Source organism: Magnolia sinica, chromosome 12 (assembly GCF_029962835.1).
Source record: "Magnolia sinica isolate HGM2019 chromosome 12, MsV1, whole genome shotgun sequence".
Taxonomy (NCBI): Eukaryota; Viridiplantae; Streptophyta; class Magnoliopsida; order Magnoliales; family Magnoliaceae; genus Magnolia; species Magnolia sinica.
This window is the reverse complement of record NC_080584.1, coordinates 81462615-81534703: the sequence shown is the minus strand read 5'-3', so window position 1 is coordinate 81534703 and position 72089 is coordinate 81462615. Positions and strand designations below refer to the sequence as shown.

The window sequence follows — 72089 nt, the reverse complement described above, 5'->3', positions numbered from 1 at the left end:
GATTAAAATAATTAAAAACTCATACAAATATATATATATATAAATACAATTTCTAATGTTAACAAGCTACTATTTACATGCTATTAATTATGTATTTATTAATATTTAATTCCCCAACATAAAATATCCTATTACACATGTGTATGGATTGAAAATTTTACAATATCTCTTTTAAAATTTCATTGTTAAATAATATACCATCTTCTTAAAATATCTCATAATTTTTGTATAGAATATTTAATACTACGTTGATATTTATAATTTAATTATACATCGTAAAATTATTATCCATCATGCTTAGTTAATATAATATTATTTTCATAATACTTTATGTACATTAAATATATAGGTGCGGATTATTTTTCAACGGTCGGATTTAAACTAGGATGAACGTAAGTGCTTACTTAAGTCTGGCTTGTGTTTATGCTAAGTTTAGTTACACGGTAACACCCGAGTACTGGAAAGTACGGGGTGTTACACTTTCCCATTTAAAGTTTAAAATTTAAATTTTAAATTTTAAATTTTATTTTTTAAAAAAATATGGGTGTTACAGAAACCGTTTTGGATTAATATGATATTTGTTTTTCCTTTTCATACAAGTCTGTGTGACCTTATGAACATATTGGATGGAAAATAAATGTTATGGTGAGCCCTGTAAATGTTTTAACGGTGAGAATCATTATTCCCACTGTTATTTGTGGTGTGATCCAATTAAGCTTTGGATATGAATCATTTTTGGGGTCGTGCTCTAAAATGATCCCTCAAAATGGATGAATGGTGTAAATATGATAAATACATCATTTTGAGGCCATGTAACTTTGATCTCCTTTGAACCATTCATATAAAGCTCAAGGAGCGCTAGTGCTCGCTTTTGCATGACACATACCCACACCAGCCAAGGTTAGTGGTGTGTGATACACCAGCCAATCCACTTCATTGGAGTTGAAATTTTTACCTAAGATCATATAACTTCATCTCTAGTTAATTCTTGCGTGCTGAAATTTGTGGAAAATGTTACTTCTAAGTAAAAAATGTATTGAGAGATTGAAACGACAATTGCTAGCCTAATTCCTTAGATTTTAGGAAGTGCTCATGTTTAACCTAATGTACAATATGGTGGATAAGGAATTTCCTACGAAGCCTAAATTCAATCCATTTGATTGATTACTACGATAATGTTATCCCTAACCATGAAATCTTAAGAAATTTCATATCCTGAATTTCTAGCAAATCTTCATTTGGAAGTTAAGTATAAAAATGTTCTGGTTTGGTCCTTTTATACATCATAGTGGGCATTTGTACATCCACAATACTTAAGTTTAGTTTCTAATTTCAAATGACTAAACCTAAAATCTCTCAAGGGAACCTACACTCATTTGTAAGTCCTATAGTTACCAAAACAATCTTCTAGGGAGCTTAACAGTTTAAAGTATCTATATTCTCAAAACTATAATAAATTTTTTTTTTTCTTTTGCAGGGAACTTTCCATAAGTTCAATGACTAAATGTTCTAAGGGTCCTAAGTTTATTTCTATGTTCTCCAGTCATTCAAACAACCTTTTTAGGAGCCTAAAATTTGAATCACTATGTTCTCAATTCCTCCTAATTTCAAATGGCTAACTTAATAGTTTCTAAGGATCTCTACATGAGTTTGAAGTCTAGAGGTCTAGTCCTGAAAATTTCAAGGGTCTAAAGTTTGAAGTACCTATGTTCTCAAGTTGTCCTCCTACAATATTTAGGTTTAGTTCCAAGTTTAAGCAACTACTCTGATATTCTATAATGGGGAGCTAAGCTTTGTCTCTAAGTTCAAATGGCTAACCTAGAATGTTAAAGGGACTTAGGTCTAGTTTGAAGTTTCTAAGATTTTCCAACAACTTTCTTAAGGGACCTAAAACATTGAATATCTATATTTTTAAAAGAACCTTATATCATTTCTAAGTTTTATGATCGTCCAAAACAATCATCTAGAGGCCTAAAAATTTGAGTTCCTATATTATCCTAGCTACAGAGGATATTCATATAAGTTCAAATGGTTACTCTAATAATTTCTAAAGGGACCTACATTTAATTCTAAGCTCAAATAGTAGTTTTGGTGGTGTACATGGGAACTAAGTTTTTTTTTTTTTTTGTTCTAAGTTCCAATGTCTAACCATAAAATCTTCAAGGGGACCTAAGTTTAGGTCTCTATATTCACAATGATTCTCCTGAGTCTAAGGGAATTTCACCTAAGTTCAAGTTTCTAATTTCAAACATCTTAACTTAAGACATTTGAAGTTTGTATAAGATCATTCCCCAAGGCCAAGTTTGTCCAAACTATGCTCTGATACCAACTGTAACGTCCCGACTTTTCAAGACCCGAGTATATGACCCGTGTCCCAAAAACCCGAGTGTTAACTTTAAAAGATGGTCAAATTCGAGTGTACATTTTTTTTTTCCTTCAACAGAGTAAGCAAATGAGCGTAGTGTGGACAAATCGACATAAAGAAAAATTTCATTATCATTCAAATTTACAAGAAGCTGCCCATAATGACTTATACAAACCAATGTCTCCAAAATTAACAAATGGAAGAATTACATGATCTAATACATGAGAAATAATAGAAAGCATATAAATATAAGCCGCAAGATCACACAGCTCCTCCAAGCATACAGTCAAGCATTCCTGGTGATCGTACCCTGCTTCTTATCAAGTCTGAACATGCATATCACTTAAGCCACCTGTACTACCTGTACGGTTTTATATTTGATGGATGAGTGGCCAACTCAGTGTGAATTCCTCTCAAGATTACACACCGTCGCATTAGGTAAGGGATAGTATAAAACATCCAGACAACCAAAACAGTAAATGCAGGCTTATTAGGTGCATGGATGCATGAATGCAATCATCGACCGGGTAAATCATCCGGACGGTCGGTGCCCCGGGAAAAACATCCAGACAGGAATGGGGTCGTCACCCAAAGATGTGAGTGGTCATCAGCGCAACAGCATATTCGTATGGGCATGAGTGATCCAAGTCATCATCATAAATCGATCGGTTGGTCATGCGCAACACTCCGCGTAATCGCATGGGCATAATGATCCAAGCCGTCCTAGTATGTCATGCATGATTAGCCAAGTCATTATTAGTCCATTTACAACCCCAATTTAGATAAGCTCAAAGGTCACTACGGGAGCACATGGCCCAGCGTGGGCATAGGTCCCATTACCACCATCCCCCTCATGAGGCTACCATCTTAGGATGTTTAATAGAAACCCTCGACTAGTGGCCAATCATATTAGATATGGGGCTTACCATCGCATGGTTACACAGTATAAAACCTCGAACCCATATAGGGAAAATATCAGAACAAAGCCACATAGGGCGATATCAAACAAGCCACATAGGGCAATTATAAAAATAGGCCTCATAGGGCGAGTGTCAAAACCATGCGATAAAAGACCATCCTTGAAAACCATTTGGACACAATAACCCTGGATGGTAGGCCCACATCAATGATCCATTTAGACCACTACTCAATAACCACTAAGTCGAAGGTCCATTTTAATCACAACCAGTCGGTTTACATCCCAAGCATGGGTGTACATTTATAAGTGGGGGTTTCCCACTAATGTACCAGTTTAAAGTCCATAAGCAATACACAAATAATCCACAAGCATGAACAAATATACAGGATGAACATTAAGCAGGTAATATAGCAATTCAATTTCTACCAGCTAACAAATGTGATTATAAGAGAGAGATATCAATTATAATTTTTAATGAAAACTATAACTTAAGCCAATGAGAAGGTGGAAAGCTCAAGGGGAAGAATCATCACCTTATACTTGGAATCGCCTACTAGTGTCGCAAGGTGCTTGCGCCTATAGAATTGAATCCTAACACAATTCATGAATTTGTACCATTAGATCCAAGTTTCATATGTTATCTATGGTTAAGATCATGACCTATGGTTTGGATCATTTAGATTTAGGGTTCTATTCATTAATCTAATCTTTTACTTTAGTTTAGGGTTTGAAGTTCAACTCACCTAATTAAAATAATATTATAATGGAGTAAAAATAAATAATAACTGCCTATTAATACTAATAATATTAATCTTATTATCAATAACCTACAATGACAAAATAAGAATAACATGATTAATGTTAATATCTAGTGTCTATAATAACCAATACTTAGCAAAATCAACCTATCCATGGTTAGTCACATTTAATAATTGTGATAATTATAGTAACTCTAATGATGATAATAAATACTAAGATCTACTATTGATGATAATAATTAAGAATGAAGAGCAAGACACTCTTATTTAATCATGGAAATCTGTATGTATTAACCAATATAGGCATTTTACTAATAGTTAATCATGTGCTATTAATGATCCTAACAATAGTGATACTTAATAATGGTAAAATAAAACACTACTATCTAATGATGAGAATTGTAATTGAAATCATTTAAATCTAGAAGGAGAAGGTGGACTTATCTTGTCGTGCTTCCCAACTCAGCCAGCACCTTAACTCAACTTATGTGGACCGAGTCGACTCGGCAGCTACACCAAGAGGAGACATCCCACACCATCTCCTCTTCTTCTCTATTCTCCTCCTCCTTTCCTTCTCTTTTCTTTCTTCCTTTCCTTCTTCCCTCTCCTTCCACATGCTGGAAATCCAGCAATAGTTTGGATCATGCCAAACTCAACTCGACTCGGCTAGACTCGGTCCAGCCGAGTCAACCCAGCAGTCACTCACCCAAACCAACACCCAACAAAACCTGTCAACTCGGCCTGACTCGTTGGGAACTCGCCTTGGACTGGCCCGAGTCAGCAAGCATGGTGGCTGAACGGTGCATGGTGCAGCTGCACCGCTCCAGCACTCTTTCTGACCTTCTTCTCCCTCTTTTCTTTCTCTTTTCTTCCTATCTCTCCCCCTGCTTCTCTTCCTGATTTAGTTGGAAAAACCCCAGTAAAAATCGGACTAAGCCAGGGCCGATACTCACCACCCGACCCAGCTGACTCGACTCAGTTTGGGAAGCTGGCACGGTGGCGGACGCTCCCTCTTCCTCTCTCTCTCTCTCTCTCTCTCTCTCTCTCTCTCTCTTCTTTTCTTTTCTTCTTCTTATTTTTCTTGCTGCAGGTCCAGCGGAGTCACGGGACCCCGGATTCGACCCAAATCGACTTGGTTTGGTGTGGTTCAAACGAGGAAGAAGGAGACAGCTCCAATGGCAGATCTCTTTCTGATGATTCTTTCTCCATTACGACAGCATGAGAGGATTTCTAGGGGTGTAATGGAGCTTGGGGGATAGTCGGAGTGGAGCTCTAACAACGTTTCCTTGGTGGGTTCGAAGGTTGAAGGGAAACAGTCATTTTCCGCTCGAGCTACAGCAAGAGGTAGAGAGCAGCTGCGGCTACTCGATCCTCCTCATTTATAGAAAAACCCTAGCTCTCTAGGGCCATTGGATGAGAACTGGATGGCCCGGATTGAATACAGCCGTTCGGTTTTCTTAAAACCGTGGGAAGGAATGAAAACCGGTCGTGGTTTTCCTTGCTGAGGTGGAAACCGAGTTTGGACGGTTGAGATGCCCTCAAACGGACGTCTGGGATAAGAGGAACCCTCTTTGTTCGGATCGTTGAGTTGGCAACAGTGGAGGCAGTTTCCATTTCTGGAAACTATGTGCTTATAAGCTTCGTTTGGGTCGGTTCTTGTGTGCATGAGAGTGTACTTTAGCAGACGAGACCACCTGGGGTTTGTTTAGGGTCATCATCTGGTCATGATTAACGGTCCAGATCACTGATTTGGTCCCTCATGGTGGGCCATAACACGTCCCAAACGGACGGCGTCCGTCCGCTGTGAAAACAGCAGAAGAGAGAGAAAATCTCTCCTTTTTGGAGGGATTTCGGGTCAAGCCCGATTTGACTGGAGATGTAATCCAGTGCACCTCAAGTGCACTCCCTCTGGTGCACGCACGCAATAGCTGTGGGGCCCACAGAGATGTTTTTCAGAAATCCACACCATGCATTAGGTTCTAGGGGTCCACTTAGGGCCTTAGACCAAAGATGGGGCAGACCCAAGGTCCAGGTGGGCCATACACTCAAATTTCATGCCCTAATGGTGGATCCCCGATGATCTGCTGGTCAGATCAGTCCACAATTGAAATTTGATGGTTAAAAGGGTTCAAGGGTCCATTTAAGGCCTTCATCATGCATTATTAACTAATACTAATATTAATATGGATTTTCTTTTGATTAAAATAATTAAAAACTCATACAAATATATATATATATATATAAATACAATTTCTAATGTTAACAAGCTACTATTTACATGCTATTAATTATGTATTTATTAATATTTAATTCCCCAACATAAAATATCCTATTACACATGTGTATGGATTGAAAATTTTACAATATCTCTTTTAAAATTTCATTGTTAAATAATATACCATCTTCTTAAAATATCTCATAATTTTTGTATAGAATATTTAATACTACGTTGATATTTATAATTTAATTATACATCGTAAAATTATTATCCATCATGCTTAGTTAATATAATATTATTTTCATAATACTTTATGTACATTAAATATATAGGTGCGGATTATTTTTCAACGGTCGGATTTAAACTAGGATGAACGTAAGTGCTTACTTAAGTCTGGCTTGTGTTTATGCTAAGTTTAGTTACACGGTAACACCCGAGTACTGGAAAGTACGGGGTGTTACACTTTCCCATTTAAAGTTTAAAATTTAAATTTTAAATTTTAAATTTTATTTTTTAAAAAAATATGGGTGTTACAGAAACCGTTTTGGATTAATATGATATTTGTTTTTCCTTTTCATACAAGTCTGTGTGACCTTATGAACATATTGGATGGAAAATAAATGTTATGGTGAGCCCTGTAAATGTTTTAACGGTGAGAATCATTATTCCCACTGTTATTTGTGGTGTGATCCAATTAAGCTTTGGATATGAATCATTTTTGGGGTCGTGCTCTAAAATGATCCCTCAAAATGGATGAATGGTGTAAATATGATAAATACATCATTTTGAGGCCATGTAACTTTGATCTCCTTTGAACCATTCATATAAAGCTCAAGGAGCGCTAGTGCTCGCTTTTGCATGACACATACCCACACCAGCCAAGGTTAGTGGTGTGTGATACACCAGCCAATCCACTTCATTGGAGTTGAAAGATGAGGCATCAAGCTCTCAGCCCATATGTTGTTTCGAAGTAACAAAAGAAGATTGGAGACAACTGTTGATGCAGAAATCTGGCATACCCTCGCCGAGCTCTGTAAGCCTGTACAAGAGGAAAGCAAAGGAGACCCTGGCTAGAGCAGGGGACCTTCCGATGCCAAAGTCAAGTGAGGAATCTAGGTCTAAGTAGCGTATATAGGTGGGTTTTAGGTGATAGATTTTGCGTACTTGTTCTGAGTCCCCTATTTATACTAGTTGATTGGAGTGAACATGTCCGTCAATCTCGGCACAATCTCTGCCGTTAGGCGAGAACCGCGAGTGCGCTGATGTTGTCGACTACTCTATGAACATGGTTCAATGATTAATGCCATCGTGCGTTACTGGATTAAGTCTGGCTCAACCGCATTATCTTGACTGATTGTCTAGATTCAGACAAAGCAAATGAGCCAAGCACAATTATCCTTGATTGGGCTCAAATCACGTCAAATCAATTGTAGACAAATATGCCCCGATCACTTGCAATCGGTTCTGTCTAAATCTTCTGAGCTCATATCTCACCACGGGTCGGACCTACCTAACTTTGTGATCCTGCCTGATGAAGTATCTGATGCGGCTGTTCGTCTAGTCAAGCTGACCTTGAACTAAGCTCAATTGGACCATCCTAGGATGAGGTCGAGCCAAGCTAGCTTCGATTGAGGTTGGCTCAGAATCTCCCATAACAACAACCATTCACGGACAACCTCAAGTATGGGTTCGTTACAAAGGACCTCAAATTGAGAACACAGGTCAAGCGGCAAGCTGGTTCTTTTGTGTTGCACAATGACATTCTATATCATCGCTCATATGATGGAGTGTTGTTGCAATGTTTGGATCAAGATGAGGCCCATTACATGATGAAAGAAGCACATGAGGGGAAATGTAGAGCACATCAAGCGAGCCATGACTTTTATCATCAGGTGCGGCGCATGGGGTATTACTAGCCCAAGATAATGAAAGAAGCAATCGACTATGCCAAACATTGCCACCAATGCTAAAATTACGTTGATATTGTGCATATGCCTCCAGAAGAGCTACATCAATTGGTGACATCATGGCCCTTCGTGGCTTCAGGAATGGACGTCACTGAGCCCATAGAATCAATCTCCTATCTCGTTTTGTTTGAAAAGTATTTCCCATCCCCACCTAATGAATTTAATCTTTTAAAAATGATCCAGTCCAACTCTAAGAATCCTGGATTAAGGAACCATGGGTCCCCTCTCATAAATGAAAAACCAAGTTCATTGTACAAAGTAATGTATTTTAGATCTTGTACTTCCTCTGTTTATGATTTTTAGATCATGTACAAAGCAATTTTTGGATCATGTACTTTCTTTGTTTGTAAGTTCTATTCGTACGCTGCCAATTGGTCTGATGATTTATGTGTTGGAGAACCACGGAAGCACATAAAGATGAATCAAGCAAAGTACTATCAATCGCACAACCAAGTCCAAATACAAATAATCTGAATTTTACGTGGAAAAACCCTTATAGAAAAAAAACCACGGCACAAAGTAATGATAATGCACTATGAAAGAAGAAATTACAAGAGGTAGAGATTACTGATCCGAACAAGCCTCGAATCTACTCCTTAAGCCCAAGCTATCCCCTTGAAACCCTTAGGAACGAATTTAGAAAACCTAAAACACCTCTCTTCTCCCCAAATCCCAATTACACACATTATTTATAACATAACATATTATCATGTTGAGGGTCAAATATTGCATATTAGACCCCAGTTATTACCTGATTTTACGAACATGATACTGTTTAACGACTTATTTTAATGGTGTTTATGTTGCAAGGTGGATTTAGGAGTCTGGATTGAAAAATGGTACTAAAAGCATGGATTTAACTCTCATAAATCACCAAGGCAAGGGACGGACCCCAGGGGACTGAGATCGAAGAATTTACATGCCAGAGATCTAAAAAATCACGGCACTAACGTTAAACGGGCCTGAAACTCATCTAGAATGCAAGATCACAGGGTTCCCACTATCTTTTTGGATCAAAACTTTATATATGGCTTGGAGACCATAAATTAACCGTACATATCAAATTTCAGCTATCAAATCCTTGAGGAAGTGGCCCAACGGACAGATCTTCCCCTAAAAGCCTGATTTGAGGCCCACCTGATATCTGGATATGTGTCAATTCTGGTCTTAACCCATTAAACAGGGTGATGAACGGATGCTCGGAGCAGATTCCACTACACACTACAGTGGACCCCACATGTATACTGTGCGTGCACAATGTGCACGTGCACAGGCTATGCACGAGACTGACCAACTAAAATCCCAAAATTTCCAATGACGGACAGCGTCTCCATCCATTTTTCACTAGTGGATTCGACTCATTGCCCGGATCAATGATCGGGACCGTCCATTGTGTCCATATGGGGGCGTGACCGTCGCCTAGGTGTCTGTTTTGTCCCATGAATGTTGCAAAAATATTGATTTTAATAAAATATATTTTAATAATGAAAATAATATGTGATATACAAAAAGTAGTTTTGAAAAACACCGTTTTGTGAGTTTTTAGGAATAGTCTCACATGGGAAAGGGAAGAGAAGAAAAAATGATTTAAATGAAAATAGTGGAGTATTATAATATTTACTCACCTAGTCCAAGGACTATGGACCTTACGCACTGGAACACCCGCGCGCGCGCTCGGGCTCGGGCTCGGGCACTGGCACGGGCACGGGCACAGGCTCGGTCTCGGATTCAGACTCGGTCTCGGTCATAGGCAAGGGCTCGGTGCGAGGGTGTGGGCATGTGAGGCAGTGTGGCTGTAGAGGCGTTAGTGGCACACTTTGCACTTTGCACGTCTGCATCGTGTCGCAGAGGGTCGCTCCTTCGTGACCTTGAGCGAATCGGAGCGAGACGTGTATGAGTCGCGGTGCGACTAAGTGACTAAGGCGGATGGTTGGATGAAGGGAAGACTAGAGGACTGAATGACTCCTCCAGAATATATAGAGGGCTGGAAAATAGAGCTGTTGCAACAAATCTGTAACAGCTGTGCAGTTAGTGCAGGGTCCAGCTGTAACTGCTGCATGGCTAGCCCAACAGCTAGAAAATGGCTAGCTGCTGTCTCACAACAGTCACATGCAGCAGCTTAATGGCCCATGCACAACAGTCAGAAAACAGCCATAAAACGACTAGTTTTCTCCAACAGTTAGAAAACAATCATGAGATTAAATTCATTGGACCATAACCCCCAGCCATCATAGCCTATAAAAGGAGGGTCTGGATGAGTTTCCAAACCATCTCTCAACCCACTCCAGCAGACCCATACGAATTGAGACACGGCTCATTACTTCTCTCCAATACTCCAGAGGTTCCAGCAAGACAGCAAGGGTTGAACCTTTGCTAGAAGAACAGACCAACGGTGTGGTCTAGAACGGTTCATCTAAACCAGTGGCTGAAGAACTGACCAGTGCAGTGGTCTAAATCAAAAGAAAAATTATTCTCTTTCTTTCTCTTTTGGGATTTTTTTTATATTATAATTCTGCCAAATAGAATGTATAAGAGTTCTATTTGGTAGGCCTTCGTGTTTGCTGAACGCAGACCCACACCAGGCTCGTCGTATCCTAGAAGCGGTTTGCCTATAACCTATCAGCATACTCAATTAACTTGAGTAGGGGCAAATAACACTTTAAGGATAGCGTTTCAGACGTGCTTTAGCCTGTCCTGATTTCAGATTATTTTGTAATTTTTTGGTTTCCACATTATACATAAATATATTAATCTGTAAAATTTACAACAATCTTAAAGCATTATTTGATGGAAGCCAACAGTGTTTCATCCATCAAGTTGATGAATCAAGACTTGATACGTCTTGATCGGTTCGATAGAACCAATTTTACAAGATGGCAAGACAAGCTGAAATTTCTCCTAACGACGCTGAAGATCTATTACATATTATATCCAAATTTGTAAGCACTACCTGAAACATCCGATAACGACATACCTGAACAGGTGGCTGCCCGCATCAAAAGAGTCGAAGACGAACTCTTGTGTCGAGGACACATTCTAAATGCTCTCTCCGACCGCCTGTACGATCTGTACCAACAGAGTCATTAGTAAATGAGATCTGAGCCGCTCTGGAATTCAAATACAAGGCTGAAGAAGAAGATACCAACAAGTTTCTCATCGCTAGGTATTTTGACTTCAGCATGGTAGATAATAAACCGTTGCTACCCCAAATCCAAGAACTGCAGCTAATAGTTAACAAAATCGAAGCGATAAAAATCGATCTTCCTAAATCATTCCAAGTCGGGGCTATAATCGCCAAATTGCCACCGATGTGGAAAGACTATAGAAAGAAGTTGCTGCATAAAATCGAGGACTACATACTGGAACAAATCCAGAAATACCTCAGGATTGAGGAAGAATCCCGTAACCGCGATAGAAAGAATGATAACGGGAATGCCTCGTCCAAGGTACATGTTGTAGAAAACACTAATAACAAACATCCGGAGAAGGATGATTCCCTGAAACCTAATAAAGAGAAATTTAAGAAGAACACCCAAAAGAAGAACGAAAAGTTCAAAGGCTCATGCTATGTCTGTGGGAAAATCGGGCACTATGTTTGAGTATGCCGCTATCGTAAATCTAAAAAAGAGGTAAGTGCAGTAGAAGAAGGCGATATCGTGGCTATGATCACTGAAGTGAATACCATCCAAGGCAAATTTCCAGGTTGGTGCTACGACAAATCAGCCTTCAAAACCTATGAAGAATTGACCGATGGTCAAGAAGTCCAAATGGGTAATGAAGTCCGATCGAAGGTCGTTGACAAAGGAACTGTCGAACTGATATTCACCTTTGGAAAGAAAATGATTCTGACTAATGTACTGCACCTTCCAGACATGAGAAGAAACTTAGTTTCTAGGGATCTTCTAGGAAAACCAGGCATACGGGTGGTGTATGAGTCAGGTAAACTGATTCTGTCCAAGAATGAGAATTTTGTCGGAAAGGAATATGCTTCTAATGAGATGGTTAAGTTTTCTCTAAATGAAAGTAGCACTTCTGCGTATATGGTTGAATCCGCTGGACTGTGGCATGATAGGCTAGCCCATATAGGGTATAGTACCTTAAAGTTCATGACTAAAAATGGTTTAATCTCATACATAAATAATGAAACCGAAAAATGTGAAGTGTGCATACGATCCAAAAATGACGAAGAAACTTTTTCCAAGTGTTGAAAGATCATCTCAAGTTTTGGATCTTATGCACAGTGATATCTGTGAGTTAAATGGCATTATTACTCGTGGCGGTAAACGGTACTTCTTAACCTTTATAGATGATTGCTCTAGGTATGTGTATGTGTACCTATTAAAGAGCAAAGATGAAGCATTGAATATGTTTAAAATATATAAAGCAAAAGTAAAGAATCAACTAAATAAGAAGATAAAAATTCTCCATAGCGATAGAAGAGGAGAATACTTCTCTAATGAATTCGATAACTTCTGTAAAGAACATGGACTGTGGCATGATAGGCTAGCCCATATAGGGTATAGTACCTTAAAGTTCATGACTAAAAATGGTTTAATCTCATACACAAATAATGAAACCGAAAAATGTGAAGTGTGCATACGATCCAAAAATGACGAAGAAACTTTTTCCAAGTTTTGAAAGATCATCTCAAGTTTTGGATCTTATGCACAGTGATATCTGTGAGTTAAACGGCATTATTACTCGTGGAGGTAAATGGTACTTCTTAACCTTTATAGATGATTGCTCTAGGTATGTGTATGTGTACCTATTAAAGAGCAAAGATGAAACATTGAATATGTTTACAATATATAAAGCAGAAGTAGAGAATCAACTAAATAAGAAGATAAAAATTCTCCGTAGCGATAGAGGAGGAGAATACTTCTCTAATGAATTCGATAACTTCTGTAAAGAACATGGACTGATACATCAATGTACAGCGCCATACACACCTCAATAAAACAGAATAGCTGAAAGGAAGAATAGAACATTAGTAGAAATGGTCAACTCAATGCTGATAAGAGCAAAGTTGCCACTAAATCTATGGGGTGAGGCACTACTTGCAGCATGTCATATACTAAACAGAATTCCGTCTAAAAAATATAAAATATCTCCATATGAAACATGGAGAGGTAGAAAACCTAACCTATGTTATCTAAAAGTGTGGGGGTGTCTTGCGTATTGCAGAACCCCTGATCCAAAAAGAACTAAGTTAGGACCAAGAGCTATTAAGTGCGCCTTCGTAGGGTATGCACAAAATAGTAAAGCTTATAGACTTCTAGACATAGAGTCTAATACAATAATAGAATCAAGAGACGTTGAGTTCTTTGAGAACTCACTATCCTTGGAGTCAAAGAATAATGAAATCCAAACTCCTAATAGAGAACCATATAGCACAGCTCCACAGGTGGTGGAAGCTCCTGTTGAACCTTGTAGGAGTCAAAGGACAAGAATAGAGAAGAGTCTAGGAGATGACTACATAGACTCACAACGTATCATTTTTCATCTTTTAGAAGGAGATAGAGAAAACGTTATAAGAAAAATATCTATAGTAATGACTATAGAAGATGATCCTAAAACTTATAAAGAGGCCGTATTCTCTAGAGACTCAGCTTTTTGGAAAGAAGCTATAAATGATGAAATGAAATTCATACTATCAAACCAAACATGGGAACTAGTAAACTTACCTTCAGGTTCTAGACCCATAGGTTGTAAGTGGGTATTTGGAAGAAATACCACACTGATGGGACTATCCAAACCTTTAAAGCTCGACTAGCAGCTAAGGGTTTTATACAAAAAGAAGGGATGGATTACTTTGACACATACTCTCCTGTAGCTAGGATAACATCCATTAGGATATTATTTGCGCTAGCTTTTATACATCATCTTCACATCCACCAGATAAATATAAAGACCGCATTCTTGAACGGTGACCTCAATGAGGAGGTATACATGGAATAACCTGAAAGTTTCATTCTACTAGGAAATGAAAATAAAGTATGTAGATTAGTCAAATCTTTGTATGGATTAAAACAAGCACCAAAACAGTGGTATGAGAAGTTTGATTCTAAAATACTATCTCATGGTTTCATACATAATATAGCTGACAAATGTATATATTCTAAAGTAGATGGTAGTTATATCGTTATTATTTATCTGTATATTGATGACATGTTAATAATAAGTAATAAAATGGAAGGTGTGACTGAAACAAAGAGGTTTCTAACTTCCGTACTTAAAATGAAGGATCTTGGACAAGTTGATACAATCCTAGGTATCAAAGTTAAAAAATATTATGGGGGTTATGCTTTGTGTCAATCTCATTATATTGAGAAGATACTAAACAATTTTAACCATCTAAATATAAAAGAAGCAAAAATCCCATTTGATCCAAGTATCAAGATAAAAGAAAATACTAGAAGAACAGTTACACAATTAGAATATGCGAGTGCTATAGGGAGTCTTATATATACTATGCAATGTACTAGACCTGATATCGCATATGCTGTGAGTAAACTTGGTAGGTTTACTAGTAACCCCAGTACTAAACACTGGAATGCAATCAGTAGAGTCCGTGGTTACTTAAAAGAAACCAAAGACTTAGGAATATTTTATTCAGAGTTTCCTGCCGTATTGGAAGGATATACCGATGCGAGCTGGATATCGAATACAGGGGACAACAAGTCTACTACAGGGTAGGTATTCACCGTAGGAGGTGTAGCTGTATCTTGTGGATCCAAGAAACAGACTTACATAACGCATTCAACTATGGAGTCTTAATTTATAGCCCTGGCTGCAACAGGCAAAGAGGCTGAGTGGCTAAGGGATCTTCTATTAGAAATTTCTTTCTGTGTAAAGTCGATATCAGCTGTGTCACTACATTGTGATAGTGAAGCCACATTAGCTAGAGCCTATAGCAGCACATATAATGGCAAGTCTAGACATATCAGTCTTCGACATGATTATGTCAGACAATTGCTTCGAGATAGAATCATTGCTATTTCTTATGTGAAATCAAGCAATAACTTGGCAGATCCTTTCACTAAACCTCTACCGAGAGAGCCTGTAAAGGCTATATCTAGAGGGATGGAGTTGAAACTCTTCAACCAAAGTTTCACCAGTGATGGTAACCCAACCTAAAGTTAGATAATCTCTAATTTTTGGTTTAATGGGTAAGAACAAGTCACTGATGTGTGGAAAGTTTTCAGCACTAAATTATATAACCTCATCTATAATAGATAAGTGTTGAGCGTTACAAAAGAGGGTTGAGTCTTAGAACTTTTAATGAAATCCAGTCTATAAAGACAAGTGTCTCATAGTAACGGAGATACTGGAAAGATTTTACATATATGAACGTAGAGATGGTGCTGTCTCTCACGAGAGTTAAGAGTTTTCTTTCGGGATCGTTCACGAATTAAGACAAGTACATGGCCATTAATTGTGCTAAGCAAAATTGTGAGAACTCTAACAAACACATAGCGAATGTGTGTGTGGTTTCTCCGACTCTGTTATCTAGAAATAACTGATTTAACGCTACGGCTACCAGTCATTTCGACAGAGTTTTGAGATACTTACACTAAGGAAATATTAAAATCGAAAGATATCTTTCTTTATACATATAAGCTAATAATTCTAGTAGAATTGTTTAACCGAGAAAATATATGTTATACAAAATCAAGTGGGGGATTGTTGCAAAAATATTGATTTTAATAAAATATATTTTAAAAATAAAAATAATATATGATATATAAAAAGTAGTTTTGAAAAACACTGTTTTGTGGGTTTTTAGGAATAGTCCCACATGGGAAAGGGAAGAGAAGAAAAAATGATTTAAATGAAAACAGTGGAGTATTATAATATTTACTCACCTACTCCAAGGAATATGGACCTTACACACTGGAACACCCGCGCGTGCGCTCGCACTCGAGCTCGGGCATGGGCTCGGGCTTGGGCCGAACTCAGACTCAAACTCAGACTCAAATTCAGACTCGGTCTTGGGTACGGGCATGGGCTCGGTGCGAGGGCGTGGGCATGTGAGGCAGTGTGGTTGTAGAGGCGCTAGTGGCACACTTTGCACTTCGCACGTCTGCATCGTGTCGCAGAGGGTCGCTCCTTCGCAACCTTGAGCGAACTGGAGCGAGACGTGTGCGAGTCGCGGTGCGACTAAGTGACTAAGGCGGATGGCTGGATGAAGGGGAGACTAGAGGACTGAATGACTCCTCCAGAATATATAGAGGGCTGGAAAATAGAGTTGTTGCAGCAGATCTGTAACAGCTATGCAGTTAGTGCAGGGTCCAACTGTAACTGCTACATGGCTAGCCCAACAGCTAGAAAAAGGCTAGCTACTGTCTCACAACAGTCAGCATGCAACAGCTTAATGGCCCATGCACAACAGTCAGAAAATGGCTATAAAATGGCTAGTTTTCTCTAACAGCTAGAAAACGGTCATGGGATTAAATTTCCTGGACCATAAACCCCAGCCATCATAGCCTATAAAAGGAGGGTCTGGATGGGTTTCCAAACCATCTCTCAACCCACTCTAGCAGATCTATACGAATTGAGAGACAGCTCACTACTTCTCTCCATTACTCCAGAGGTTCCAGCAAGACAGCAAGGGTTAAACCTTTGCTGGAAGAACAGACCAACGGTGTGGTCTAGAACGGTTCATCTGAACCAGTGGCTGAAGAACTGACCAGTGCAGTGGTCTAAATCAAAAGAAAATTTTTTTCTCTTTCTCTCTTTTGGGATTTTTTCTATATTGTAATTCTGCCAGATAGAGTGTATAAGAGTTCCATTTGGTGAGCCTTCGTATTTGCTGAACGCAGACCCACACCAGGCTCGTCGTATCCTAGAAGCGGTTTGCCTGTAACCTATCAGCATACTCAATTAACTTGAGTAGGGGCAAATAATGCTTTAAGGACAGCGTTTCAGACGTGCTTCAGCCTTCCTGATTTCAGATTATTTTGTAATTTTTTGGTTTCCACATTATACAGAAATATATTAATCTGTATAATTTACAACAATGAAAACATACACAGATTCCAACCGTTCAAACGCAAGATAGATGACGATATGAAGAGCCCGAGGGCCACACCAAATCTGAGCCAAAACAGACCATACCCGACTGGTTTTTCGAGAACAATCCTGTGGACAGTGTGGATTGCGAAAAGGACAGATGAAGCGGACCCCACCAAGAACCAGTGCAAGACGGTTGCGAAGCCTGGACGCATCTAAACGCTGTCCGTCCGTTTTTCAGTAGTGGGGCCCACCCACCATGCAGTTCCATGATCCTGACCGTCCAATATATCCAGAGGGTGGCCACGACCCTAGCCATGGAACTGGATTATAAAAAGAGGCTGTGTGCTGTTCTAAAATTTCCTCAAAACGCAAGTATTTTTGGCTTTTTTCTGCTGCTGCGTAAAAGCACTTCCGCAGGATTTTATTGTTTCCACCGCCTTCACCATGCCAGCACCGACCCTCTACTGTCTATATTAAGGAGAGGGAGAACGTGGGAAGGCCATCGAGGGCAGCCGTGGGGGCTAGAAGGTAGACTGAAGAAGGAGAAAGAAAGAAAGAGAAAGAGTGGCTGGCGAATGAGGAGTCTCCCTTCTCCCTTTTTTTGGTTTCTTCTTTCTTTCATGCTTTTCTGGTTTTTTGTAAGCATGTCTATGACAGGCTAAACCTCTTAGTTAGGACTAAGAGGTAAAGCTTGTAATGTGATGGAATACTTTCTAAGGCTTTGATTCATGTTTGAGTTGGTTTTGATTTTAGATGATTATAAGAGATACTCTTAATTTTTAATGGTTTGTTGTGACTTAAATTATAATAGATCTGCGATAGATTTGAGTATGCTCTTGGCATTATAGGGATTGTGAATTTAGGAATCCATGTTGTTCACCATCGTCTCCTGGGCATGGTTGGATGTTAGAACCCTTTCTAACATTCATATATCTCTCAGATTGGTTCTGAATTAGTTAAATTTTGTTGTTTGCTTTGTCTCATGGGCATGGTTTTGTGATGGAATCAATTCTAATTCTCATACCTATCTTCTATTGAAAACTATATCAAAGGAAGCTCAGATTTAGATTTTTAACGTATTATCTTCTATCTGGATGAAGATGGGATTCTTATTCCAGTTGTGTTTATGAATCAAGTGTAGATCTCCCTGATCTCTACAAGTGGATCCTTGAATCCCTAGTTTCCCACCTTTGAATTCTACAAGTTTTAGATTAATATTTCACCATTATTCCATCATATTCACTTGATTTAGATTTCATCTTCTTTTAGTTCTACTTCTAATACTCTCAGATTACGTACAAGGTTTAGTCTCTATGGATTCAACCTCGGTTTTACCAAGATTATTACTACATCACAACCCTATACTTGGGATGTGAACATATCACAATTGGAATAGGAAACAAATTTCGCACTTACGCAATTCTACGCGCACTCGATGACACTTTCGATGAGACTTCGATGGCACTTTCGATTAGACTTCGATGGCATTGGCGATCTGTCGAAGTCATCGAACACCTTCAATGGCATCGAGTAAAATACCAAAACGTTTTAGTAACAAAACATGGATTTTTCGTATTTTTCCGATGGCATCGACAAATTTGATTGTTTACAAATTTAAGACATCAACAACATTATGATATTTGTAGTGTTTGTGATGTGGTCCATTTATGGGTGGTCATTTTCCATGTACCCATGAAGTGGAACTCCATTAATGATTTAAAAAATGAAATCCTTGCAATGTGTTAACTTTGATTGTAATGCAGATTTAAGTGGGGCTTTATGGTAAACCGGGAAAAAAAAATGCGGACTGTGATAAATCTTTCATTATATTGAGCCAGGTTCATCTACTGTTTGGATAACATGAGAAGTTGCTAAGATTGTAATATTACTAGTGTCAAGGAAAGTTACATTTTTATATTTGATATTAGCCATTAATTAACATGATTATCATTAAAGAATGAGGACGATCACAAGAGATGAAAAATTCTATTTCATTAATGACCAGATGGGCCAGCAACAACTAAGGTGCAGATGCATCCGATGTAAGTTAGCAATGAGATCTATATGATATGATGTACCATTAGTGAACCAATCCAGGGCGGATGTGAATGATTAAACCTATATGATATGATGTACCATTAGTGAACCAATCCAAGGCAGATGTGAATGATTAAAACATGGAATTTAATTCAATCACCATCTGCCATACTTTGTCTTCTGCATTCAGTGATTAATCCCAAATAGAACCGGAAAGAGAGGAAGCAGCTGATCCAAACACGTAAATACCCTATCGGAAGATCAAAGACCGATATGATATGATGTACCATTAGTCTAACTATTGAAAACAGCATACATTCACAACATACATAAATGCATATAGACCATTGAAAATAAATACATACCTATTTTCATGTGTATTATGCATAACTTTTGATGTAGAGTGGGTCGCAGACAATTTCATGGCCAAGATGGACCAGAGAAGGCCTGATCAGAGGCAGAAGTGATCCAGACAGTCGAAACCTTAAAACATTCATATCTCGCAAACCAGAATAAGTTATTCGACGTACTTTATATGATTTTGGGGAGGATAAGCTACTTTAGCCAACCAACCCGGCACCCTCGCCGAATTTGCGAGATTCCATCAAATTGACGGTTGAAAATCCATTTTATTTCCATTTGTACTTCTTAAAGGAAGTTTTAGTTCGATCATAACTTTTGATCCATTGATTTTTTAGGAGTTGTGTCCAACATGAAATGTGCTTAGAAAAATTAAGAGAATAACATAGTTAAGCCAAATAGGACACTTACTATTTTTGGCCAAAAACAACGAAGTCTAGTGGAAATCATGACCATCTATAAATAGTAAGTTTAGTATTTATAGTAATATAATAAGTCATGATTTTAAAGAGTTGAGTTGGAGTTTGTTTCTGAAACTTCTTCCCAGGGTTATTATAAACTCATTTTTTTATTATCAATCAATTTATTTCATATTTTATTAGAATTTATTTTTATTTTCTCTCTCTCCCCGTGAATTCAAGGAATCTCTTTGAGGAGTCCAGAGAAGCTCCATGGATTCGTAATCATCCCATAAGACGGTGCTCAAACTCACGTCCATCCCTTTGTCAACTTTTCGTCCATCCCCATCTCTATGGCACTCGAGTTAACGTATTTGGCCTTCTCCATCATCAATTTCCCTCGGAAAATTAGAGGAGAATGGATCTTTTGCTTCTGTCTTAGATTTGGGCCTAAGGTGGTGGAATTGCAGCATGGAAGTAGGGGAGCGACTCGAAGAAGGATTAAGAAATGAAAGTTGAGGGGGAGATTGTAGAGCTTTTATACCAATGGGAGGTCTTTAGGTGGGCCATAGTGCAGGAAACAAGCAGGTGTATGGAGCAAGTTGTTTTTTATTTTTTCCACACACATTGACATGAATTGTGGTGTGTACAGAGGCATAATGCTGGCAAAAGGCTGTTGAATAAGCAGCAGCACAAGCAGTTTAAAATCAAGTGATGGGAACTTTAAAAAAAGCTCGGTGAGGCCCACCAGCATCGCTCTCTGACATGCACTCCGTTCATCAGTTACCCCAGGTCATATTCAAGCTTTAGCATAAGATTGGACAGATCTAAAACTCAAGTGGGCCACACTGAAAGAAAAGGTGGGAACAGGAATTCTCACAGTTGAAAACTTCTGGGACCCACCATGATGTTTATATGTCATCCAACCCATTCACAATATGATCTCATCAGGAAGCAGATGAAAAAAAAAAAATCATCCAAGCAGCTGGTGGGCCCCACTCAATTTATAATTAAAGAATTACAATGCAGTCTGCAATTCTTTTTGTCAATCTGTTGAGTAATTCCATTATTATCAAGATTTTTTTATTATCATTAATGTAATTCTACACCATGGGCATGTAGAACTACTTGCAACCATACATCAAATGGCCACCCATGAATGGACCAAATCACAAAAACTGCAATGATCAGAGATCCCCAGATTGATTGGTGATGAACAAACAGACCAAGTACAGGATCACAATTAAAGAGGTTTCATTTCTGATAAGGAGACCCATTGTCTAGTAATCCAGATAATTCTTCTGTTGTGTCCTGCTGTGAGTTGGCCATGCGCCAAAAGTTCCTTCAACAGGAGCAGCGGGATAATTTTTGAGAAGGCGCATACAGAGGATTATGCAACAGACCAATGGTCTACATTACAAACCATGGGCCCAAATTCTCTGAGCTGAGAACCTGCTCAGAAAAAGTATATTGATGCGAACAAATGCAAAACATTCATGTAGAATCACCAAACTCCAACAACTTGCATTCCAAACTCAAAGAAAGCATACTTCATGACCAAAGCTACCACATCTAGTAAATATCTGTCCGGACTAAAGAACCATCACCATCGGTATGTGTCGGAACTAAGGCACCATCGTCGTCTGAATATTCAGATATTAATATCCGAGCATTTGATGTTGATGCCTTTGCCAAGATCGATAGCCGCTTGCGAAGAATACGCTTCATCTTGAAGACACCGTTTTGAGGAGCTACCAAAACCAACAATTCTAGTACAATAGACCTCTCTAAAAAATATTTCACCAACTGCATTTCAAGGTCACCCCCAATAAAACCAGTCATTTTTATCACCTTCAGATGATCAAACACAATCTCCAGAGGGTCCTCTCCTGGCAGTTTCTCATACAGGTAATATGTTGAAGGGTGCTCAACGGAAGGCGAAAGCTTCAAATTCACATCGAAAACAAAGAGAGAACAAATAAGTAGCTCGGAGAGAAGATAGTAATTAAAATGAGATTTGCTAAGCTGACAAGCACATCCTGGCCATGCATCAGGTGGGTTCCATGATGCTTTGATGAAATTGAAGCCATGAAGAGGTGATCAATGTTGCAGGACAGCTAATCACTAATTGTAAATTGGGTTTCTCCACGAACCTTGCCATGTTATTTTTGGGTGGTATCCATGGGTTCCCATGGACCCATTTTATAGCATAAACAATCTATAACCATCATTGTTTTGCCCTTGATGACACATAAGGGATCGTTTGAATGCCTGTAAGTTAGGCTAGCTGTAAACAAATTATAAGTAGATGATTTACAAGCAATGTTCAGATGCTGAAAATTGCCTGTAAACCAATGTTGTCAAATCGCATATGCGATTGTGACCAACCACACATGCCTGTGCGAATATGTGATTGCACAATCGCATATGCGACCGCATATTTTTTTTCTATTTTTTTTTTTTTTGAAAAAAAAAGGGAAAATATTAAAAAATGTAAAAATAGAAAAAAAATAAAAATAAAAAAAATAAAAATAAAAAGAAGAAGAAGAAGAAGAAATTAATGGAAACTTCCCCAAGTTAAAGAGATGTAGAATGTATTCTTGATTCTTGAATGTTGAATCCGTGATTGATCTTTGAGGCCTTCTCTTCTTGATTGATCTTTCTAGAGGATTTGTAGAAACTAGGATTTAGACTTGGAAATTGGAACTTGAAAGTAGGAATGTAAGAGAGGGATTATAAGGATTAAGGAGTAAAAGAGACTACGAGAGATTTTGGAATGATTCAATGTTGCAAATGGAGAGATTTGAGAGCCTTTTTATAGGCAAAAGTGGATTTTTTATTATTATTATTTTTTTTTTTTTTTTGCAAAACGTAGTAATAATAATAATAAAATGATAAAGTATATGCGAACGCATATCCTGTATGCGATCACATATGCCATCATGGCATATGTGATCTTCTGATGTATATGCAATGCACATATGCGATCGCATTTAACAACACTGCCTGTAAACTATTTACAGATTTGAGCTGCAAATGAAATCCCTCTGAAAAGCTGTGATTTCATTTACATGCAAATCAATCACAGCCTAACAGTTATAATTTTGAACCTATATCTGCAAATGAAATCCCTCTAAACAATTTACAGGCAATCCAAACATAGACAACTATTTACCTGTAAAAAGACCACCCCAATGGCCAAAGCCAAACCAGATAGGCTGTAAATGATTTACACCTGCAAATCATTTAAACCATTTACCACTAAAAAAATTCACAGGGGTCCGAACGAGCCCTTAAAAAGGATAAAATTACATCCCAAGTGACTCATGACCACTACCATAGAGCATTTGTAACTCATGACCATTGCAACTTGAAGGCATTCATGGCCATTATGCCAACACCACAAGTGTGCAGATGACCAGGCACACATGTATGAAAACGAAGGACAATATACATTTGTGGACTACCTGATGAATTGATTGGCCTGATTTTTGCACCAGGTCAATCTATAAGTAAAACCCATTTCATTTATGGCTAGGATGTCAGCTGAAAATCTTCAAAGAAATTAAATGGGAACTGAAATTAAAGTGGGAGCACATGTAGACCTACTTCAATGAAAAGCTTCTCTAGACAAGGACACGGACAGTTTTTGAAGAAGCTATTGCAGATGGCCAGAGGGTAAAATGCGGTCCCCTCCAACAATAGCTGCAATTCTTGCAAATTGTGGAATGTAACAGGTAAATTTGCAGTTGCTGATTCCTCCGCCGCATCAATAAACTGTGCAGATCAAAAGAAAGACTTTAGTCACATAAAAGTCGCATTAGTAAAAAGTTGCGCCACACCTAATGCACACCTCTGAACAACATACATCAGGTGGGCCCCACTGTGTAGATGACCTGACTAAAATTTTAAGGTCAGTTTTCATTAGCATTTTTCTGTTTTCCTGAACCGTGCAATGTTTCATGCATTTGACACCCAACGGACAGTCAAACAGACTGATTTTCATCCAAGACGTCTACAAGGTGGGGCACACCTGATGTGGATCAATATCCTACAAAAGCTTGTAGAAGTTTTTGTGGCTCAAATCAGAACTGTTAACAATTTCATAGAAGAGTAGGAATGAACATATACCTCAAGCGCGACATAACACAATGTCAGAATCTTAACATGTCCAAGATGGTGCAGAATAGTAATCCAATCATGCTTAGGTACGCAATAATCCGAAAACATACCATTAAGAAGGACATCCACCAAACTCAAAATGTTCTTGAAATACATACTAATAAAACTACCATAGAAATGGAATGACTGGAGGTTGGGAGCAAAAATCTCAATCTCACTGGCATACCAGCAGTCGATAAGTGTCAACCTCTTAAGTGGCAGATTCGGAGTGGAAACCTTGACACTAGTCAGACCTTGGCAATTCCTTAAAATCAATTCCTCCAGAAGCGGGCAATTTGAAAGCATGCTTTCAAACAGGGCATTTGTAATTCTAACAGTGCTTAGTTGGAGCTTTTTGAGGTAGGGGTAACCTTTGAAATTCAACCTCCGGTGTAAATAGCAGCAACTCAAATTTAATTGGGTTATAGAATCACAACTAAAGATGGAGTTAAGCGATCTACTAAAGGTTGAGTTTAGCAATTTACGAGGCAATATATGAGGCAAACAATCCAATTTGTATCCATTATCATATGTATTTTGACGGAAATGGATATCAACCTCCTTAGCTCCTTTTGCTCCTGCCAATTTGACCCATTTCTCGGCATATGACAGATTGCATGGAATAAGCGAGAGCCGAAACACCTCAATCTCCTTGGCTTGGTGGAGTTGTAGATACTGGTTAACGGTAGACACGAATTCTTCCCGGGTTTGGCCAGTCGCGAATTCGGCACCAAAGTCCAGAGCAGTAGAATAAGCCCAGATGTCTTTCCACAAGTTCCTCCATCTCTTTGAGAGAATGCTTGTTCTTACCATGAATTTCATCGGCATCAAGGAAAGGATGTAATGAAGCACGGCATCGGGCAGTTGACTGATTCTGTCATTGCCTTTCTCCGTGGCTTTCTTGCTCTGAAACTGATGCCTACTCAATGCAGAAGAAGGATTCTCCATATATTTCCTCTTACCGATGTAGGACCGACCCAAGTCTCTAACGCTACCACAATGCCACTGCCAAAAGAATCCGACCTTTCCTACACTTTTCTAGAGAAAGAGAGATGCATGAAATCCCAGCTGGATTTGCTCTAATTAGACGGTGTCGAATGAACTAGTTCGGTCCATTTAAGGATGGGGTTTGAGGAACCAGCGCTGCAAAAATCTGCTCAATCAGATTGATTTGTAAAAGAAGAAGCTGTCGAAATTGAATGCTCACCAAAAGCTGATTCAATAGCGCTGTGGAGATCAAAGGGCCTGCTGCTACCCTCAGTTCATGGCCATGGAGTCGGAAAAGCGTGGGCGGGGGAGAAAATGCCCTTAAAAAGTATGTAAGTGGCAGTTAAAAATGAAAAATAAACAAACAAACGAGACAGAACCTTTAATACGCTGGTGGAGCGTTGTCGTTGATACGCAGGCAATATTGAGTGACGAGAAATGCTCACGTACAATTAGCTGTATGACATGTGGGCCCACTAAGGTGTTTATATGACATCTAAGCCATCTATCAAGGTTGTCCCATTGTGAAAATGGAACCCCAAAAAATCGTGGATCCAAGCAATAAATAACCACCCAAATAACTTTATATTCATGTGGGGCTGTAACATCATGGATTTTCACTGTTTTGGATTTTCAAAAATCCATCAATTTTTATTTTTTTTAAATTTTATTTAATTAACCTAAATATTACTTAATAATCATTAGCACTCAATGTCAGTGTATACAGGGGTGGTACCAGTAAAGAGCTACGCCAGTCTGATTAATCAGCCGTAGGAAGCCAATGAATCCACCGATCACTTGAACATCAGGTGTAATGTAACGTCCTGCCCAACCAGAACAGTGTCCTGGGGCGTCCACGTAGGATTTGCCACAGGACCATTCGTTTAAGCCACTCGTAGTGAGGTGTCACAAATAAATTAGACCAAGATTAGCCCAATTGAATAGACCAAACGGGTCCTGATAGATCCTAGTGCAGGCCTCCAAGCCAGGTGGCTGTTAACACCTAGCAACAGCCCGTGCAGGCTATACCATGACACATGAAGGTCAGAAAATTATAAAAATTTAGGAGAGTATAGTTCTCACTGGGCTTGGGGACCGTCACGGACGACGAACTCATTGGGCACCCAAAAGTGGAATCTGGCACTTGCCAGATGCGGCCCACCAATGCCAAAAATTGAAATCTGACACATGTAAATAAAACTGAAATGTAAGACATTTCAGCCGTCAGATTTCTTCATAATTTACGATGAGGGTCTAATGTATTTTTCTACACCCGCCCACAAAAATCTGGGACCCGATCGTGAAACGGTGACCGTTGATCGCAAATCGGACCGTTGCGGTAAAACCCCGCATCCGTTTGCCCTTAAATTTTGCATGGCCCTTCATCGGGCTATGGAGCACATATCCTATTAGTTTCATGGCCAGAGGGCCACCAGAACTGCCCTGATTCTCCAAACAAGCTCTACACCGCTCGTTGGTGGGCCACTAGTTCTAAAACTATAGAATAATGCCCGTCTCGCTAGGCTTGACGTCCATCGCGGGAATCGGACCTAGGTACTGTCCAGAACCGCTCAACTTAAGCCGAAGGACGAGTGCATGAGAAGTGCAAATACCCTAAAGGAAGGAGTTGGAACTTAAGTGAATTAAGTCGTCCACTCTTATGCAAAGTTGAAGATTTCGGACCGTCGTTTTGCGACCAAACTTTACCCATGGAGTAAGGATATTTCCCTGCTCATATCCATATAGCTGCGGCCCCGATCGACCATCGGTGACTGTTGAACAGATTTCTAATCATATATGTCGATCGACGCATCCAAATGGCGGACCGATCATATCCATACGTAGATCATCATTAAGGCTAACTATTTTGCGTTGTATATCGACTTGTACACCCCATAGTGGGCCCTAGAGCTTAGAAAGACCCTCTCATAGGTCTAGTATAGTAAAAACCTAGCACTTGGGGCCATTTGCACCAAATATGGCATTATAAAAGGGCCTCATTTGGGGCACCCCTCTCCCCATACGAATTTGCCCTAGAGAAGGAAGGAGAGAAGAGAGAAAAGGGAGAAGAAAAAGAGGAGAAAGGAGGAGAAAGAGAGAGGAAGAAGAAAGGAATGGAGTATGTGGTAGGAGGTGGGGCCCAAGGAAGCTCAACCTTGCAACTCTCTACCCATTCTCCAAGGAAACCTCCACCAAACCCACCCATGCCAAGAAGCGGAGGTAAGAATAGTATATTTCCCTTCAATAGAGCAACTTAGCATAGATTTCTAGGTATTAATGTTATCTTTCTTAATTTTGATTTAGGAAAGGTGGTTTTACCCAAATCCCCAAACCCTAAGATCTCAAAGAATGGAAATCTCCTCTTAAGGTGCGGACTATTATCCTTAGGTGGCCTAGCACCAATTATAGTTGGAGTTTAATGATTTTTGTTTGCTTGGTATGTTGTATAGAAGAATCTAGAGGAACCTAGGAATGGTATGTTGTTGGATTGTATGGAATGATATGTTTAGTTCTCCTTGATGTTAAATCTTGCCTCCCATGATCTAGTGTATGGATGATTACATGCTCATGTTTGTTTGATTTTCTTTTCTCTCATATGTGTTGCTTCTTAGCGTGTTGATTCATTGTTCTTGTGTAATTGATCCCTTGAGGTGTGGGAAGTGCTTAACTTCCTCACCAACCCACACCACACACATACACTTTATTCATGATATTAATAGTTTGCTTGCTAGAGAAATTTGAGTTGTATGTTGAGCAACATGAGAACATGGTGTTGAATATGTTTGATGTTACATTGGTAGTTGGCATGCTATGAGTCATTATTCCTACTCTTGGGTTGGTCAGGAACATGAGGAGAGCGAAGGTGGTTCCGTTAGTAGGACCACCTTGAGGCTAAACCCATGGGTTTGGACGAGTATGTGTGGGCGGCAGTAACCAGGCTACATGGGTCGCTTGTACCCGACGTCGTTCCGCCACATACTTGCCTGGGCTCGTGCGGTTTAGTCCACTGGCTGACCCACCTAGTTTGTTAACCTTGTTTGCTCACATGTGTATGGAAACTGGAACACCCCACCACCGTTGTAGCCCATCGATACCGGATGAAATATTGATCCACAGTCTCGTGAGCCGGGCATGGTGGAATGGGACACTATGTCCGAGCTGTCGGCCTACGCTGGGGTGACGCGTCTCCCCGTAGTGACCGCGAGCGAGCCCACATTCAGCACCCCCCATGTGCTTGAAGTCGGGGATGGGAAAAATCCGACGGGGTCAAGGATCGCTGGGTCTCGGCCTCACACATTGGGGGGTCTTGGCCTCGCAAGTAGTTCAGGGCATTTGATACGTGGGGTGTATCAGATTTCCAAATCTGCTGGATGGATGGACTTAACTAAGAACCCGGTTAACATCATCATTGCATGGCATTAGCTAGGTTAGCGACTCGGCAGTCGAGGTCGCACTGAGGGAGTGTTGGCATTGGCGATCATTAGATGTCGTCGCACGAGGGAGCGTTGTGGTGAGGGCATACATCATATCATCCTGCATGCATGCACATTAACAAGACTAGATAGATGTTTATGATTGATTGCTTTTCATTAAATTCTTATTATAATTGATGTTTGTTACAACTTATGGCTAATAGCACCCACTGAGTTGATCACTCACTCCTACTCTGGGACGGTGTTTTAAAACACCAATCAGACCCGTTCATAGATGCAGGTGATACAGATCTCGTGGAGCCTGGCGATGCGAGCCTCGAGGAGGAGAACGAGTTCTCTTACCCCCGTCGGATCAGTAGATGAGTCGTTGGATCGCCGAGCAGCGGCCCAGCTTTATTCATTTGGGCATGCTGTTCTTTTGTAAATTTGTTGGGCGTCACCTTGTGCGCCCATTTGTATTCTTTTGGACATGTATATATATAGGTATAGTTGATTTTCTTCTATTTCAGTAGACTTGTGTGATTGTGCTTCATGTTCCAGGAAATTTCAGAATACGCATTTAGACTGGATTAATCGCATATTAATGAAAACTGATTATAAGTGACCCCGAAAACTCGGGAGTCGAGCGTATGCACGACCCCCGATTTTCAGGGTGTTATAGGGGCATATCCAATGGTTGGATTAATAGATTGTTCAGTGGTAGATCGCGTAAAGTAAAATTAATTGGAGAGACTTTTCTTCATTTCAACTGAGAGAAGTCTCGATTGTTCCCATAATAGTAGGATGAGCACTTGATAGAAGGATTTTCTTCCCTTATACTAAGAAAAGTCATTATAGTCAATCATAAGGTTGGATAGCAGGGAATTGAAAGATATTCTCCTCCACTAACTTAGGGAGGTTCTTTGATAATAAAATTCACAGTAGAAGATTTTCTTCCCTTGCACTAAAGAAAGCTCTCGTAATTAGTTGTGTAGTCCGAATAGTGTTACCAATTAATGGTTTGATCTCTTCTTTAAGGATCGGACAGTTGGTTGAGGATTATTTTTTCCTTGTACTAAATAAAGTTCTCAGTAGACCGTATATTTCAAATAGTCGAGAAATCATTTAAAAGAATTTTCTTCACCTAACCTGGAGAAATTTTTTTTTATTATATAAGTCCATAGAGCAGTAAAAAACATATTATTAGAATCATGAACATATTTTTTCCTTTTAAAAAGGGAGGTCGCTCTTAGCCAAGTAGGTCGATTAGTCGAAGCGCTCCTCATTATCTGATGTCGAGGTACGTTAGACTCAGTCTTGGTCATCCTCTTTCTTTCTTTTGGTGTTAACCGTAGAGGGCTCATCTTCTTTCTTTCGCTTCCTATCCTTAGCCAAATTGTTTCCTTCTCAAGTAGCTCTTCGTGAACTAATGAACTTTTCGGCATTAGAATATTTTTTAGCTCGGTTAAGTAGGTCGGCGAAGGTAGTTGGGGGGGTTCTTACCAATAGAGAAGAGGAACTTTCCTCGTTTAAGGCCGGCCACCATGACGGCCAAAGCTATCTGGTCGGAATAACTATCGACCTGGACAGCTTCAGCGTTGAAATGGATGATGTAGTCTTTTAGCAGCTTGTCTTCCCTCTGAGTAATCGTAAGGAGTTGTGTCGATGACTTTCTCCTATCTTTCCCATCGATGAACTGAGTGATGAATGCTTTGCCGAGCTATGTGAAGGAGTTGATGAATATCAACTTCATCTGTCTATACCACTTCGCAATCCTCGACATAGTCAGAGAGAAGGCTTGACGCGTCGTGGATCTCCATCTATGCCCTGAACGATTCCAAATGCTCGGTCGGGTCACCAGACCTGGAATATGGGGCGATTTGCAGCATTTAGAATTTCAGCGGGAGTCGGGCTCCCATAATGTCATTGGTAAACGGCGACTCGGTATCCTCCAGCATAGCTTCGATGGAGGTCGATATTTGAGTGCAGTAGGCTTTGTAGATATCGTCGACCTGACCTTGCAATTCCTTGAGTTCTGCCTTCCAGGTGCCCTCGTTCTTGGCTACCACCTCGAGATCCTTTCTACGCCTCTTCTTCTTTAACGTGTGACGCAAGTTGGAGTCGGTAGGCATGACAATTCCTAAGATGTCGGAGGGCGCATGGCTTAGCTTCCTAGGATGTTGCTTAGCTCTCTGCGAGTTGACTGATGCTTTAGGTGGTGCAAAGACCTCGGTGGCTGCCCCATGCATCTATCCCCTAGTCGGGAAGCAGGTTTTGTCTCTCCAAAATATGTATTATCTGGTTAATGTTACCGGTCTCGAGTTGATGTTCCAAAGAGACAAGCCGACCTCCTCGATTTCGGGACCGCTGTGCAGGGCCTGCAGGCGTAGAATTAGCCTAGAGTTGGGAAGGCGGATCTCCTTGGTTTGCAGGCTATTCAGTTGGTGCGGGAGCAGTTGCCGTAATGGCGGCCAAAACTCTTTCTTCCTTTCACCATTGTGGTTCTCTAGTAAAGTAGGAACAACTTTGTTGTCATTCCCACAAACGGTGCCAACCTTTTGATGAAAAAATCTAGTCAATCTTGCCTCACCTTCTGCCAGCCGAAGTACCTGTGATTTAATGAAAAATAAGAGAAGACATTGGGGGCATCAGTTAAGGCCGGAGAACTCCGATGCCTAGGTTATGATATGGACTTTTAGGAGTAATAGAAGAATCGAGTGTTGTATGTGTACCTTTCACAATAAACGAAGTCCTTATTTATAGCCTTTTGGGGGCGGTGTCATATATGGCAATGCTTCTCTATAGTGGATGCGTATTGCGGAAGAGATCTTCCTCCGGATATGTCGTGATTGATTTCCTTATATCCTGCGAATATCTTGAAGGATAATCTTATCTTTATAGCAAACATCTCAGAAGATAATCCTATCTTTATATATTATAAGTGTATTTCTATCCCGAGGTCGAGGTCCGTATCCGAAACCAACCTCCAAAGTTGGTAACCAAAGTCAAGGTTGATATCCGAGGTCAAGGTCTTTATTCGAGGCCGACCTCCGAGGTTGAGGTCGGGGTGATTTTTCGACCCTCAAGCAATCCATAGTCTTCGAGTTTGTTCATCTGGTCAGTCTATTTTTACTCATAACACTTAGAGGTATACACAAGTCGATCCGAGTTGAGCTTAGCAAAGCTCGACTCGACTCGGCCACTGGCTGACCTCACACTCAAACTTGGCTCGGCTCGGTCCTCGAGCCTGACTAGCCAGCTTGGCTCAATTCGATCAGCAGCTCGGGCCAATTCGAGCCAAGTTCGAGCCAAAATCGAGCCAAGTTCGCCTGCGCAGCATTTTCACAAACACATGGACTGCACCTTCAAATATCACTGAATGTAAAACGCCAGCAACGATTTTACGGTCGAAAATCCATTATATTTCCATTTTTACTATTTATAGGAAGTTTTAATTCGATCATAACTTTCATTCCATTGATTTTTTAAGAGTTGTGTCCAACATGAAATGTGCTTAGAAAATTTAGGAGAATAACATGGTTAAGCCAAATAGGAAACTTACAAGTTTTTGCCCAAAACCATGAGGTCTAGCGGAAATCATGACCGTCTATAAATAGTAAGTTTATTATTTATAATAATATAATAAGTCACGATTTTAAAGAGTTTTGAGTTTGAGTTTGTTTCTAAAACTTCTTCCTAGGTTCATATTACTATTTAAGAGATTGTAAACTCATTTTTTTATTATCAATCAATTTATTTCATATTTTATTAGAATTTGTTTCTATTTTCTCTCTCTCCTCGTGGATTCAAGGAATCTCTTCGAAGAGTCCAAGAGTAGCTCCATGGATTCGGAGTAGTCGTCCCCTGAGGAAGATGGTGCTCAACCTCACGTCCATCCCTTTGTCAACTGGTCCTTACCATGGTGAATTTTCCATTCCATGTAGAGACAATATCTCTAATAGGATTGACATTTGCTCCCCTATCTTGGCCCAAAAACGATTTATGGATGGCGCTCGAGTTGACAGATGTGGCTGTCTCCACCATCAATTTCCCTCGGAACATTAGAGAAGAATGGATCTTTTGCTTGTGTCTTAGAGGTGTGCACCTAAGGTGGTGGAATTGCAGCATGGAAGTAGGCGAGTGACTTGAGGAAGGATTAAGAGATGGAAGTCGAGGGGGAGATTGTTGAGCTTGTAGACCAATGGGAGGTCTTTAAAGGATTTGGTGCATCTCTAATCACATACCATGTGCAAGCATAGCAAACCTGTGCAAGATCTGAGCAGTCCACTAAGTAGGCCACACTCATTGGAAGTTATGGTCCAAAAGTTAGGTGGGCCATAGTGCAGGAAACAAGCTGGTGGCTAAAGCAAGTTCTTCTCTTTTTTTTTCACACACATTAGCATGTATTCTGGTGTGTGCATGGGCACAATGCTGGCAAAAGGCTGTTAAATAAGCAGTTCAAAATCCAGTGATGGGACCGTTAAAAAAGCTCGGCAAGGCCCACCGGCATCCACCGGCATCATTTCTCCGTGACATGCACTCTGTCCATCAGTTACCCCAGGTCATATTCAAGCTTTAGCATAAGATTGGGGAGATCTAAAACTCAAGTGGGCCACACTGAAAGAAAAGGTAGGAACAGGAATGCTCACAATTGAAACCTTCTGGGACCCACCATGATGTTTATATGTCATCCAACCCATTCACAATATGATCTCATCAGGCAGCAGATGAAAAAAAAAAAATCATCCAAGCAGCTGGGGGGGCCCACTCAATTTATAATTAAAGAATTACCATGCAGTCTGCAATTCTTTTTGTCAATCTGTCAAGTAATTCCATTATCATCAAGATTTTTTTATTATCATTAATGTAATTCTACATCATGGGCATGTAGAACTACTTGCAACCATACATCAAATGGCCACCCATGAATGGACCAAATCACAAAAACTGCAATGATCAGAGATCCCCCAGACTGATTGGTGAAGAACAAACAGACCAAGTACAGGATCCAATGTACATGGCTTTGTACAATTAACTATGTTTCATTTCTGATAAGGAGAACCATTTTCTGGTAATCCAAATCATTCCTGTTGTGTCCTGCTGTGAGTTGGCCATGCGCCAAAAGTTCCTTCAACAGGAGTATCGGGATAATTTTTGAGATGGCCCATACAGAGGATTAAGAAACAGACCAATGGTCTACATTACAAACCATGGGCCCAAATTCTTTGAGCTGAGAACCTGGCCAGAAAAGTCGATTAACTGCAAACAAATGCACAGCATTCATGTAGAATCACCAAACTCCAACTTGCATACCAAACTCAAAGAAATCATACTTCATGACCACAAAGCTACCACTTCTAGTAAACTTCAATATCTCTCAGGACTAAAGCACCGTCACCATCGGTATGTGTAGGAACTACGGCACCATTGTCTTCTGAATATTCACATATTAATATCCGAGCATTTGATGATGATGCCTTTGCCAAGATTGATAGCCGCTTGCGAAGAAGACGCTTCATCTTGAAGACACCGCTCTGAGGAGTTACCAAAACCAACGATTCTAGTACAATAGCCCTCTCTAGAAAAAATTTCACCAACTGCATTTCAAGGTAGAACCCTGAAAAACAATTCATTTTTATCATCTTCAGATGATCAAACACAATCTCCAGAGGGTCCTCTCCTGGCGGTCCCTTGTACCGGGAATATGTTGAAGGGTACGAAGACGGAAGCTTCAAATTCACATCGAAAACAAAGAGACAATAAATAAGTAGCTCGGAGAGAAGATAGTAATCAAAATGAGATTTTGTTAAGCTGACAAGCACATCCGATGCATGGTGGGCTCCATGATGCTTTGATGAAATTGAAGCCATGATGAGGTGATCAATGTTGCAGGACTGCTAATCACTGATTGTAAATTGGGTTTCTCCATGACCCTTGCCAACAATTTTTGGTTGGTATCCATGGGTTCCCATGGACCCATTTTATAGCATAAACAATCTATAACCATCATTGTTTTGCCCTTGATGACACATAAGGGATCGTTTGAATGCCTGTAAGTTAGGCTAGCCGTAAACAAATTATAAGTAGATGATTTACAAGCGATGTTTGGATGCTGAAAAATGCCTGTAAACCAATATTATCAAATCGCATATGCGATTGTGAGCAACCACATATGCCTGTGCACATATGGGATCGCGCAAGCGCATATGCGACTGCACAATTTTTTTTTCTATTTTTATTTTTTTGAAAAATAAAAAAATAAAAAATAAATAAGGGAAAATATAGAAAAATGTAAAAAAGAAGAAAAAGAAGAAATTAGGGGAAACTTCCCTAAGTTAAAGAGATGTAGAATGTATTCTTGATTCTTGAATGTTGAATCCATGATTGATCTTTGAGGCCTTCTCTTCTTGATTGATCTTTCTAGAGGATTTGTAGAAACTGGGATTTAGACTTGGAAATTGGAACTTGAAAGTAGGAATGTAAGAGAGGGATTATAACTATTAAGGAGTAAAAGAGACTAAGAGAGAGTTTGGAATGATTCAATGTTGCAAATGGGGGGATTTGAGTGCCTTTTTATAGGCAAAAAGTGGATTTTTTAATTTTTAATTTTTTGTAAAACATGATAATAATAAAATAATAAAGTATATGCGTACGCATATCCTGTATGTGATCGCATATGCCATCATGGCATATGTGATCTTCTGATGTATATGCGCATATGCGATCGCATTTAACAACACTGCCTGTAAACCATTTACAGCTTTGAGCTGCAAATGAAATCCCTCTGAAAAGCTGTGATTTCATTTACATGCAAATCAATCACAGCCTAACAGTTATAATTTTGAACCTGTATCTGCAAATGAAACCCCTCTAAACAATTTACAGGCAATCCAAACATAGTCAACTATTTACCTATAACTCAAAGGCCAAAGCCAAACAGTATGGGCTGTAAATGATTTACACCTGCAAATAATTTAAATCATTTACCACTAAAAAAATTCACAGGGGACCGAACGAGCCTTAAAAAAAGATAAAATTACATCCTAAGTGACTCATAACCGCTACCACGCGTATTTGTAACTCATGACCATTGCAACTTGAAGGCATTCATGGCCATTATACCAACACCACAAGTGTACAGATGACCAGGCACACATGTATGAAAACTATGGACAATATACATTTGTGTCCCACCAGATGAATTGATTGGCCTGATTTTTGCGCCAGCTCAATCTACAAGTAAAACCCATCTCATTTATGGCTAGGATGTCAGCTGAAAATCTTCAAAGAAATTAAATGGGAACTGAAATTATAGTGGGAGTACATGTAGACCTACTTCAATGAAAAGCTTCTCTAGACAAGGACACAGACAGCTTTTGAAGAAGCTATTGCAGCCGGCCAGATTGCAAAATCAAACCCACTCCAACAATAGCTGCAATTCTTGTAAATTGTGGAATGTAACAGGTAAATTTGCAGATGCTGATTCCTCCGCAATACACTGCGCAGATCAAAAGAAAGACTTTAGTCACATTAGTAAAAAGTTGTGTCACGCCTAACGCACACCTCTGAACACCATACATCAGGTAGGCCCCACTGTGTAGATGACCTGACTAAAATTTTCAGGTCGGTACTCATTAGCATTTTCCTTTTTTTCCCTTTTTTTCCCCTCAACCGTGCAAATGTTTCATGCATTTGAAGCCCAACTGATGGTTAAACAGACTGATTTTCATCCAGGACAGCTACAAGGTGGGGCACACCTGATGTGGACCAATATCCATGCTTGTAGAGGTTTCTGTGGCTCAAATCAAGACTGTTAACAATTTCATAGAAGAGTAGGAATGAACAAATACCTCAAGTGAGACATAACACAATGTCAGAATCTTAACATGTCCAAGATGGTGCAGAATAGTAATCCAATCATACTCAGATACGTAGCCCTCCCAAAACATACCATTAAGAAGTACATCCACCAAACTCGAAATGTTCTTGAAATACATACTAATAAGACTACCATAGTAATGGAAAGACAGGAGGTTTGGAGCAAAAATCTCAATCTCACTGGCATCCCAACAGTCGACAACTTTCAAGCTCTTGAGTGCCAGATTCGGAGCAGAAACCTTGACACGAGTCAGACAATAGCATTCCCTTAAAATCAATTCCTCCAGAAGCGGGCAATTTGAAAGCATGCTTTCAAACAGGCCATTTGTAATTCTAACCATGCTTAGGTGGAGCATTTTGAGGTAGGGGTAACCTTTGAAATTCAACCGTCGGTGTAAATAGCAACAACTCAAATTTAATTGGGTTATAGAGTCACAACTAAAGATGGAGTTAATAAATTTACTAAAGATGGAGTTAAGTAATTTACGAGGCAATTTACGCGGCACAAAATCAATTTCATCATCATATGTATTTTGACAGAAGTGGATATCAACCTCCTTAGTTCCTTTTGCTCCTGCAAATTTGACCCATTTCTCGGCATATGACAGATTGCATGGAATAAGCGAGAGCCGAAACATCTCAATCTCCTTGGCTTGGTGGAGTTGTAGATACCAGTTAACGGTAGACACGAATTCTTCCGGGGTTTGGCCAGTCGCGAATTCGGCACCAAAGTCCAGAGCAGTAGAATAAGCCCAAATGTCTTTCCACAAGTTTCTCCATCTCCTTGAGAGAATGCTTGTTCTTACTATGAATTTCATCGGCATCAAGGAAAGTATGTAATGAAGGACAGCATCGGGTAGTTGGCTGATTCTGTCATTGGTTTTCTTCATGGCTTTCTTTCTCTGAAACTGATTCCTACTCAATGCAGACGAAGGATTCTCCATTTATTTCCTCTTACTTTCACCGATGTAGGAGGTACCCTAGTCTCCAACGATACCACAATGCCACTGCCAAAAGAATCCAACCTTTCCCACACTTTTCTAGAGAAAGAGAGACGCATGAAATCCCAGCTCGATTTTCTCTAATTAGACAGTGTGGAATGAACTAGTTCGGTCCATTTGAGGATGGGGTTTGAGGATCCAGTGCTGCAAAAATCTGCTCAATCAGATTGATTTGTAAAAGAAGAAGCTGTCGAAATTGAATGCTCACCAAAAGCTGATTCAATAGTGTTGTGGAGATCAAAGGCCCTGCTGCAACCCTCAGTTCATGGCCATGGAGTCGGAAGAGGGAGAAATAGAATGGGAGAGAATGCCCTCAATCGTTTAGAAGCGGTAGTGAAAAATAAAAAATAAACAAACAAACGAGGGAGAACCTTTAATACTCTGGTGGAGTGTTGTGGTTGATACGCAGGCAATACTGAGTGACGTGAAATGCTAACACACAACTAGTTGTATGACATGTCGGGCCCACTATGGTGTTTATATGACATCTGAGCCATCAAACAAGGTTGTCCCATTGTGAAAATGGAACCCCCAAAAAATCGTGGATCCGAACAATGAACAACCACCCAAAAAAATTTATATTCACGTGGGGCACATGTAATGGTTAGATTAATCTGATTTCAGGCATCTTATGTTTATGGTGTGATTACTTTATTAGACGGTTGAGATGTGTGTGAACGGTCCTATGCAAAGCAGTTGCACCTCTCTGGCCCCGAACGGGTAGTTCTGTGGGATAGCCCATCGTGATGTATCTGTCTATCGAAGCCATCCGTCCCTTTTTCTCATTTCATTTTGAGTCATGAGTATACAAATGAGTTAGATTTAACGCTCAAGTGGACTACACCAAATAATAAGCTTGATTGCATTAAATGCAAGAGGCATACTGGGTGTGGTCCATTTGAGCATTGGATCTACCTCATTTTTGTGCTCATGCCTTAAAATGATATGATGATAGGGATGGACGGCTTAGATAAACAGAGACATCATGGTGGGCCTGTCCACAAAATTGCCTATTCATGGCTAGAGACGGCGACGGTAGGATGCAATCTGCGTCCACTCTTTCCCGTAGATGTGTGTTATTCATGGGATGTAGTATTAACATAGAATAATGAATACAATTTGATATCACCACCCTCTAAAAGAGGCTTAGGCCCATTTGGGAGAGTGGATTTGGTACCCTTGGATTTTAAATCCTTTTGTTGCGTTTGGCACTCTGAATTGGGAATCAACTTTAATACTAAAGTATTTATGCTTGGTATATTTATAGGGGTTTGAATTTAATTAGTAGCTAACTTAATATCTCTAATTAGTAAACGCATGTAATGTTGGACACAATGGTTGTAATGAGCCCATCGAAATATATATTTTACCTGAAAATTATGAAATTTCAAGTCTTGGATGGGCCACAAGCACAAGATTATGCTCGAGTGACTAACCAATAATTTTTAACCGTTAATTTAAATGGATAATGTGTGGATGGCGTTGATCATCATATTAAAGTAATTATAGTGATGCAATTGATAATCTGATATCATTAGTGGGTCATGCGCCCAATAATTTAATAGTCTAGTGACACACATATTACATATGTGACTCTTCTAAGGATCTTAGTTGTAATCCAAGCTCTCACCGTGGATTTTAAACTCCTTTGAGCAAATTTGAAACCCTCAATTACTTTATGGTGCCAAACAAACAGGGGGTTTGAAATTCCCTCAAATCACCCCAAATCCATGGTGCCAAATGACCTCTTAGAATCCACATCTTCATATAAACCGTAGAGTTATGTAAGAGTTGGTAAATTGTGAAATTCATTAACACCCGTAATTCCCATGGTTGGTGTCCGGTTAATGATTCCAAGTAAGAGCCTAGATGATTAAAAAAGAAAAAGAAAAAAAACAAAGGTTGTGCATTTATTTTTTTTCCACCCACACAAAGGGTCATCTCTTTTTTACAGGATTTTGAATATCAGCCCTATAATGGCCTATTACTAGCCATTTTTTCCATAACAGTTGCAACGATCACATAATACATGATGTTCCCACCGTCTTATATTACGTAACTACTTTTCTAATATCTTAAACAGGTCATCTCCAATCCACAGGGAAACTCATTTAATTGTGCTGAAGTTGGTGAGAGGGTTTGGAAGGGTCTGGTATAAACCAGTAGCAGGTTTCAACTGAAATGCTAATGCTCAACTATCTCAATTATTTAGGAAAAAGGCACCAATCACCCATTAGATTGTTTTGCTTAAAACTAATGAGTGTTTTGGGGTTTGGAGGAAGAGGTAGGATTCAATATCCATCAAATGAGGGTCCATTAATTGGATGGTTCGCAAACATTATGAAAGTCACAAATGAGGGTTTTTAGGGTTCATGCAATATCATTAAATGGCACTTTCTAATCAAATTGGGAAGTTAGAAGTAAGAATATTTGCTAGGGTGATCAGCCTACACCTCAAAGGGCTCATTGCTAACATACATTGGATGCGTCAGTGCCTTAATGGGAGCTGGCCCATCTGATCATTCATGAAAGTGAAATTTTCATCTCCAGTGATTGTCCTGGTCTTCAATTAGAGGTGTACACGAATTGAACCGAGTCGAGCTTGGCATAGCTCGACTCAGCTCAGCCACTAGCTAACCCCAGCTCGAACTCGGCTCAGCTCGATCCTTGAGCCTGACTGGCTAGCTCGGCTTGGTTTGGTCAGCAGCTCGGGCGAGTTCAAGCCAAGATCGAACCGAGTTCACCTGTGCAACATTTTCACAAACATATGGACTGAACCTTCAAATTCTCACTGTATATAAAACAGCAGCAACAACGATTTTACAGGTATTTCATCAAACACCTCATAGGCAATATCAAAGTCAAGAAAAAAGAGTCTTTGTTTCATATACATACCTTCCTTGCCAACAGCTGACACTTCATTTAGTCATTTCATCAAACGCTTGGTGAGCAACATCAATATCAAAGTAACCAAGTCACCAAACTAGTTCGATCCAAGTTCGATTCAAGTTGGGTTCAATCTGAGTCGAGTCAAGCTCGGGCAAGCTCGAACTCGGTTTGAAATTTTTTTCGAGTTCGGAAATTAGCTAAACTCTGCTCAAACTCAGTTTCAAACCGAGTCAAATCGAGCTAACCAAACTAACTCCGTTCGTGTACAACCCTATCTTTAACTCATTATCTTATGATTAATGGGCAATATCAAAAATAAAAATATAATTTGCACTAACACCAGTTATAATACAATATTCCCATCTTCTCATGTTAACCAAATCATGTGAGTAGAGATCAATGCAACGAGCAAAAAATCTACAATCCAAGAATGAATTTAGTAGTGGAAACCTATGCAATGTTGGCAACCAGACTGTTGAAGTGGTCCAAGAGGTTCTCAAGTGAACCCTTCCCAGAAATGACAGATAGGACGAGGAATATCCAAACATGGAGAACATAGAAAGCCAATAATTCTTGATCTCCTTCACCTTTAGCTCGGCAGATGTGACGGGGTCATCCGATAGGCCAAGTGGATCAAAGGTCTTGCTAGGTTAAAGGTCATTTCCATCTCTTACACCTAGATGGCGGTTGACGCAGTAGCCCTCAATAATATCACTATCACTATCACTATCATTCTAGTTATATAATAATAAACATTGTAATACAGCAGTCAAGACGAAAAATTAAAGCCATGGTGGAGATTATTAATTATTACAATTACTCCAGCTTGTTGTATTTTTTCTAATTCTAATTTTATAATCACATAATTATAAATAAATACTAAAACAATTAACAACTTCAATGTCCAAAAGCATCAATGTTTAATACAGGTGAGGCCATGAGAGAGGAGCTAAAGAATATATTAACCTTATTGTAAGCCAATGAGACAGGAGTTAGGGTACTTAATACACAAGCACATAGACATAATAATAGAGGCAGAAATTAAGTTGATTATTATTAAATAATCTTATATATTACAAATATTATATATAAATACTAATAAATAGTGTGAGATGCTTATTAGCACATGCTCCATTGTCAGCCACACCCCACTTGAGACTCGATGCCAAGACCTCAATGTTGAAATGAGGTTCTCCACCATCAATTCCACCAAGAGCTTTGGATGAGAATGGATCTTTTGCTTTGTCTTGGAGATGTGTATCTAAGGTGGTGGAATTGCAGCATGGAAAGTAAGCTGAGGAATTTGAAAGGAATATATTTAGGAAGGAGTGGGAAAATGGTTGGTGGGGAAGTTGAGGTGGAGATTGTTGGGCTTATGGACCAATGAGAGAGTTTTCAAGGATCTGAGGCATCTCCACTCTTGTCACATGTGCCAATATAGTGCGCCTGTACAAGATCCGAGCAGTTCATTAAGTAGGCCACACTCCTTGGAGATTATGATCCAAAATTCGGAAACGGATTGGCTACTCCCCCTGCCACCAGCCCCATGGCTGCTGGTCGGTGCTCTGTGGGCCCCAAAATGATGTATGTATTTCATCCATTCCGTTCATCCATTTTTACATTTCATTTTATGGAATAATCCCAAAAATTAGAGGGATATAAATCTCAGGCGAACCACAGGAAAACAATAGTGATTGGATATCCACCATTAAAATCCTCCTAAGGCCCACTGTACTGTTTATTTGACATCCAATCTGTTGATTAGGTCATACAGACCCAGATGAAGGGAAAAAACAAAAATCAGCTTGATCCAAAACTTTTATGGCCCCAAAAGGTTTTTAATGGTCGACGCTCATTCAAAATTGTTTCCTGTAATGTGGTACACTTGAGATTGGGATATACCTAATTTGTGGTCTCATGTCATGAAATGATCTGTAAAAATAGATGGACGGCATGGATGAAACAAATATACATCATTGTGGGGCCCACAGAGCACCGACCACCAGCCATTGGCTGGTGGCAGGGGGAGTAGCCAATCCGTTCCCCCAAAATTCAGGAAGGTTTACTCATTAGGTGGGCCACAATGTAGGAAACAAATGGGTGGCTAAATAATTTTTTTTTCCTGGCCGTCCATTTGTTTTGTGCTGTTGCCCCCCCTGATGAATGAATCTGCCGGCCAAAGCAAGTTTGCACACTGGCCAATCCAATGGGCCACTTGGATCATGCACGTGTGACAGTGGCTCATCCATTGGGCCACTTGAATCCAGCACGTGTGACAGTGGCATGTACTCTGGTACGTAGATGGGAATGATGCTGGCAAAAAGACTACTAAATAAGTGCAGTCCAAGAAGTACAAAATCTGGTGATAGGACCTTTACATTATTAAAACAACCTCACACGTTTCACGTGGGGCTTGAAAAAAGCTGTGGGGCCCACCGGGATCTCTATGTGATATCCACTCTGTCCATCAGTTACCCCAGGTCAGATTAGAGCTTTCACATAAAATTGGCAGATCTAAAACACAAGTGGGCCACACCAAAAGAAAAGGTGGAAACAGAAATGCTCAAAATTGAAACCTTGCTAGGACCCACCATGATGTTTATATGCCATCCAACCCATTCATAATATGATCTCATCAAGATGAAAGTGAACATAAAATATTTATCCAAGCAGTTGAGTGAGCCCCAATCAATATACATATTAGGGCTGAAAGTCGGGTGGGTTTAACCTGACCGTCGCCCCGACATTGCGTTGGGCTCAGGCAGGATGTATTGGGTTCAGTCTCGAGTTTGGACTATACAAACACCAACAGATAAAACTTGGATTGGGCTTGGGTTGAGGTATCAGGTTGCCCAACCCAACCCAAACACAATCAATAAATAACTTGTAAAATCGTCGCTGTGTTGAATGCACAAGAAATTCCAGTGCCATCGGGTTTCATTGGCGCACATCATTTCCAATGACTCAAGCTAACAATATACGTCGGATTTCTCTCTCCCAAATAGATCGGGTGCTACACAACACAACTTTTAAAGGAAGAGTACTATATTTTAGCCTGTTTGTTTAGAAAAAAAAAAATGAAGTTCTTTACTATAAATAACTACATATATAATTAATAAAATCATAGGTAGAAAAAATAAGACATATATTTAAAATATAATAGACTAATGTAATAACGAAAATATTAGCATGTATCCACCCGACCAAGCTCGCATGGGTTGCGCTTGGGTTGAGAATTCCCAACGTGAGGTTGGGTTGGGTTGGGTTGGGTTGGGTTGGGCACAAACCCAACCTAACTTTCAGCCCTAATATATAATGAAACGATTACCATATACTCCCTTTTTCTGGGGTCAATCTGACTCTTAATCTGACTTTTAATCATTAATGTAGTTCCAACTACCTGCGAACATCCATGAATGGACCACATCACAAAAACTGCGAAGCTCAGAGATAATCAGACTAATGGGTGGTGTGCAAACAGAGCTTACAAACAAAGGCAGTACAGAATCAGAATTTAGAAACACATGAATTACAGGATTCAAAATATATGGCTTCGTACATGATACTCGATTTTCATTTCTGAGAAGGGATCCTACATTACAAACCATGGGCCCAAATTCTCTTAACTGAGAATCTTGGCCAATATCATGTAGAATCACCAAACCCAAACTTAAAGAAAATATACTCCATTGCGACAAACCTACCCCTTACGGGCCCAACCTTAAAGAAAATATACTCCATTGCGACAAACCTACCCCTTACGGTGGTAAACTTCAAGATGCGTTGGGGCTAAAGCACCATCATCTTCTGAAGATTCAGATACTAATATTTGAGCATCAGATGATGATACCTTTGCTAAAGTCAATAGCAGCTTGCGAAGACGATTAACAGATTTAGACTCCGATGCAGAATCCTTCTTCATGTTGAAGACTCCTTCCTGAGGAGCTACCAAAACCAAAGACTCTAGTACAATGGCCTTCTCTAAGAAAAATTTCACCAACAGCATTTCATCCTTGAGCCCTCTAAAACCATTCATTTTTATCACCTTCAGATGATCAAACATAATCGGTAGAGAGTTAGTCCGGAGTCTCTCCCACTGGTAGTCTCTTTGAGAGGGGTCCTCGTTGGCAGATGGAAGCTTCAAATTCGCATTGAAAACCAAAAAGAGCATAAATAAGCAGCACTGAGAGAAGGGAGTATTCAAAATGAGATTTGCTAAACTGAAAATCACATCCTGGCTGCGCATCAGGTGGGCCCATGATGCTTTGATGAAATCGAAGCCCTGACGAGGTGATCCGTGTTGCAGGAAGACTAATCACTAATTGTCAATTGGGTTTTTCTATGAACCTTGCTATGTTTTTTTGGTGGTATCCATGAGTTCCCACAGACCTATTTTATAGCATAAACAATCTGTAACCACCATTGTTTTTCCCTCGATGACAAATAACTAAGAAAGATTAAATTACGTCCTATGTAACTCATGACTACCACCAAAGTAAATTTACAGGCATTCATGGCCATTATACCAACAACCCAGTGTGCAGATGACCAGGCACACATACAAAAACAAAGGACATTTGTGGCCCACCTGATGAATTGATTGGCCTGATTGATTTTTGCACCAGGTCAATCTATAAGTAAAGCACGTCTCATTTATGGCTAGGATGTCAGCTGAAACTCTTCAAAGAAATTAAACAGGAACTGAAAAAACAGTGTGAGCATAAGAAGACTTACTTCAATGAAAAGCTTCTCTAGACGAGGACATGGACAGTTTTTGAAGAAGCTATATGTGCTGGCCAGAGATCCACCAGCATACCAATTCATCAACAGCTGCAATTCTTGCAAATTGCGGAATGTAATAGGCAATTCTTCACGTCTATATTGCTCTGCTAAGCCTATATACTGTGCAGATCAAAAGAAAGACTTTAGTAACATAAAAGTCACATTATCAAAAAGTGATGCCATCCCTAATCCACACTTCTGGCACCATACATTAGTTCAGGTCGGTCCCACAATGTAGATGACCTGGCAAAAAATTTCAGGCCGGTCCACTCATTAGCATTTTTCTTTTCTTTTCTTTCTTTCTTTCTTTCATTTTATTTTTTTTTTTAAACCGTGGAATGTTTCCTACATTTGAAGCCCAACCGACAGTCGAACGGAATGATTTTCAGCCGGGACATCTACAAGGTGCGGCCCACCTGATGTGGTTCAATATCTTAAGAACGCTTGTAGAGATTTCTGTGGCACAAATCAAAACTGTAAGAATTTCATAGAAGAGTAGGAATGAACACGTACCTCAAGTGAGACATTACATAATGTTAGAATCTTGACATGTTCAAGACGGCATAGAACTGTAATCCAATGAAGGTCGCGTTCGTAACCCCTCCTACATATCCCATTAACCAGGACATCCACCAAGCTCGAAATGTTCTTGAAAGATATATGAATAAAACTACCATAGAAACGGAATGACCGGAGGTTTGGAGCAAAAATCTCAATCTCACGGGCATCCCAACAGTCGACCACTGTCAAACTCTTAAGTGGCAGATCCGGGGCAGAAACCTTGACACGAGTCAGACGACGACAATCCCTTAAACTCAATTCCTCCAAAAGCGGGCAATTTGCAAGCATGCTTTCAAACAGGGCATCTGTAACTCTAACAAAACTTAGGTGGAGCTTTTTGAGGTAGGTGTAACCTTTGAAATCCAATGGCAAGCAGAAATCGCAGCGACTCAAATTTAAATAGGTTATAGAATCACAATTAAAGATGGAGTTAAGCAATTCATAAGGCTCAGGTTTGAATGCAATAAAATATATGGTCTGACCAAAGTCGATATGAAGCTCCTTAACTCGTTTTGCTACTGCGAATTCGATCCATTTCTCAGCATCTGGCAGATTGCACGGAATGAACGAGAAACGAAGCATCTGGATCTCCTTCCCTTTGTGGAGTTGTAGATATAGGTTGACAGTAGCCACGAATGCTTCGCGGGTTTGGCCAGTGGTGAATTCAGCACCAAAATCGAGAGAAGTGGAATAAGCCCAGATGGGTTTCCACAAGTCTCTCCATCTCCTTGACAGAATGCTTGTTCTTACTATGAATTTCATAGGCATCATGGAAAGGATGTAATGAAGGACAGCATCAGGTAGTTCGCTGATTCTGTCATTAGTTTTCTCTATGGATTTCTTCTTCTGAGACTGATGACTCCTCAATCGACGGGAATGATCCTCCATTTAGTTCTTCTAACTTTCGCCCTAATCGATGTGGATTGAACTAGTTCAGTCCGATTGGAGGTAGGGTTTGAGGATTCAGTTCTGAGAAAATCCTCTCAATCAGATTGATTTGTAAAGGAATAAGAAGAAGAAATTGAATGCTTACCAAAACCTGATTCCATCGCGCTGTGGAGATCAAACCTCAGTTCATGTCCATGGAGTCGTGAAAAACGAGAAGAGGAGAAAGAGAAAAATCCCTAAATCGCAGGGAACTGGTACGGATGGGAAAAACAACAACAATAATAATAAACATGAGAGCGGATTAGCTGTTAGTCGGGCAACAGCTCAGTGGTTGTTACCCTTACCGCGTGGGGCCCATAATGATGATTTTTTTTCATATCCAAGCCGTCCATATCTTTTTTTAGATCATTAAAGGATGTTTTTCAAAAATATAAGAAAATAAAACGTTCTTTTTTACCACAACACTGGAAAAAGTAATGAATGAGAATTAAAAGGTCACAAAAGTTTTGGATCAAGCTAATATTTTTACTTTCCTTTCATCCAGTTATGTTTGACCTTATCAACGTATTGGATGGAAAATTAACATTATAGATATGATTAAAGTAGGCTTGAGGAAGTTTTAATGATAAACGTTCAATCATCACTGTTTCTTATGGTATGGTCCACCTTAAATTTTCATATATTTAAATTTTGTAACCATGTAATAAAATGTGCTGTAAAAACGGAAGGTCGGAGTGGATATACGATTTTGTAACCATGATCTAGTTGACCACAACACTGGAAAAAGCAACGAATGAGAATTAAAAGGTCACGAAAGTTTTGGGTCAAGCTAATATTTTTACTTTCCCTTCATCCAGTTCTGTTTGACCTTATCAACGTATTGGATGGAAAATTTACATTATAGATATGATTAAAGTGGGCTTGAGGAAGTTTTAATGATAAACGTTCAATCCTCACTGTTTCTCATGGTATGGTCCACCTTAAATTTTCATATATTTAAATTTTATAACCATGTAATAAAATGTGCTGTAAGAATGGAAGGCCGGAGTGGAAATACAATTTTGTAACCATGTTCTGGTTAACCACAACACTGAAAAAAGTAACGAATGAGAATTAAAAGGTCACAAAAGTTTTGGATCAAGCTAATATTTTTACTTTCCTTTCATCCAGTTATGTTTGACCTTATCAACGTATTGGATGGAAAATTAACATTATAGATATGATTAAAGTAGGCTTGAGGAAGTTTTAATGATAAACGTTCAATCATCACTGTTTCTCGTGGTATGGTCCACCTTAAATTATCATATATTTAAATTTTGTAACCATGTAATAAAATGTATTGTAAGAACGGAAGGTCAGAGTGGATATACAATTTTGTAACCATGTTCTGATTGACCACAACACTGAAAAAGGAATGAATGAGAATTAAAAGGTCACAAAAGTTTTGGATCAAGCTAATATTTTTACTTTCCCTTCATCCAGTTCTGCTTGACCTTATCAAGGTATTGGATGGAAAATTAACATTACAGATATGGTTACAGTGGGCCTTAGGAAGTTTTAATGGTGAATGTTCAATACTTACCGTTTTTGGTGGTGTGATCCACCTTAAAATTTCATATATTTAAATTTTGTAACCATGTAATAAAATGTGCTGTAAAAATGGAAGGTCAGAGTGGATATACAACATATGATCAAGGTAGGCCATCATGATGTATATTTTCATCTACATTGTACATTCGTTTTTTCGGATCATGATCCCAAATAGGAGGCAGAAATAAGGCTCAAGTGGACCACACCACAGGAAGCTGTGGTGATAGTGACACCTGATCTCGAAAATTTTCTAAGGCCCAACGTCAAGGAAAAACACAAATACCGGGTGGATTCAAAACTTCTATGGCTTCATGAAGTTTTCAACTGTAAGAATTTAATCCCTACTGTGTGCTGTATCATTGTCTTTGATTTACCTCAATTTTCGGCCTATAGCTTGAAATTATATGAAAAAAATGGATGAACGGTATCAATGAAACCCATACATGAAATTATATGAAAACAGGGTGAATTGTAAGGATAAAACCATACATGGCAGTAGCCATTCGGAGCTCCAGCAGCTTTGAATAGCCACCGTGATGTATGGGTCTTAGTCACACCGTTAATCGATTTTTTCCTATCATTTTAACGTATAAGTCCTAAAATAAGTTACATGCAAGATTCAATTGGGCCACACCACAGGAAGCAGCGGTGATAATGATGCTAACCATTGGAACTTTTCAAGAGCCCACCGTGATTTTTATTCGCCATCCAAACTATTCATAAAGTTACTTAAACGATAAACAGCAAAGAATAAATATTAGCTACGTACAAAAATTTTGTGCCTCCAAGAAGTTTTCAACTATAAGAGTTTAATCCTTATTGTATAGCACATTTGAGCATTTGATCTGCCTCATTTTTAGTCTTATAACTTAAAATGAACGGAAAAAATTGACTGGACGGTGTGGATAAGACCCATACATCACGGTGGCCACTCAAAACTGCTGCCCGTTCCGATCTGAAGACCGGCGGGGTAGGACGCAATCCACGTGGGAGTAGGAAGCTGACTACGACGTGGCTTTCCTGCTAAAGCGTTTTCACCGAAATTCATCCGTCACGTCGTTTTGTGAGCTCTTTTTTCGAGACGTTTCATAAAAAATAATGCTGATCCAAAACTTAAGTAGGCTACAGGGAAAATAACGCTGATTCAAAACTTAAGTGGGCTACAGGGATAGTAAATACTGGAGAAAAAAATCCGACCGTTGAAACATCCCTTGCCCCCTTAATGTTTATACGTCATCCAAACCGTTTATAAGGTCTCTTGCTCGGTGGTAGACTCTCAAGAGTTTCAATTAGGGCTGAAAGTTAGGTGGGTTGTAACCCACCGACCCGATATTGGGTTGGTCTTGAGTACGATGTATCGGTCTGATCTCAAGCTTGGCCTGTGCAAACACTATCCCGATAAAACTTGGGTGGAGTTTGGGTTGCCGGACCAAACTCAAACCCAATCAATATATAAGTTACTTATAAATTATAATTGAGTGTGGATCGTTTGTGTCGAAGGCACGCTAGTGATGTTGGGTCTCATTTGTCCAAGTCATTTTCAATGACTCAAGCTAACAAGATATGCCGGATTTATCTCTCCCAAATAGATCGTAGGCTATGCTACATGACTTTTAAAGGAGTAGTTGTCCTATATTTTAACTTGTTTAAAAAAAAAAAAAAAAAAAAATTCTTTACAATGAATAATCATATATATAATTAATAAAATCATAGATGCAAAAAATAAGTCCTATATTGAAGTATAATAAACTAATGTAATAATGAAAATATTAACATGTATAGACCCGACTAACCCGACCAAGCCAGCTTGGGTTGGGCTTGGGTTAAGAATTCCTAACCTGAGGTTGGGTTTGGTTAGGGTTGGGCAACCCAACCCGACCCGACCCGCCCAACTTTCAACCCTAGTTTCAACACCTTTGGGTACCCATAGGTGGTGAAATTCCACTACGATGTGAGTGTGTGGGGGTATGTGTGTGCATGTGAAAAACCAAAAAAAAAAAAAAAAAAAAAAAAAAACCGGATAAAGTGAAATGTTTCAATATAGGTAATGATTCCCACCGTTTCCTATTGCATAGCCCACTTGTGTTTTCAATCGGCTTCCTATTTGATGGAATGTACGCGTCTTTGTTTTTCGAGTTCGTTTTAGTACATGTGACCAAAATTGATTGGGATCTAAGGCTGAATTGGGCCACATGACAGAAAATAGTGGGAAATCAGCAACCATTGTCCATTGTTTATCGTGTGACCACAAAAGTTTTGTATCAGGCTATGTTTTTTTTTTTTTTTTTTTTTTTTTTTGTGTTTTCAATTCATTTTAATGGGAATGACATTATGATTGGTTTGGATTTCATATAAATATCAAAGTGGAGTCGAAGAAGGTTTCAATGGTAGAAATTTCTTTCCCAATTTTTCCTCTTGTATGGCCCACTTGACTCTTAGATCCGTCTTAATTTTGATTACATGTTCTAAAATGATCTCTCAAAATGAATGAATAAAGTGGATTTATCTTAAACGTTAGGTGAGACTCCTGACTCAGGTTCGACCCTTTACCATGGGATCCACATGTATGTATTCTACATTTATATTTTCCATCCATTTTTAAAGATCATTTTAGGCATTAATCCAAAAATAAGCAGATCCACAAAAGTTTTAGATGAAGTTGATATATATTTTTTTTTTCCCTTCATCCAAGCTTAGGTGAACTAAAATAAACATTGTGGAAACAAGGTGCATCTTAAGAAGTTTTTAATGGTAGGGCCTTCGATCACGATTGTTTCATATGGTATGGTCCACCTGATAATTGGATTTGCTTTATTTTTGTCATAATATCCTAAAATGATCTTTACAAATGTATGGACGGAGTGGATATACAATACATATATCAAGGTGGCCCCACAGTAAGGACGATACCCCCTTGTGTGAGTCTAGGGTCTCACCTCGGCGTCGGTGACACACCACCGACCTCAATGCCGTGTTTGTATTACATCCACACCGATCCATGCCGTTAGTAAAATCATTTAGGTCATCAACCCGAAAAAAGGAGAATGTTTGCTCGTTAATGGTATATCCAAAGCTCGGGTAGACCACACCACATAAAGTAATAGTAAGGAGAATGTTTATCATCGTTAAAACCTTCTTAGGGCTTGTTATGGGTAAAATCGGACTCACCAAACAACTAGAATGAGATAGAAACGACAAGGCAGGTAGCTCAGATGAGGAGGTCGGTAAGAGCTCAGTCTCGACTATCGAGCATAACCTTCGCAACCAACCCGAACACCAACCATGAGCGATGGCCTCAGTCACTTATTTAACATTTCACTGTCATGACCAAGCAACGACTACAAGTACTGACCCGACCTTTATTAGAGGCCCTAACCTCGGAGACCATTAGGATGAGTCTGCGAGACCTCAACCAATATGAATTAGAGCTCAGTATCAGCTGTCAACCATGACTTCCTCAGATACCGACAACTGGGAGATCTTCTCAGTATACAAAAAGGATTACCTCTCCGAGATCTTCACTAAAGATATCACCATGTACCTAGGGGAATATCCCTTGTGTGATATGCACCTACATGGCAGACTCATTACCAGATACGGAAGAGGTCTTAAGAGGGTATAAATAAAAACCTTACCTACGGTGAAAGGTATGCACAAAGAAATTGTGGACTAAGACTATTAACACAACTTGTTACTTGGTGAATTGATCCCCTTCAATGACTATTGATTATAAAATTTCATAGGAAGTGTGGTGTATTTAGTTGCGACACTTACTCTCATGTACCGTCAATTGAGAAAGATAAGCTGGACCAAACGAGTAAAAAGTATGTCTTTGTCGGCAATGGTATTGGTGTGAAAGGGTATAGGTTATATAGCCGGGTCACGTGGAAAATCATCCTTAGTCGTGACGTCAAATTCGACGAAGGATCCATATTCCGTAAGGATAAAAACATGGAAGTAGAAAAATTAGTTGTGGACTTTTAATTAGACAGAAATAAGACACAAGTTGATACTGAGTTGTAAACAGAGGTACAAGAGCAGGTGGAATAGACACCTAGGAGAAGAAATCAGTCGAGAGATCGCAAGTTATAGACGAGATACAAGGATGATTCAAATGTTGCATTTGCCATCGTTATAGATTATGGGGATCCATTTACTCTTTCAGGAAGCTTTTGATAAGTTAGATGTCGAAAATTGAAAAACAACGATGGATGATAAGATGGACTCCTTATACAAGAACGAAACATGAGAGCTGGTGGAGCTTCCCTTCAGCCGAAAAGTGATCGGGTGTAAGTGAATCTTCGAGAATAAATGAAATAGATACAAGGCAAAGTTGGTAGCTAAGGGATATACTTAAAAAGAAGGCATCGACTTCACTAAGATATCCGCGCCTGTGGTGAAACAAGTATCTATCATATTCATGTTGGTGCTAGTTACCTAATACGATAATGAGTTGGAACAAATGGATGTTAATACTTCCTTCTTGCATGGAGAATTGGAAAAACATATTTACATAAAACAACTAGAAAGTTTCGAAATACAAGGGGTATAGAACATTGTTTGCAAGATGAAGAGTTCGTTGTACGACCTAAAACAGTTGCAAAGGCATGGTATAAGAAATTTGATTCTTTCATAGTGAGTCAAAGATTTATCAGGAGTGAGTATGATCATTGTGTCTATTATAAGACACTAAATAATGAAAAATTTATTATCTTGATATTGTATGTTGATGACATGTTTATCGTCAGTCATAGCATGTCTGAGATCGACATACTGAAGACTCGACTTTCAGGGACATTTAAGATGAAAGATCTGAAGGCTGTAAAGAGAATTCTCGACATTGACATACACAAAGACAAAAAAAAAAGAAAAAAAGAGCAGACTATAGTTATCTCAGGCTGAATACCGTGAGAAGGTATTGAAGAAATATGTGATGGGCAAGGCAAAGCTAGTCAGCGTTCTTCACACTACTCATTTTAAGCTATCTTCTGAACAGTGTCTTAAAAAATGAAGAAAATCAGGTTATGTCTCGTGCGCATAATTCGAGCGCAATTGGTAGCTTGATGTATGCCATGGTCTATACAAGATCGGATATTTTATTAGTAGTGGGTGTTGTTAGTAGATATATGTCTAATCCCGACAAGAAATATTAGGAGGCAATGAAATGGCTACTTCGATACATTCGAGATACGCAGGACTACATCTTATGTCTAATCCCGACAAGAAATATTAGGAGGCAAGAAATCAAGGGACAAGGTAGTAAGTTATGTGGATTTTGATTACGCGGGCAGTATGGATAGTAGAAGGTTGACTTCCAGTTACTTGTTTGTGTTAACGGGTGGAACGATCAATTGGATATCAAAGCTTTAATCTGCAATGGTTCTTTCCACGACCGAAACTGAGTGTATGACGGTGACAGAAGTGTTCAAAGAAAGCATTTGGTTAAGGGGGATGATAAATCAATTGGAGCTTCAATAGAAGGTCGTGTTAGTTAATTATGATAGTGAAAGCGCAATCAATTTCGCTAAGAATTCTGTTTATCACTCACGTGCTAAACATATTGATGCGCGTCATCATTTTTATCCGACAGGTGCTTGAGAAAGGAGGTGTGACTATAAAGAAGATTCACACAAGCATGAATCCGGCTGACACGCTTATTAAGGTGGTTCCCATAGAGAAGTTAAAGTTCTGTGCAACTTCTTTAGGCTAGCGAATGTGTAAATGGAAGATGAAGTGTGCATGATAAGCGATGGTGGAGCTATGATGCAAGGCGTAATTAGAGATGATAATAAGGAGTTGTGAAGAATGAAGATTCAAGACATGGTGGATATTATTGTTGATGTCTTAAATTTGTAAATGCCATCAACAGATGCTCGATGCCATCAGAAAAATCTAAAAAATCTATGTTGATTGCTGGAACGTTTTGGTGTTACTACTTGATGTCATCGAAGGTGTTCGATGCCATCGACGTTCCATCGAGCGCACGCACAGAGTTGCATAAGTGCGTGATTTGTTTATGTGTGCTTCCGCAGTTCCCCAATAGTCACTGCCATCTGCACCATCAATTCCCCAAGAGCTATGGATAAGATTAAATCTTTTTCTTTTTATCTCGGAGGTGGTGGAATTGCGATGTGGAAGTAGGTGAGGGAATTGAATAGAATGAATTTAGGAATGAGTGGGAAATTGGTGGTAGGGACTAAGAGATGGAGGTTGAGGTGGAGATTCTTGGGTTTCTTTTGAACGAATATGAAGGCTTTAAAGGATTTGGAGCACCTCCGCTAATATAACATTTTCTCTCCTGACCTACTATAGACTACATGAGTTTTGGAACTCCCATTTGATAATATAACACACATGCAAGATCCTAGATGTTCATTAAGTGGGCCACATTCCATATATGTTCTAGCCCACAAGCCGGTCTACTCATTAGGTGGGCCATAATGTAGGAAACAAATGGGTGGATAAAGCAACCTCTCTCTCTCTGCCCATTTGTTTTGTATTGTTGTCTCCCTGATGAATGAATAGGTCCGGATTTTTTGCCAAACCAAGTTCACACTGCGGATGAGCCACTTGGATCCTACCATGTGACATTGCCATGTACACCGGTGTGTAAAATCCATAACTTTGGCAAAAGGCTGTTCAATAAACTCATCTGGGAGCTTATATTTGGAATGCATTAGATTTCAAATCACAAATCAAGGTGATTCCAAATCTTCAATTGTGTTTCGCAGCATGTATTCGAAATGCATTAGAATCCAAAAATAAAGATACATTGAATTTCTATAGCATATTTACAAGAGTTAGAATTTGATTACTGAATCAACATTAATATCCGTAATGGTGCAGTAAAGGCCTTGAGAGTGGGGTACAATAGTTGCCTTGGACCCTCTATTTTAAACAGCCCCTTTCAATGGTGATATCTCTCTCTCCCATCCACTCCAACGGCTCTCTCTCTCTCTCTCTCTCTCTAATGGCTAACGTCTCATCCCCCTGCTCTATAAAATCAGCATTGTAAGTGAAGAATGATCACTAGTGTAATATTCTTTTTTCTTTTTTTGTAAGATCTCTTGATCATTGAGAGTGAACGAGTCCTCCTGTTTTTGGGTGAGCTAATCTTTAACCCATCAAGAGTGTATCGTCATTTCCATTTTCAGTCAAAGCAATCAACTATTCTTTTTCTCTATTTCTCGTTTAATCAAAATTTCCCTTTCTTGCTTATAGGTTCGACATCACCTAATCAATGTACATGTCATATTTGACAAAATGATTATAATAAGTTTATTGAAATATATATTTTGGCAAAAAGGATGGTATTATAAGCCTTGGGCCGCAAGCTTAGGTTCGCAAACGAGCAACTCACCAATGTTTTTGAACCGTCCATTTACATGCCAATGTTTGGATTGTTCAAATCATATTATTTATGAATTTTAGTGATGCAGCAGCCAATAATTTTGGAATATCAAAGGTACACCACGTGTATAACAGATTAGTAGCCTAGCACATTTGGTTAGTGGACTAGAGACACATTTGTTACACCCGCGTGCCTCTCTTGCCTTTAAAAAAAAAAAAAAAAAACCCCAAAAAAAGGCATTTAATTGGGAATCATAAAAAATGAGAGATTTCAAAAGGCAGTAAAATCTTGTATTTCAAATTATCTGATTTCACACAAACACACACAAAAGAAAAAAACAAAAAAGAGATACCTCTGAATTTAAGCTGCCAAACGACATTTGAATTCAAATACACTCAAATCACAGAGCCTGAGCAGTTGAAAGTCTAGTGATGGGACCTAAAAATGACTAGAAAAGCCTCACATGTGCAGAAAAGTCTATTAATTGGATGGCTAGGATCGTGTGCTCAAATGCAAAGAATTCATGTACAATCACCAAAACCCAACTTACAGCCAAACTCGAAGAAAATATGCTTCGTGATCACAAAGCTACCCCTTATAGTAAACTTCGGTATGCATCGGGATTAAAGCACAATCGTCATCCGAATACTCACATATTGATATCTGAGGATTTGATGATGATGCCTTCGCTAAGATCAATATCTGCTCGCGAAGAAGACCCAATGGTGCATTGACGGATTTACACTCCTTTGCAGAATCCTTCTTCATGTTGCCGACACATTTTTGAGGAGCTACCAAAACCAAAGACTAGTACACTAGATCTCTCTAGGAAAATTTTCGCCAACAGCATTTCCTTCTGGAGCCCTCTAAAACCATTCATTTTTATGGCCTTAAGATGGTCAAACACAATCACTGGAGGATCGTCTTCTGGCAATCTCTCAATCTGTTGGTCTCTTTGAGAGCGGTCCTTGGCAGCAGATGGAAGCTTTGAAATCACATTGAAAACAAAGAGAGCATAAATAAGGAGCTCTAGGATAAGATGGTATTCAAAATGAAATTTGCTAAGCTGACAAGCACATCCTGGCCATGCATCAGGTGGGCGCCATGATGCTTGGATTAAATCGAAGCCTGAAGAGGTGATTTGTGTCGCAGGATTTTTAATCAATAATTGTCAATTGGGTTTTTTCAGTGACCCTTGCAGTGTTTTTGGGTGGTATCAATGTACATTTCTGGCCCACCTAATGAATTGATGGGCCTGATTTTTAAACTACAAGTAAAGCCCATCTCATTTATGGCCAGGATGTCAGCTGAACTCTTCAAAGAAATTAAACGGGAACTGAAATTAAAGTGCTTAAGTAGACCTACTTCAATGAAAAGCTTCTCTAGACAAGGACATGGACAGTTTTTGAAGAAGCTATAGGTGTTAGCCAGATAGCAACCAAGGGTCCAATCCATCAATAGCGGCAACTCTTGCAAATTGTGGAATGTAACAGGCAAATCTTCAGGTGAGCATTCCTCTGTTATAACTACATATTGTGCATACCAAAAGAAAGTAACATAAAAGTCACATTATTAAAGAGTTTTGCGATGCCCAGAACACACCTCTGTGCACAATACATCAGGTAGGCCCCACTGAGTAGATGACCTGGCCAAAAATTTCAGCCCCCCCTCTCTCTCTCAACCATGCAATGTTTCATACATTTGAAGCCAACTTTTTGTCAAATGTATTGATTTTCAGCCAGGCCATCACCAAGGTGGGGCCCACCGAATGTGAATCAATATCCTACGAATGCTTGTAGAGGTTTCTTCAGGTACAAATCAAAACTGTTAAAAAATTTCAAAGAAGAGAAGGAATGAACATATACCAGAAGTGAGCTATTACACAATGTCAGAATCTTAACATGTTCGAGATGGCGAAGAATTGGAATCCAATCATGGTCAGGTTCGTAACCCTCCCTATCTAGACCATTAACAAGGACATCCACCAGGCTCGAAATATTCTCGAAAGACATGTGAATAAGAGGACCATAGAAATGGAATGACTGGAGGTTCGGAGCAAAAATCTCAATCTCATAGGCATCCCAACAGTCGACCACTGTCAAGCTCTTAAGTGGCAGATCCGGAGCGGAAGCCTTGACATGAGTCGGAGCATAACAATCCCTTAAACTCAATTCCTCCAGAAGCAGGCAATTTGAAAGCATGCTTTCAAGCAGGGCATCTGTAACTCCAACATCGCATAGGTGGAGCACTTTGAGGTAGGTGCAACCTTTCAAATTCAACGGTGGGCAGAAATCGAAGCGACTCAAACTTAAATGGGTTATAGAATCACAACAAAAGGAGTTTGGCAAGTTACAAAGCCTACTTCTCTCAATAGGTTGGAATGCCTCGGGATCATATATAGTTTGACAGAAGTCAATATCAAGCTCCTAAACTCCTCTTACTACTGCGAATTCGACTCATTTCTCGGCATCTGACAGATATCGATCACCAGGATTGAACAAGAGCCGAAACCTCTGGATCTCCTTGCCTTTGTGGAGTTGTAGATATTGGTTGACAGTAGCTACAAATTCTTCTGGGGTGTGGTCAATTGTGAATTCTGAACCGAAGTCCAGAGCAGTGGCATAAGCCCAGATGTGTGTCCACATGTTTCTCCATCTCCTTGACAGAATGCTTGTTCTTATGGCAAATTTCATCGGCATCAAGGAAAGTATGTAATGAAGGACAGCATCAGGTAGCTGGTTGATTCTATCATTAGTGTTCTCCATGGCTTTCTTGCTCTGAAACTGACGCCTACTCAGTTTAGTTCCTCCTAGTTTTCATCAATCTTAGAGGAATTAAATAATTCTCGGCACAAAGATATGCAAAATAAACTTTGGAGTGTTTGTTTGTCCAAGTGTGGTCCATCACACAGCGATCCAAACCGTTCATCTGATGCACCCCCACTGTTGATTGACCTTGGTGAAAAATGTCCCATATTTGATGATTCTAGCCAGCCAATCTTTGCCCTTTTAACCTTGAATGTTCTTTGGCCTATTTTCTCAACCATCTACTTTTAGGCCACCAATCTGGGATTTGGCTCATTTGGGAGATTTTTGGGGGACGGTTTACAAACTGTGAGGCCCATTAGATCAACAGTCTGGATCACCACAATCTCACTCTTACAAGCTAAGGACTCGAGGATACTACAAATATACAAATATCCTTCAGTTGAGGATCATACAACTCCATTGTCTAGAAGGAGAATGCCTTTTTTAAAGCTCTTGTCAAAGGAAAATTTAGTAGAAAGGTCATGAATGTTAACATGCAAGCTGCAATATTTTTTGAAAAAAAAAGAGAAGGCACACATGCTGCAAAAGATTAAAGATTAAACTAATCTTTTATTACTAGAATATTTTCTCTAGAAGTGTTCTAATCCTTTAATAAGATTACTTAATTCGGCACCTAAGACAGTGAGGCTGACCTTATGGGTGGCTTGGATCTCCCAAGTTGGCACCTGTGGTGGTAGGTACACTATAGTAAATTATAGTTTACCTGACCAATTATTCAGTATGAATTCTTCTTAATTCATTACAGTGTGGATTCCTTCACAGGCCCCTATTACACCATAGTTTTGAATATTGATATCCTATCGGCCGATACAACCATATCGTATTCATATCAACCTGAGACAGGTACGTGATACGGGGCTGAAATTGCCCATCCTAAAATAATTAGTCATATTGACCCATACAAGGCCCAAGTAAACCATAGTTTAGAATATCGATATCGTATCGACCGATATGGCCAACTGTATCCGTAGTGGCCTAATATAGGTGATATGAAGCTGAAATGGCTTATCTTATAAAAATGAGACATATCGACTTGTATTAACTGATTTGGGGCTGAGATGGGCAGATCAAGATATTCCGTAATGGTAACAGTGGCCGTAATGGCCACCACTGTTACTTTTATGATACAAGGTGTAACGGCCATTATGGGGGCTGTAATGGGCTGTTACAGCCTCTTTATTATTATTATTGAAAAAAAAAATCAAAATACTTGTATCGGATCCGTAATGGTCCATTATGGGGTCATAACAGCCTTTACGGGGGGCGTAACGGGCCGTTACGGGGGTTGTAACGGCCTTTACGGGTCATTTTTTACATAAGAGCCGTTACGACCTTTATGACCTTGTAATGTGTAACGGTTGCCACCGTTACCTTCATGTAACGGCCTTTATGGCACACCATGGGGTCAGCGCAATGCGCTGATAAAGGCCTAAACTTGAATTTATTATTATTATTTTTTCACTCATTTTTCTTCCTTTTTCATTTCAACCATGGAGGAAGATTAGAAAGTCATGTTAGACTAGATCTAGGCCAATTTTGGGGATTGAAACAAAAGAGTTGAATGGGATATGTCAAATTGAAGTTGAATGGACCATTATGGAAAATTCAAAGATATTTTTATATATAAAACTTCCCTTTTTTTCATATTTTTCTCCTCTTTTTGTTGTATTCCAATCTAATGGGTCCATTTCCAGTTGCAGAGGATCAAACCTCTAATTACCTAGGACTAGATTCCTCTACCAATTCTGCACCATTTGACAGATGGTGGTGACTCTTTAACTGTATGTTCAGCATAATTGTACAGAATTCCAGACCATCCAAAAATTCAGTGACCCATTTGTAGTTGGAGCATAAATGAAAAACTACACTGAGAAGATGATGACACTAAACCATCAGATTTCTCTCTTCGAAATTGGACCACCCACCATTCCAGTTTCAACCATTCATTTGATAGCCACCGATTGGATGGTTAGCATTCTTTGATCGGTGTTATTTTAGAATATCATCCATCCGCAATGGGCCCCACAATTTGGATGGTCTGGATAGCTGTAAATGAAGACCACAAGCAAGGAGAGTGACTCACCACCGTTTCCAAAATGGCAATGATCTAACATTGGATTCTAGCCCTAATTACCTAATTCGAACGGATCCACCTGTCGAACTAGTTCGATTGAACAAGATCCCAACCCGATTCCCCCTAATTCGACGGCGTGGATTGAACTAGATCGGTCCAATTAGAGGTGGGGTTTGAGGGTTGTTTGATCCAGTGCTGCAAAAATCCACTCAATCAGATTAATTTGAAGAGGAGGAATAAGAAGAAACTATCAAAATGGAATCCTCACCAAAACCTGATTCAATCACGCTTCAAAGAATAATCGGATTACAGCTTTTAGATGTAATCCGAAAAATGGAAAAAGAGCATGTTTCAGATTAGAGGTAAAGTGATTTCAGTCAAAGGTTCTAATTTTTGAAATTTTCAGATGTGGTAGAGTTGCAACGGTTCTAATTTTTGCAATTTTCAGATGTGGGAGAGTTGCAGATCATCTTCCAACGGCTTAGTGATGAAAGGACCCAAAACGATTTTTTTTAAAAATAAAAATAAAATAAAAATAAAAAAAGAAGAAGAAGAAGAAGAAGAAGAACATACCCTCTCTTCTGCAAATGTCTGCACCTCTCTCTCTCTCTCTCTCTCCTGGGTTGGAAACCCAAACATTCCGCTGTTAGAGGGTTAGAAAGAAGAGAGTGGATTGGGTACGCGCACGGTCTCACCCAAGACGGTGGGCCCCTTAATGTGGGGTCCACCTTGATGTATTTATTTAAAATCCAAGCCGTCCATCCGTTTTTCCAAATCATTTTAGGGAAGTATCCTAAAAATGAAGTAGATATATATCTCAGGTAGAACACACTATAGGAAACAAGGGTGATTGAATGCTCCACCATTAAAATCTTCCATGAGTCCACCGTAATGTTTCGGTAATGTTTCTTCGCCATCCAACTGTTGACAAGGTCATATCAGGATCATTCAAAACTTGTGTGGCCCAGAAGAAGATTTCAACGGTCATTCACCACTGTTTACTATTAGCATGGTCCACCTGATATTTGGATCTATGTCAAAATGGATGTACGGCGTGGATGTAGAATACATACATCAATGTGGGCTCCATGTTAAGGGCCACGGATTGGCTACTCCCCCTGCCACCAGCCAATGGCTGGTGGTCGGTGCTATGTGGGCCTCACCATGATGTATATGTTTCATCCAGGCCGCCCATCTATTTTTCTAGATCATTTTCTGATATGAGAACAAAAATGAGTTATATCACAATCTCAAATGAGCCACATTACAGGAAACAGTGTTGAATGAACGTTGACCATTAAAAACTTATTGGGAGCCATAAAAGTTTTGGATCAAGATGATTTTTGTTTTTTCCCCTTCATCTGGATTTTTATGACCTAATCAACAGATTGGATATCAAATAAACAGTACAGTGGGCCTGAGGAGGATTTTAATGGTGGATATCCAATCATTATTGTTTTCCTGTGGTGTGGTCCACCTGGGATTATATTCCTCTCATTTTTGTGATCAAGCCTTTAACATGATCTTTAAAAATGGATGAACGGCATGGATGAAACACATACATCATAGTGGGGCCCACAGAGCACCGAACACCAGCCACGGGGCTGGTGGCAAGGGGAGTCGCCAATCCGTTTCCGCACCGAAAGTCAGAAATTCCCTCAAAAACCCTACCGAGACCCTACCTCGGTAGTGTTTGGGTGCTGGTTGCTCGAAAAGTTGTGGGCCCCACGGAAGAGGGGAAAAAAAAAAAGAACGAAAAAAACAGCTTCTTCACATTCATAACCAAAATTGCCAAATTACAACAAAATCTTCATCACTCAATGAAAAAAAAAGAAAAAAGAGGCCTCGGATGGTGGATCCAGACCGTCCATCAAGTAGATCATATCCATGGATATCCCATGCTTAAAAAAAACTCCAATCGGACCATTCTATTCATCTTAATAATGGCATTCAAATGTACAGTTAAACATGAAAAATCATAAATGAGCAATGGATAATCTAAGATCCAAAACAGCCTCATCACATTCATAACCAAAAAGAAAATTGCCAAATTACTACAAAATCTTCATCACCAAATGAAAAAAGAAAAAGAAAAAGAAAAAGGACATCCGATGGTGGATCCAAACCGTCCATCAAGTAGATCATATCCATACATATCGCGTACTTAAAAAAGGAAACTCCAATGGGACCATTCTATTCATCCTACCAATGGCATTCAAATGGACGATTCAACAAATAAGCAGTGGATGATCTAAGATCCACTGCCCCACTTCCCAATTATCAGCATCCAGTGAATGAACGGTCCCTAAAACCCACCCCCATCAGTCTCTCCAATTCAAAGATCAAACAACCATCCTTGCAAAACACCACACATCACATAGAGCTCAACTCACTCTCAAAATCCAAAGCTCTATACAGCACACGAGAAGGAAAGCTGAAATGGCAAGCCAGCAATTTTGTCAGGAACGGCCATTTCAAGTGAGCCCATCGCTTCTGTCCACTGCTTCGGATGTTCACCACCGTTGCCGGCTTTCGACACTCGTCGGTCGGCCGATCTGTCATTTTCCTGGTGAATTCGAAGGCCATGAAGAGGAAGATGGATAGAAATACAACTGCTACAGTTGGAGGAGTGAATCCAAAGAAGAGTGTTTGAGAGGTGTAGGGAAATTGGGTTGGATTTTCAAGGAGCATAGATTGCCATTTTGAAAGGCAAGGGCTGGCCATGACTGGAATTTTTCTGAGTAAGAAATGCCCTTACCTTCATTTTCCTTGCATCAGGTTGCTTGCCTTTTATAAGGACTCTGCAAGGAATATTCCTAAACTGCCCTTCCCAAGTGAGAATTTACTGAACTAGCAACGTGGGTTTATTTATTTATTTATTTTTTATTATTTTTTAAATACTACTATAAGATCGACCTCATGGGAAGCTCCCATGAGGTCGATCTCTGTGGGGCCCACCGCAATGTGTGATGGGCATCCACGCCGTCCTTTGGGTAGGTCTTCGGGATGGGCTGAAAACTAGCAGTCGGAACTCAGGTGGGTCATACCAGCCGAAGCAATGGGAAATCATGTCTAAAATATTTAATAGAACTTAGGTGGGGGCTCACCCGAGTTTTTGAATGGCATAAAATCCTGCAGCAAGCACGAGGGATATCAATTATCAAAAGTAGCACCAGCCTAGCCTATGTAATAATAGCCTGCCTGGGAGAGCCTGCCAAAGCTGCAAAAATCTAATACAAAGGTCTCAATACAAGGGTCTTTAAACCATCCTAAGGCAGTGGCTGAGTCTAGGATCACTCCACCAAGTCCGGCGTGGAATCGATTGAAGTACAGATATTTAAGTTAAAAGAATAGGGTTAAAATTAGAGACATTTCATCATCCCTGTTTTAAAAAAAGGATGTTTGATTTACCCACATTGATGCATTTGTTTTATATCCATGCAATTCATCAATTTTTAAAGATATTTTATAAGTAAAAATAATAATAATAAAGCATATGCAAATCTAAAGTAAACTACACCGTAAAATAATATTCACATGATGATTAAAAACTTCTAGTTGATATTTGTTTTTTAGCAGCGGTAATGATCAGTGATCCTGCCTTTACAACTGATGGTGCACAAAATAGGATTTTTTATTTTTTATTTTTAAATCTAAAAGTGCCGAAGTTCGCTAGAGTTTTCATCATTTGCTACAAACATATGAACTGTGTTGCCTACTTCGATTCAACTGCAACTTGGATTTTTCTTCATTCCCAAGTTCTTTATTTCATTCTCATTTTTGCTAAAAAAATTGATCGATGGAGTGATTATTCAATACATACATCATGCCGTGCCCTATAAAGTACAAAATACATGCATATTGGATTGATTCGGAGAGAGTATTTCTGTTTGATGATATAGAATGTTACCAAGAGATAAACACTACATTTTCAAACACTGATTTCAGAAACGATAGTTTTCTCAAATTACAAGTACACTTTTAGGCAAATACCATGAGTGGTTTGTAATTTGCAGACACATTACCAGGACCACTAATATATTAATGGGACGGTTTTACATCCCCATCGGATACTGTACGCGAATCCAAACGCTCTTTATCGTGGTCTTATGAAAAGGTGGGATGTTAACAACCACGTTTTACACTCTTGTATGGTAGTACCTACTGCTTTTTAGTATTATAAGGTAAAATGATATGGAAAAACTACAAATACATGCCGTGTTAACCGGGTAAAACGCTTCCAAGTCATTCGTTAAACGAGTCACCTCACACGTGTAAACGAGTCACAAGTGTCTAAGATCCAACGCACTTGTCAGTTGGTTCTCGCTGATTATATTCCTTGGATCTAAAATCAGGGACCCACAATAATCAGAGGGGCTAAAAATGAGAACGGAATCTCAACCGTTAGTCGATATCTTTTCACCGAACATTTATTTTGTACAAGCGTACCATACCTACTGATGATCCTATAGTGCTGGCATTATGGATGTAGAATTTATACCGCTGGGATGCCTCACCAACGGGTTGGATCTCTCACATGTGTGCCTTATTTACACGTGTAAGGCCGGTGCAATTAGCATTCCTAAAAAATAAAATAGCCGACAAAAATAAAAAATAAAAAATCAAGGAAAGGTCAATTTGGGAATTACATCATAAAGTGGGTATAATTTCTTTTGTTTTCTAGCGGGCGCTCGTGCCATGTTTTCGGCCGAGATTGCATTGCTAGTTTTGCACCATATGAGAATTGGTGGTGAGTCTTCAACGTACACGTGTCATATTCTTACGTTGATTCAGACCGTCCAATGGCATATTCATACATTGATTCAAACCGTCCGAATTTTTTAATCAACGGTGGATGGAGAATTACCAAAAAATTGCGCAGCGAAAGTAATAGCAACAGTCCGAGTTTTCTCTTAGAATTTGGACCACTCAACTTATTACTTTCAACCATTCATTTCATAGGAATTAATTGGATGGTTAGGATTTATTTTCTTGTTATTTTCAGTATATATCTTCCATCCACAACAGGACCCACAATTTAGATGGTCTGGATAGTTTTACATTTGTGACACATGTGAGGAGGATGAGTCAGCATCATTTTAAAATTTTCGTAGAAACGGTACTCCCACGTGATTTCCTGCTATTGCTGTCTGCTTATACCACAAGAGGCACGTGGGATCGGCCCAAAGTGCTGGAATCGGAAACGGATTGGCTACTCGGCCACTTGGCTACCGATGGCTAGCGGTAGGTGGGCCCACCATGATGTCTTTGTTTCATCCATGCCGTCCATATATTTTTATAGATCATTTTAGGGCATGGGACCAAAAATGGGATGTATCAAAATATCAAGTGGACCACATTACAGGAAACAGTGTTGAATGAACGTGGACCATTAAAAACTTTTTGGGGGGTCATAAAAGTTTTGGATCAAGCTGATCTTTGCTTTTTTTTCCTTTCATCTAGGTCTTTATGACCTAATCAACAGAATGTATGTCAAATAAACACTACAGTGTGCCTTACGAGGATTTTAATGGTGGATATCCAATTACTATTGTTTTCCTGTGGTGTGGTCCACCTGAGATTTATATCCCTCTCATTTTTGGTATCAAGCTCTATGATGATCTGAAAAAATGGATAAACGGCATGGATGAAACACATACATCATGGTGGGGCCCACCGACTACCAGCCACCGGGCTAGTGGCAGGGGGAGTAGCCAGTCCGTTCCGCTGGAATCGGTTACGAGGCATTATGCCGTACCGAAATGCCATCCACGCATCGCATAGAGTCCTGTGCTTCTCGTACATGGAGTGTTTACACCCAAGTCTTCAGATCTGATGGTTAGAAAGTTGACACGTAGTAACACTGTAATTAGGAAGATTAAAATGATATCTTGGCAACCGAGATGGTAGTTGGAAAGAAATTATAAGAGACGACGACGTCAGCCATCCAGAGACAGGTGTCAAAAGATCAAGAAAATTGAGAGCACGCAGCTGTCATATAGACATAGACATGTGCCGGCAGCATACAAAATATTATAATTTATCGAATATCCTGTTAAAAGAGTTGCAATCTAATAACTATTTAACAGTGATATACTCTATGACACATGATAGAATGTAACTTTTTATACTTAATTACTGATTTGTTTAGAGTAGTACAAAAATCATAGGAAGTCGTATCCTTGAGATATAAGCACAGTTGAACATGTTTGCTAATTAGGATCATGGCTATTGTTTCCAAATAAAATGATATAACAACTGTTTTATATGCATATTAATACAGCAAAGAATGTGGGTCTTTACTCACGCTTCAATGGTAGACTTCTAGGAGTTTCAACATAAGGTCAGGAGCTCGAGTACTCATTAGGGTAAAATTTTATTATGTTGTGTGAGTCACGTGTAAAATAAATAATAAATAAAGTAAATAACAAAAAACTCCAAACTTATGTCAATCCAATACATCAGGAACAGTATCCATCCTTTATCTACAAAGTGTAGTTTTGAATAAATTGTCGCTAGTTATCCATTTTCTTTTCCTTTTATTTATTTTTTTGCTAATTGTACACATACTTATTAATGAAATACTTTTAATTTTATGTATATTGTCATTTTATTAATATTTCCTTATCGTTGAATTATATAAGTTGTTACATGTTTAATTGAATTTTTTTTTTTTATATATATTTTTTATTTTATTTTTTTTGCACTCGGAATGCTAAAAGAACTTAAGAGGAGTTATTTCCTTCGTCAAAGGCGCACTTGCTCTGGTTAAGCTTTATCTTGCATCACTTCAGAATATTGAACATATCTCTTAGGTCGGCTATGTGGTTTGTGACTTCAGTGCTTTTGATGAGCATATCGTCAACATAGACCCTCAAAGTCATCCCGATCTCCTTAGGAAATATTTTGTTCACCAATATATCTGGTATGTTGCTCCAACATTCTTCAAGCCAAACAACATTATCCGGTAGCAATACAAACCTTTGTTTGTGATGAAGGCAATCCTTTGCTTGTTGAGCTCGTGCATGCTAATTTAGATGTACCCTGAGTATGCATCTATGAAGCTACATAGTGCATACCCAACAGTGTTGCCCACCAACTGATCGATTCTTGGTAGTGAAAAACTATCTTTGTGGCAAGCTTTGTTCAAGTCAGTGTAGTCGATATAAACCCACCATTTTCCATTAGCCTTCTCACCAACAATACATTGGCGAGGTAATCAGGGTAGTGGACCTCTTCAATGAAATCGTCTGAAGAAGCTTGTCGACCTCCTCATTGATTGTGTCATTCCTCTCTGCATCAAAAGATTATATCATCTATCAGATGAGCTTGTGGTCGGAGTCCACATTTAAGTGGTGGATCACGGTTCTTGGATTTATCTCGGGCATGTCCTGGTGAGACCATGTGAACACGTTTGCATGCTCTCTCAGGAGGTCTACCATTTTGGCTAAGAGTTGGGACTCGAGCAGTGACTCGATATAGACTGTCCTTGCAGGGTCTTCCTCAGAGAGATGTACAGAAACCAAGTCTTTCGCAGGCATTCCTCTTTCTGTACTTTCCTTGGGATTTATGAAGGTGATATGCATTTCTCATTGTATTCATGTTCTCCCTCAGAGAGATGTTGAGTAGCATTGTCGGGCTTAATGCTAGTTCCTCCTGACTCTACCGATCCCATGCTCAGTCAAAAACTTCTTGGACAAGTGATAGATGGAGACTATAACTCCCGTGGCATTTAAGGATGGTTTGTCCAAGATCGCATTGCACACTGAAGGGCAGTCCACTACGAGAAAGTCTAACATGCTGGTAGCCTGTTTGGAGCCCTCTCGTACCATCATTGGTAGCAGGATACTCCCTTTCGAGATCACACTCTCTCCTACAAAATCAAGTAGAGGGGTTAACACGGGCTGTAATCTCGACTTCTCTATCCCCATCTTGTCAAAGGCATCTACAAATAGAATATTTGTCGAGCTCCCTATGTCGACCATTATATGGTGCACTTTGTGGTTGGCCACAATCATAGTGACCACCAGCATGTCGTCGTGGGGTTGTTAGATCCCCCTTGCATCCTCCTTAGTGAAGGTGATCGTGCACGATTCTGTCCCAGGCTCCTTCCTAGGACAACCAATGAGGTTCAACTGATGGACCTTGTCATGAGCTACACACTTCGAGCATGAGCTTGGCGTGCTCGGTTTGAGTCTCCTCTATCGACTGGTCCACTAAAGATGGTACGAATTTTCTCAACCGGTTCATTATTGTTGCGCTTCTCTCATTGTGTTTGCGAAAGTAACGAACTGATCACATAGGTAGCCCCTCTAGATGAGGGACCCGATATCCTCCTTGAGATCGAAGAAATTGGCTGTGTTGTGGCCATGATCGCGATGAAAATGTCATTATTTCTACCTGTCTTTTTTCTCCTAAGTGGCACTCATCTTGTTCGGTCATTTTAGAATTCTCTTCTCTCTAACCTACATGAGCACCTGCTTGGGCGTGGTGTTTAATGGAGTATACCAATGAGATCGACTCTCTGGAACTCGGGGAGCCTAAACAGCGCCATTTGGTCGTTGTCTCTCTTTCTTTTGGGGTTGGCGTTAGATCCCTCCTTGGCCTCTTTTTTCGTTTTATATTTCATCGAGGTATTCTCGCCCTTGGTGTTCTTGCAGGCGCCAAATAGTTTTTCAGCATTGGTGTACCTCTGGGCTTGGTTCATCAGGTTGGACAAAATCTTATGGGGGTTCTTACTGAGCAAGACAAGGAACCTCTCCCTTTTAAGTACTCCAACCATCATGGCCATAAGGGCTATCCATTAGAGTAGTCTTCAACCTGGATGGGCTTGACATTGAACCAAACAGTGTAATCCTTCAGCGACTTGTCATCCTTCTGAGTTACCATAAAAAGCTAAGTCATTGACTTGCGAATATATTTGCCTCTAATGAACTACATAGCAAAGGCCCTGCTCAGCTAGGTGAATGGGCTGATTGACTTTAACTTCAGGTTTCTTTAGCACTACTGAGCTTTCCCAATGAGTGTCAGGGAGAATGCCCTGCACATCGTGGGCCTAGAAGCGCCATGAATCTTCATCTATGCTATGAATGACTCCAAGTGCTTTGTGAGGTTGCTTGAATGCAAATATGATTATATTTGAAGAATTTTGAACCTGTGTAACTGCTAAGCTTGCATAATGTCATTCGTAAATGGTGGCTCGATATACTTAAGGAGGGCGTCGATAGATACTGGGGCCTTTGCTTAGTATGATTGCTGAATGTTATCAATTTAGTCTTAAATCTCTCTAATTTTTACACCCTAGGGGACCTTGCTGTCTGCCATGCCTTCTGGGACTTTCCCCTGAACCTGCCTCTTCTCTTCAAGGGTATAGACTCTCCGATCGTATCTAAAGTAGGGCAGCGAGGCTTCCCCCAGCTCATATTTTCCCCTAATGCTACTCGAGGTGTGATTGTACTGGATAAGGCTGCTCAGTTGCCACCTCTATCACTTCCTGTTGGTTGGTCGGGGACACTTGTTGTCTTTCTAACAACCTCATGATGCAATCTACATTATCAGAAAGGGTTCTGACCTAGTTCTTGAGGAAAATAAGTCGACTTCCCCGATTTTGTGATTTCTCTACCATAACCTGCGAGGGCGGTTGGGACTAGAGATGTGACCATGAAGCCTAATCCTCTCCGGACGGGCCCGTTGGAAGGGCTAGGCTGTGGCTAGGGCCTTCCCTTTTCTATTTGCCATCGAAGGGAAGATTGGGAACAATTGTAGCGAAAGACGGTGAGAACATGGCTGTATCGATTTCTCATAAACAACGCTAATTTTTTATCACCAGATTTTGGCCAATAGATAAGATTGCTATAAAACTACGCCCTCTAATGGACCTGTAAAAGCTAGGGTAGATATGAGTAGCAAGGGGGGGGGGGGGGGGGGTGTTAGATCTCAAAGGTGTGAATAAGGGCTTAAATCTCACCTAATCCTCCCTCTCTAGTATAGATTAGTTGTATATATAGGGTATGTGAGGTTCTGAATCATCGTCTCTTAATGTGCTACGTTGGGGAGTCCCTATTCTGATAGGAATTTTATCTTAGACATGTCTTTGAAGACATTATCGAGCCCGAATATGTCGGAGTGATCTTCAGTAGAGTCTGCATATGTTGGAGTGATCTTCGGCCAAGATTAGGCCAAATCCTTCACTTCTGGAGTCGGGGTGAGATTCTCTCCAGATTTCTCATAATGCCTCTCTAGTAGTGTCGATGATCTGGTCAGCTCAGGATGCTGGGGAGCTCGGGGCTCAAGCTCCTTACCTACGGGTTTCTTACCTGTGTTGTAGATATTTCTGGCGGGGTGAATATCCTCTCCTACTGAGCTCCATCCTTTGATGGCTCAGCTCAGTGGCTTGTCTTTGAGCAAGAGGAACTGCTTATCCTATGTTGATGGTCCTTCTGCTCAGACCTCGGTCACCCTAGCTCGGGAGGTCTTCCTGTTCACACCCCAAGTATAGGGTTGTGATGTAGTAATAAATTCGATAAGACTGAGGTCGAATCCACAGGGACTGAAACCTATACATAATCTGAAAATAACCAGAACTAGAACTAGAATAAGATGAAATCTAAATCGGGGGTAAAATAGGAGAATGATAATGAATAATCAACTAAAAACTTGTAGAAATCAAAGGTAGGAAACTAGGGTGCCAAGGATCCACTTGTAGAGATCAGGGAGATCTACGCTTGATTAATGAACTCAACTGGACTTCGAGTCCCATCTTCATCCAGTTGGAAGATATATCATTAAAGCTCGATTTGAACTTCCTTTGATCTAGTTTTCAAGAGATGAGAAGGGTGTGAACTCCGTTTAATTCTATCACAAAACCATGCCTATGAAACAAAGCAAACAACAGAAGTTAACCAATCCACAATCCATCCAAGGGAATTTATGAACATCAGGAAGGGTTTCGTCATCCAACCATGCCCAGGAGACGATGGTGAACAACAGAAATTCCTAAATTCATAATCCCTATAATGGATGTAAAATACCAAAAGATATTGCAGATTTATTGTAATTTGAGTCACAACAAACCATTAAAAACTAAAGGCATTCCATATGATCAAACTAGAATCAAATAGAGTTCAGTTTAAACAAGAATCAAAAGCATAAAAAGAAATCTCCCATCTCACTACAAGCTTCACCTCTTAGCCCTAGCTAAGAAGTTTAGCAAGACATGATTAGGCTAATTCTCTTAAACAAAAACATAAAAAAATACAAAATAAAAAGAAAAAAACACTCGAACTATCTCCCTCTCTTGCACGTTGAAGCCCCAGGCTTGGATTCCTCTCATGTTCTCTCTCTCTCTCTCTCTCTCTCTCTCTCTCTCTCTCTCTCTCTCTTATAGGTAGGAAAGACAGTGGAAAGGCCGGTTTCTGGAGTGCGTAAGACCTTCCGCAAAACGTTCTCGTGGATTCTATTTTTGGTGCGGCGAAACTATGGAGAACACTTACGTCAAAACCAGATTTGGAGTGGTTGGCCATCTAGTCCATCCAATCCAACTTCTTGGATGTGGCTGAAACCCATCTTGCAGGTGTTTGGACGGTTCAAATCAACACCTTGATCCATAGGTGGGTCATATAGCAAGCTAGAATGTCCGATTTCTCCGAA

At 39.7% G+C, this 72089-nt stretch overlaps 3 protein-coding genes across 7 annotated transcripts; all 3 read right to left on the bottom strand.

The window, feature by feature from the left end:
* Positions 1-21294: 21294 nt before the first annotated feature.
* LOC131221890 (putative F-box/FBD/LRR-repeat protein At1g78760) lies at positions 21295-25492 on the bottom strand. Its single transcript, XM_058217185.1, has 3 exons — positions 24169-25492; positions 23647-23814; positions 21295-21981 (listed from the first exon to the last, which is right to left on the bottom strand). Exons 1-3 carry the CDS (start codon positions 25144-25146, stop codon positions 21610-21612), a joined length of 1518 nt encoding a protein of 505 aa, XP_058073168.1. The 5' UTR covers positions 25147-25492; the 3' UTR covers positions 21295-21609.
* An 8231-nt stretch (positions 25493-33723) lies between these two features.
* Positions 33724-38079, bottom strand: LOC131221892 (putative F-box/FBD/LRR-repeat protein At1g78760). Of its 3 annotated transcripts, none has more exons than XM_058217186.1 (3): positions 36443-38078; positions 35935-36096; positions 33724-34327 (listed from the first exon to the last, which is right to left on the bottom strand). In XM_058217186.1, exons 1-2 carry the CDS (start codon positions 37418-37420, stop codon positions 36010-36012), a joined length of 1065 nt encoding a protein of 354 aa, XP_058073169.1. In that variant the 5' UTR covers positions 37421-38078; the 3' UTR covers positions 33724-34327; positions 35935-36009. The 3 variants fall into 3 exon arrangements, with proteins under 3 accessions (XP_058073169.1, XP_058073171.1, XP_058073170.1); XM_058217188.1 differs by having other exon boundaries at positions 36449-38078; XM_058217187.1 differs by lacking the exon at positions 33724-34327 and adding an exon at positions 34886-35561 and having other exon boundaries at positions 36443-38079.
* Positions 38080-43850: 5771 nt separating this feature from the next.
* Positions 43851-46884, bottom strand: LOC131221889 (putative FBD-associated F-box protein At1g61330). 3 transcript variants are annotated; one of them, XM_058217184.1, is made up of 4 exons: positions 46743-46884; positions 45662-46618; positions 45101-45268; positions 43851-44504 (listed from the first exon to the last, which is right to left on the bottom strand). In XM_058217184.1, the coding sequence occupies exons 2-4, from the start codon at positions 46595-46597 to the stop codon at positions 44118-44120; spliced, it is 1491 nt and encodes a 496-aa protein (XP_058073167.1). In that variant the 5' UTR covers positions 46598-46618; positions 46743-46884; the 3' UTR covers positions 43851-44117. The 3 variants fall into 3 exon arrangements, with proteins under 3 accessions (XP_058073167.1, XP_058073166.1, XP_058073165.1); XM_058217183.1 differs by having other exon boundaries at positions 45662-46678; positions 46743-46864; XM_058217182.1 differs by having other exon boundaries at positions 45662-46864.
* Positions 46885-72089: the final 25205 nt, after the last annotated feature.

Bases quoted from the DNA above. Each gene is read 5' to 3' on its own strand.
- LOC131221890 (XM_058217185.1), bottom strand. From the start codon at position 25,146: ATGGAGAATCCTTCTTCTGCATTGAGTAGGCATCAGTTTCAGAGCAAG. The intron at 23,815-24,168 runs GTATATGTTCAT...TGATCTGCACAG, and splicing joins TGTGTTATGTCGCGCTTGAG to TTTATTGATGCGGCGGAGGA. The intron at 21,982-23,646 runs GTAGGTCTACAT...GTGAATTTGAAG, and splicing joins TAGAGAAGCTTTTCATTGAA to CTTTCGCCTTCCGTTGAGCA.
- LOC131221889 (XM_058217184.1), bottom strand. From the start codon at position 46,597: ATGGAGGATCATTCCCGTCGATTGAGGAGTCATCAGTCTCAGAAGAAG. The intron at 45,269-45,661 runs GTACGTGTTCAT...TGATCTGCACAG, and splicing joins TATGTAATGTCTCACTTGAG to TATATAGGCTTAGCAGAGCA. The intron at 44,505-45,100 runs GTAAGTCTTCTT...GCGAATTTGAAG, and splicing joins TAGAGAAGCTTTTCATTGAA to CTTCCATCTGCCAACGAGGA.
- LOC131221892 (XM_058217187.1), bottom strand. From the start codon at position 37,420: ATGGAGAATCCTTCGTCTGCATTGAGTAGGAATCAGTTTCAGAGAAAG. The intron at 36,097-36,442 runs GTTCATTCCTAC...TGATCTGCGCAG, and splicing joins ATGTCTCACTTGAGGTATTT to TGTATTGCGGAGGAATCAGC.